This window comes from Diceros bicornis, chromosome 34, assembly GCF_020826845.1.
Source record: "Diceros bicornis minor isolate mBicDic1 chromosome 34, mDicBic1.mat.cur, whole genome shotgun sequence".
NCBI lineage: Eukaryota > Metazoa > Chordata > Mammalia > Perissodactyla > Rhinocerotidae > Diceros > Diceros bicornis.
The window spans coordinates 18,920,076-18,974,383 of NC_080773.1; the positions used below are offsets into that span (position 1 = coordinate 18,920,076).

The 54,308-nt window shown below is 44.4% G+C and overlaps 1 protein-coding gene across 4 annotated transcripts; it reads right to left on the bottom strand.

The window, feature by feature from the left end:
• Positions 1-11,384: 11,384 nt before the first annotated feature.
• Positions 11,385-32,279, bottom strand: ZNF180 (zinc finger protein 180). 4 transcript variants are annotated; one of them, XM_058529528.1, is made up of 6 exons: positions 32,053-32,279; positions 29,317-29,406; positions 20,239-20,313; positions 18,758-18,802; positions 16,365-16,491; positions 11,385-15,261 (listed from the first exon to the last, which is right to left on the bottom strand). In XM_058529528.1, exons 2-6 carry the CDS (start codon positions 29,365-29,367, stop codon positions 13,517-13,519), a joined length of 2,043 nt encoding a protein of 680 aa, XP_058385511.1. In that variant the 5' UTR covers positions 29,368-29,406; positions 32,053-32,279; the 3' UTR covers positions 11,385-13,516. The 4 variants fall into 4 exon arrangements, with proteins under 4 accessions (XP_058385511.1, XP_058385509.1, XP_058385510.1 ...); XM_058529526.1 differs by lacking the exon at positions 32,053-32,279 and adding an exon at positions 31,160-31,905; XM_058529527.1 differs by lacking the exons at positions 18,758-18,802; positions 32,053-32,279 and adding an exon at positions 31,160-31,904.
• Between the last annotated feature and the right edge of the window lie 22,029 nt (positions 32,280-54,308).

Consider the following 54,308-nt stretch of genomic DNA (forward strand, 5'->3'; position numbering starts at 1 on the left):
GGCCGAAGAGAATTACATTTCATCACTGTTCTCCATTCATTTATTAGTTCAGTAGACAATGTATTATTATAACCAATATTACATTGTATATACCTTAATATAACCAATATTCCCATTATCACAATGACCTTTTCTTGAGGCTTCTTATACTTTATCTCATTGTTCTCCAGTGGAACCTGTTCTTGGTCTCCTTACGCTGAGTTAGGTAGTTTTACTCTGGGATTCCACGGTGGCCAGAGCTTATTTCTATCACGGAACTTAACTCATGAGATTTTTTTTTTTCTTTTGGTGAGAAAGATTGGCCCTAAGCTAACATCCATTGCCGATCTTCCTCTTTTTGCTGAGAAAGATTAGCCCTGAGCTAACATCTGTGCCCATCTTCCTCCATTTTGTATAAGGGACATCGCCACAGCATGGCTTGATGAGCAGTGTGTAGGTCCGCACCAGGGATCTGAACTGGTGAACCCCGGGCCACCGAAGCGGAGCGCATGAACTTAACCACTATGCCACCGGGCCAGCCCCAACTCATGAGTTTTTAATTGCTTGCTTTTGTTTCCTCTGAAACTAGATTGTGGTGGCTTTAAAGGCATGCATTCAACTCATCTTTGTGTCCAAGGTGAAAAGCATCATACCTGACAGTGTAGGCAAACAAAAACTATTATTTGAATAAATGATTTAATAATTGAATATATATATATATATGTTTTCCTATTACAAAGACTAAGACTTGTGCAATATATCAAATGTATGGAATTGAGTAGGATATAGACCTTCTCCTCTGGAGTTTAAGTTATTATAGGGGGGAGAAGCTCTTAAGGAAATTGTTTTGCATTATTTTATGAGATGGTCAGTCAGGTGCAGCCACAAGAGGAGACAGGAGAGAGGCTCAACAAAACAGAGTTTATTATGCTCACAGGTCCTGGAGACAGCAGGCACGAGACGCTACTCAGGGTCACATGGGAAAGACACTAGGGTGGTGTGGAAGATCAAGATTTGGCCACCCTGAAATATATCTCTTTACCTTGATTGTTTTCTCTGACGGACATTTGACCTCGCCTATTAACTGCCTAAAGAATTTGACATAGAAGATCTGTTCCAGGAAGGAGGTACCATCTGATGGCTGTAATATAATGTAAAATAGATGTTACAATAGGAAAGGCACCAACAGGCCCATCTGATCAAAAATTCTGTCCCTGGCCACATTCTCTAGATGGCCTTGCAAGGAGTTGCCAGACAAACATTTACATTTATAAGAGAAATCTCCATTTGTAAAGGTATCTCCCTCTCTGTATTGGGAAGAGGGGGGATGACCTCATTTCTAGAAACTTATCAATGTGGAAGGTGAGGCCTTAAATCTGCATAATAACCTTACTCTTGTTTACTGTGCTTTAGTGGTAATCTCCTATAACTGACTCCCCCCACCCCCAACATCCTCCTTTGTCTTTAGCTGAAGATGGTATTTAAGATGAGACTCTCTGCTATTGTGTTGAGAAACTCAGTGTCCCTGGTTTCTCCCATGTATACATGTTATTAAACTTGGTATTATTTTCTCCTGCTAACCTGTCTTGTTGATTATTTGGCCAGCCATAAGAACCTTAAGGGAAAGGGCAGAGGGGGATTCTCCCTCTTTCCCCACAGTCGTCAGGAGGTAGAAGACAGGAATGAGGGAAAGGCTTAGGCTCTGGCCTTTATTGAGGTTTCCATGGCAAAGGCAAGGCAGAGCAGGGTAAACATCTTAGGATTGGCTAGTTTGAATAATTTCAGTGGGCTTTGGGCTATAGGGTGGCTCCTAGTTGCCTGGCACTTGGCCCTGGGATGGTTAAGGCAGAGGGATATTGCCTCCTGGAGTGCATGGGCCAGATAGAGGAAGTATGGCTCTGGATTGGTTAGTTTGCATATCAAAGACATGCTCCAGGCTGGACCCTTTGCTGTCTCTAAGAATTGGCTAGCCCAGCTAGGGGCAGGCTCTCCCAGACAGAAAGGTTTTTTAAGATGTCAAAACATCAGAATATACAGAAAATTAAACATATTTACAATGCAGAAATAATGACAGGGTTTCCGAGAAATCCCACAATAAAATATTAGAAAGGTTCTGTGAGAGTAAATAGGAGTTCATTTTTATAATATTTTGCAAAGATCATTATTCAATTATTTAGAAAGAAAGTAATATTTGCATTGAATCTGGAAGAATGAGTATGACTTTTTCAGTTGGAGGATGGGGAATAAGTAATTATCAATAGAAGGAATTGCAAAAGCAGACTTTCCTCCTGGGTTTATTCAGAAAATGCAAAGAAATTGGTGTGGCTGACATGCAGAACACAGTTGTGACTGATGGAAGATGATGTTGGAAGGGGTGGGGGAAGATGACAAAGGTTCTGTCTTTTTCATAATTAAGAGTTAAAATTGCCCCATAGACAAAATTATATTTAAGAACAAATACTCATTACCAAGTAAAATTGCAGTTAACTCAAGCACTCTTATTAATGTAATTATCAAATAAGTTTTGTAAAAGTTATGGCCAATGCAATAAGACATGAAACATCAATAAAAGTACATAATGGAAAGGAAGAGACAAAGTGATATTTAATGTTTTATTTAAGTTAGGCCCTTTTGGCTATCAGCAACAAAACTAGAAGTGGTTCAAATAAAGGATATTCATTATTCCACAACTAAAACCCAGATACAATTTTCTGTGCATCAGCTTAGCCCACGGGCTGGGTTTTCTCATGGTCTCAAGATGGTAACAGCTGTTTCAAGCATTACACACTGAAAAGTGTGTAACATTCATAAGAAAAAGAGTGGGAAAATCCCTACTTTGTATATTTTTAAAGAACTCCTCTTACCATCAGACATCTTCTTATGTCTTATTTGTCAGATTTGCATTGCATGTCCTTATCAAAAGCAAATAATAATACAATACAGCCATCATGACAGGCTTAGACCATTAGAATATCCACACCTCTGGTATGGGGACAGCCTCTCTTGGAACATTTGGCCATGTGGAAAAGGCGGAAGACCTGAACTAAACTGATACTCTATTGTGAAGGAAGAAGGATGCTGATGGATGTTGGCTTGGTAATTTACCGACATACCTCATCTTATTGCACTTCACTTTATCGTGCTTCACAGATACTGTGTTTGTTACAAGACCCTCCACCAGCAAAAAGAGTACAACTTGCTGAAGCCTCAGATAGTTAACATTTTTTAGCAATACACATATATATATAATTCTTTTTTTTTTTTTTTTTGCTGAGGAAGATTCACTCTGAGCTAACATCTGTTGCCAATCTTCCTCACTTGTTTGGCTGAGGAAGATTCGCCCTGAGCTAATACCTGTTGCCAATCTTCCTCTATTTTGTATGTGGGCCGCCACCACAGCATGGCCACTGATGACTGGTGTAGGTCTACACCCGGGAACTGAACCCAGGCCACTGAAATGGAGCGCACTGAACTTAACCACTAGGCCACTGGGGCTGGCCCAGCAATAATGTTATTTTTTAATTAAGGTATGTACCTTGTTTTTTTTATACATAATGCTCTTGCACACTTAATAGACCACTATATAGGGTAAACATAACTTTTATAGGCACTGGGAAACCAAAAGATTCATGTGACTCGCTTTATTGTGATATTTGCTTTATTGCAGTGGTCTGGAACCAAACCTGCAATATCTCCGAGGTATGCCTGTGTGTTCCAGAGCTTATATCTGTCCCTCTGTGTAAAGGTGTGTTTCTGTAAATCACTGAATTCCCTGGCAAGGCAGATTCAACCTATGTCCCATATCTTAAGACCCCAAAACTTTACAGTTCAGGGAGTCCTCTTGTCATAAGCTCTGGTGGTTCAGGCAGCTCAGGGAGGTCATGAACAAGGTTAGTATCTCATCTCCTCATCATTTCCTAGACACCCCAAGATTTGCCTCCAAGGACATGAAACCTTTATCCCATAAAGTAATAGAAGGCTCAGACTTGAAATAGCATCAGAAAAAGAGAATGATAGTTTGCTTGAAGTATAAATAAAGGGTGACAAGGGTTACAAGGTTATAAGATGTCAGAGAAGTAGCTAAGCACCTAGAGCCTTGTAAGCCAAGGAAAGTAATTGGTGACTTTCCCTGTGATCAATGGAAAACCACTGAAGTGTTTTAATCAAGGAATGATTTGTATTATATCAATAATCTGCTGCCACTTCTTGAGAATGGAAAAAATCAATGAAAAAATGTTAGAATTAAGGAAATACATAAGTAAAGAGGCTGTATACAAAATAATTTACAAAAAATCAATAACTTTGACAAATAGTGTATTTTATAAAACATTTAAAATTTCCTTCACATTAGCGTCAAAAGAAAAATGTAAAAAAGCAAAACAAAAATCACATCTATTAGGATGTGTTTACCTACAAGTAACAGAGACTTGACGTATAGTGGCTTAAACAGTAAAATCATTTACTTACTTCACAAGAATTCCAGATGTAGAAAATTTCAAGGTTTTTTCTGCCAGTGGGTGTCTTCAAGAAGCCAAGTTCTTTATAACATTTTGCCACACAAACCTCTGTACATAGCTTTGTCCTTATGCCCCCACGTCTTTATAAATATCTGACACAGTTCATGCCATCTTATTTATATTCCACACAGATACCAAAAGGAAGAATTAGGGATAGCGTGCACTCACATCCTCTTCCATTTTATAAGGAAAACACCTTTCTAAGATCTCTCCACTGCCTTTCATATATAATTGACCAGAACTTGGCCAAGCTGCCAGCAAGGCTGAAAAAAATTGAGCATAACCAAAGGACACAGAGTTATTGCAAGTGGAAACTATTTTGCAAACAGAGGAATATTTTTATTGAAGATATTCATATGCAAGAATAAATATGCAAGAAAGATTAGAATAGTGTGAGGGCACTTACATGACTAGATTTTAAAATGTAAATTAAAAAGTAAACAAGATTAGTCTTACAACTGATGGGGCCAGCCTGGTGGCATAGTGATTAAGCACAGTGCGTTCTGCTACGGTGGCCCTGGTTCACAGGTTTGGATCCTGGGCGCGGACCTACACCATTCATCCAGCCATTGTGGCGGCAACTCACATACAAAATAGAAGAAGATTGGCAACAGATGTTAGCTCAGGGCCAATCTTCCTCACCAAAAAAAAAAAAAAAAAATTACTCTTACAACTGATGATGGGAAAATGTTCCAGGCTGAATAAACAGCTTGAAAGGCATAGATGATTAAAAGATTATTCCAAGGAAAATTTCAGATTATAACCACAGGGATACCAATGAGTGGTGGGCAGTGAAAAATCGGAAAATTGCGCAGGAGGACCTAAACATTATTTTGGGTCTCAATAAGGGATCAGTGCACTATCCATAAGAAAATATTGGGTTACTGTGAGATTTTAAGCAGAACAATGATATGACCCATGGCAAGGATCAAATTGCTGGAGGGTAACTGGAATCCATGGCTCAGTCATCGGCATTTATTGGGGTAGTATTAGGGACGAGTGATAAGAGTTTGAACTAAAACACTAGCAGCGGATGTGGAGTAGAAAAGAGGAATAAAGATTCTTTTAATCTTCCCCTTTGAGCTAGCAAAGTGTTTGACTTATTGAAGTTATTCAATAAACTTATTTGCTGAATTAATACAACAAGGACACAGCCTTGAAAAGAGATATTTACATTTATAGGAAGGTGTATTTTCATTGTGAGAAACAACCAAAAAATCAGCTCCCCTCCATGTGTTAAAAGATAAGTGAAAACATCACCCCTGTCCCTCTAACACAAAATATACATAAAACAATTATAGCGAATGCTGTTTGTTGCGTCTTAATCTTTCCTCCTCCCCTGCCACTCATGGGAAGTGTGGACACGTGTCTACACTCCCTTCCCTACCAGGCCCATGTATCTTGTGAGAGGCTCCTTCTACCCTCATCTTCAGATTTTGATTTGACTTGTCTAATGACAATCACATAGCCTTTGCTTGTCATGGCTCCAAGAATTTGAGTGACATCTACATCCACCACTCAGAGTGAAGGATATGGGTAGCAGAGGATTCTTAGCAAGTTTCTTCCTTGCTCTTCCCAGAGAGTTACAGGAAGCCCTTCTCTCTCAGTTCAAATGGGAATGTGAAGCTGTAGACCACATTGTATAACCCTGAGGGGAAAAGGCAATAAAATGAAGCATTTCTTGTGGACAGCAAAGCAGAGAGATGAACTGAAAGTGGACCTCGATGACCTTGTTAAACCAAGGCACCAACCAAACAGCAAAAGCCACCTCAAATATGGAGCAAGTTTTTCTGATAATTGTGGGTAAAAGCCGTCCTTCTGACAGAGAAATGGACGGTGTTAACCTTGATATAGTCTCTGTAACATCCTTGTAGATTCGTATCTGAAAATCATGCCAGAAGTGGACAGTAAATATTTTCGGTGAGAACAAATGTGATCATGATTATGTAATATGGGAATAAGCATCAATGGCCAAACGTGAAACCCCAAGTGTGTGCTTTTGTTTTCTCAGATATGGAACAAGTGTGGAGTGCCCGAGCCATCGGTACACAGATGCTGAAAGAGACAAATGCCTCCCCCAGATTGTGCCCTCCCAGCCTTTGAAGACACGTTAGGGATGGTGCTGGCCTGCAATGCTCTTTCCTTGTCTGTACTCACAGCTGTGATTCTTGGGATCTTTGTGAAATATTGAGAAACCACCATCATCAAGGCCAGTAACTAGGTGCTCAGCTACAGTCTGCTCATTCTCTGCTTCCTCTGCCCTTCTTTCCATCGGTCAGCCTAACCTGTTGGAGGTCGGCCTCCTCCAACAGATGACATTTGGAGTTGTATTTACTGTTGCTATTTCCACCGTTTTGGCCAAAACAATCGCTGTGTCTCTAGCCTCCATGGCCGCAGTACCAGGCAGAAGGGTGAGGTGGAGGTTGGTATCAGGTGCCCCTAACTTTGTCATTCCCATTTGCTCTCTGGTTCAAGGGACCCTCTGTGGAATCTGGCTGGAACACACTCCCTTTCATCGGTGCCAATACCCTATTGGAGCCTAAATACCACGTCATCCAGGGCAATAAGGGCTCCATCACTGTGATCTACTGCGTCCTGGGATACTTGGGCTCCTTGGCCATGGGGAGCTTCATCTTGGCTTTCCTGGCCAGGAAGCTGCCTGACACCATCAATGAAGCCAAGTTCCTGACCTTGAGCACTGGTGTTCTGTAGTGTCTGGGTCACCTTCCTCCCTGTGTACCACTGCACCAAAGGGAAAGCCATGGTGGCCAGGGAAATCTTCTCCATCTTGGCTTCCGGTGCTGGGGTCATAGGCTGCATGTTTATCCCCAAGTGCTACATTATTCTCCTAAATCCAGATACGAACTCCTCCAATGCATTAACGAATAAAAAAAGGTTTGGAAGGATAATGGTCATAATGAAATTTTGTCTTGCCGATCTAAATAAAGAATTGGGACATATCTGAAAAATAAAATACTGCACTTCTATTAAGCAACAACTAAATCTGCCTCTGCCTTAGCTCTTTTAAAAAACTATATTCCTGGGGCTGGCCCAGTGGCATAGTGGTTAACTTCTCACACTCCGCTGCAGTAGCCCAGGGTTCGCAGGTTCGGATCCTGGGCACGGACATAAGCACCGCTCATCAAGCCATGCTGTGGCAGCGTCCCACATATAAAGTGAGGAAGATATAAAATCTTCCTCAGCAAAAAGAGGAGGATTGGCAACAGATGTTAGGTCAGGGCTAATCTTCCTCAGCAAAAAACAAACAAACGTTATTCCTTTTTAAATTCAGTGTTGAGTTACAAACACAGTCACCCAAGAAGACAACTATGACTATTATCTTGATATTTTATTCCACCATATTGAAGCTATTATTAAATAGTACTATTTTTAAAAATACTATTATTAAATTATATACATATTTTATAAAATATATAATTTATAAAAAATAGATAATTTATATATACAGTCATGTGTTTCTTAACAACCTGGCTACAGTTTGAGAAATGTGTTGTTAGGCGATTTCATCATTGTGCAAACATCATAGACTGTACTTACACAAACCTAGATGGTATAGCCTATTGCTCCTAGGCTACTAACTTGTACAGCATGTTACTGTACTGAATACTGTAGGCAATTGTAAAACAACAGTAAGTATTTGTGAATCTAAACATATCTAAACATAGAAAAGGTACAGTAAAAATACAACATAAAAGATAAAAAATGGTACACCTGTATGGGGCACTTACCATGGATGGAGCTTGCAGGACTGCAAGTTGCTTGGGGTGAGTCAGTGAGTGGTGAGTGAATGTGAAGGCCTAGGACATTACTGGACACTACTGTAGACTCTATCAACACTGTATACTTAGGCTACACTAAATTTATTTAAAAAAACATCTTCTTTCTTCAATAATAAATTAACCTTAGTTTACTGTAACTTTTTTACTTTATAAACTTTTCTTTTTTAACTTTTTGACTCTTTTGTAATAACCTTTAGCTTGAAGCACACATTGTACAGCTGTACAAAAATATTTTCTTTATATCTTTATTCTATAAGCATTTTTCTATTTAAAAAATTTTTTTTTTTACTTTTTAAACGTTTTTACTAAAAACTAAGACACACACATTAGCCCAGGCCTACACAGGGTCAGGAGCATCAATATCACTGTCTCCCACCTCCACATCTTGCCCCACTGGCAGGTCTTCAGGGCAACAACAAGCAGGGAGCTGTCATCTCCTATGCTAACAATGTCTTCTTCTGGAATTCCTCCTGAAGGACCTGCGTGAGGCTCTTCTTGAGGAGCTGTCACTCTCTTCAGAAATATGTCCATGGTGGTCTGCTTGGTTTGTTTCCTTTTTTCATCATAGATTTGCTTGTAAGCAGATAATGCACCATGAACATTCCTCTCTATAAATGAAACGCTTTCAGTGTTGGCGTCAATGTTTTCAAACTTTTTAAGGATCTTGTTTTTATTTTTTAATTTTTTTAATTGAGGTAATATTGGTTTATAACATTATATAAATTTCAGGTGCACATTATATTTCAGTTTCTGTGTATATTACATCATGTTCACCACCCAAAGACTAATTACCATCCGTCACCATACACACGTGCCCTGTCACCTCTTTCAGCCTCCTCCCTCCCCCCTTCCCCTCTGGTAACTACCAATCTAATCTCTGTATCCATGTGTTTGTTCGTTGTTCGTTTTTATCTTCTATTTATGAGTGAGATCATGCAGCTCTAGGAGCTCCTCAATGTCATCTTCATCCACACACAGGTTAAAGTTGTTTGCCATCTCAATCACAGCCTTGTTGATTTTTGCAACCTCTTCATCCTTGGCAGATCTTTTGAAGTCAAGGTTGAACCTCTTGAGTGTCTTCTTCCAGATACTATCCGTACACTCCTTGGTGACATCACCTCAAGCCAAAGCAAGGTTCTTGATACAGTCATAGATGTTGTGATCCTTCCAGAATTGCATCAGTGTCTTCTCAGTATCTTTGTTAGTTGCAGCAATAGCATGGGCAAAAGTCTCCTCAGGTAGTAGGCCTTAAAAGCTACTATAACTCCTTGATTCAATGGTTGGATCAAAGAGGTGGTGTTTGGAGGAAAAAACACCACTCTGATATTGGAATGAAGATCATCAATAAAAGGAGAATGTCTGGGAGCATTATCAACAATAAGCAAAATCTTGAAAGGTATGTTAATTCTCCATTTCACTGGCATAGCAATTCAGGAGGGCATCTTGGAAGAGAAGGTGGGTCACCCATGCCTTCTTACTGCTCCTGTAGTACACTGGCAGTGTCTGCTTATCAATATGCTTAAAAGCCCTGGGGTTCTCACCATGTCAGGTTACAAAGGGTTTCAATTTTTAGCCTGCAACACTGCCCCCAAGCAAGACTGTTACCCTGTCCTTAAAAGCTTTGAAACCTGGCAGTGACTTGGTCTCTTACAGATGAAAGCCCTTCTAGGGATCCATTTCCAGAATAGACAGGTTTCATCCATATTGAATATTTGTTCTGGCAAGTAATTTTCCTACACAGTTTATCCAGAATTCCAAAAATTCTTCAGCTGTCTTCACATCAGCACTTGCACTCGTGACTTATTTTCATATTATGTAATGAATATTGATTCTTAAATCATTTAAACCACCCAGAGCTAGCAGTAAATTCAACACCACACAGTAGTCAGGTCCAGCCTTTTCTTTCAACATTGCAAACAAACTTCTTGCTTTGGCCACAATCATCATGGTGCTCAGAGGGATATGCTTCTGTGTCTGGTCTTCAAACCAGGTCACTAGAAGTTACTCCATGTCTGATATAGGCCCTTCTTGAATTTTTGTGAGTCTTGTTGCCTTCAATTAAGCAGATCCTTTAACAGCTTCTGTTACTTTCTTCTTGTTCTTCAAGATCGTAGCTGTGGTGGAATGGGACCTGCCTGACTGGCAAGCAATAGCCATCACTGATTTTCCACCTTCGTAGTCCTTAATCACGTTTAATTTCATTTCCAGGTCAATCACTCAATGTGACCTCTTACTGGAAACATTAGCAGTGGATTTTGTATGCTTAGAGGCCATGAAGAACAAAACAGTGTGAGATTAAATCAAGCACAAGAGAAAATGATGCAAAAAAAGAGACGCAGTAAACATGAGATGTATGAGGCTGCTGCCGGCATAACATCACATACTGTTTTACAGTAAAAAATTTTTTTAAGTAGAAAGAGTACACTCTAAAATAATGATAAAAAGTATAGTAAACACATAGACTGGTAACATAGTCATTTATCATCATCAAGTACTATGTACTGTACATAATTATATGTACTATACTTTTATATGATTGGCAGCAGAGTAGGTATGTTTACACCAGCACCTCCACAAACACATGTATAATGTGTTGCGCTATGATGTTACGATGGCTACGTCACTAGGGGATAGGAATTTTTCAGCTCCATTATAGTGTTATAGGAGCACCATTGCATATGTGGTCTGTTGTTGACTGAAATGTCATTATGTGGCATATGACTGTAGTTAAAAAATTCTGGTCACCTTTATTTCTAATTTTACTGAAGTACGGTGAAAGAAATTTGGCCCATAAAATCTCTATAAAATGTTTCTGTGGCAAGGTACAATTTTAATTTTGTGAATTTTACACAAAAATTTTTATGCAAGGGACATATGTCATTATATATTAAAATCAATTTACTGATTCCTTTTTAACCCTAAATTTTAGGTTCAGAAGTTTACATATTTTTGTCATGTTGTCACTTTAACTTCTCTTCACTTTTGGTTGACCATTTTTTAATTAAAGAATACCAGGTCAATTGTTTCTCAATAAAACTGGGGGGGGGGGCGAATACTTTCCCTACAAAGAGAAATTATTGAGCACATGACAGAAATTAACGTTTTTATTTTTTGAATCTATCTTACTTCAAAACATTTGGCAACCATAAATCACCTAGAAACTGATATAATACTTATGACTCAGTGCACACAGATGATTCATATATTCAAACCGGCCAGAAACACACACAGAGATACACACAATTACTTATACTCTCTTCAAATTTTCTCTGCAGTTTTATCAATTGCACATTTTCAATGAAATATTTTTAACATTTACTGAAGAGATTTCAATAAATCACTTCCCAAACTTGAAATCTTCAGAGCCCTCATTAGCCCAGTTGGCTTTATTCTCATTTGCACAATCATGGCAACTTGCCTTCAAAATAAGATTCAACATGCCCAGTGAAAATCATCCACTTGGACCTATCACTGGCATTAGTTTCATCTATAATTTGGGGGAAAAGAAGCTTATTCAGGTCCCCTTGCTTAATTAGGATTTTTCACAATTTTATGTCCTCCCTAAAAGGCAATGTACAGAAAGCCCTTGCTGTTTCTCTATCTGTACATTCATGGACTGACTGAAGGTTCCCTTGGGATGGGGAGCCAGTTTCCCAGCCATCAACAATTGTTCTCCCAGACCTTCAGTCACTGCCAGGTGTGCTGCACTCTCTGGCTTAATCCTCATAGAGATGGCTCCACTTAGGGTCATCTTGTGGGGAGAGAATTTTACTAAGGGGTAATCCCTATCAAATGTCACTTTAGCTTTCTCAATTTCTTTCTCCAGGGAATTTACTTTTATTCTCTCAGGTTATTTTTTACTAACTCTCTGGCATCAGAAGTTTCAGGTCCATGATAATCCATAGGATTAGAATTCATGGTTTAGGGGCAAAGGCCAGAAAGACAAGTAAATCAAATCTAAAAAGCTCAATCAGTAGCTATATAAATCTTGCCTCAACTAAAAGCATTCTTGCAAGCTTAATTTAGGTGATGAGCACTTAGCCAGGGAAATGACTTCCCACTCAGAAGACTTTTATATTAGGGAACATATCCCAGAGAAAAAAGATACTACTACATAAGGGGAGAAAAATACCTCAAAAATAGAGCTCCTTTACACTGCTTTGGATATATGAAAAAAGTCCTCTATACTGCCCATTCATTCTCAATCCCTCATACAGAAGGATACCCTCATACCATTTCTGTTGTAAATTTCCAGTTCCACATTCCCAGGTAAATATTTTATTTTCAATGGGGACTATCCCTGGGAATCTAAGTCCTAAGGAGTGATCTGCTCATGCTTATCCAAAAGGAAATCTCATAACCCTGAGGAATCTTTGCTATCTTGTCACCCAGTCTTTCCTAAATGGTTAGACAAAAGAAATGAAAAACTTTTTCTTTGTCTTTGACTAATTTTTACTCATCAAATCATTTATTATACCAAAATAGCATACAATCCAAAAAAGAAGAAAACCAGTCATACACTTAAAAATCAAATAGATACACCCAGAATCCCTTTCAGTTCTGATCCACACACAAATATCTTATCACAATAGTTCTAGAAATGAATATTCTATACTCTTGTCCTGCATTTTTCACTTCAGATCATAGCCATTTTCCTAATTTTTACAACATCTTCACATAAAAGAGAAAGTGCTGTATGAAACAGATTACAAACTAGCTACTGGGGAAATCATGTCATAAAAGGATACATTGAAGTTCTGTTTTCTGGCCTAAGTTCTAATAACTACAAAGACTTTCCAACCGTCTCAACAACAAGCCCACCAGTGCTAGCATTCTCATTTACTCTTCACTGGAACAGAAGTCTACTTCGCCGGCACTCACTCCACAGCATTTTGCCCATTTAATGGTAATTCTCTGAAATTTGGGTCTGAGTGCTTTCTGCATGAAAAGTGCCAATATTTATTACTTTTGTGGGAATATGTCATAACGGCTAAGTTTTATTTTGAATATGGAATTGCTAAGTAAAATATGTGATTGGTAGTTTCCCCTCCTTTCTTCTCCAGAACAAATTTCCAGACACACAATAACAGAGAGCTAACTGAAAGCTTTTCCACATACGTTGTTTTTATACTAGTTCTTCCCAATAAAGATACTCCCTTGAAAGAGAACAAAAAAAGGAAAAAAAAGAATGAAAGAAACTCCAGCTGAAAGATTTCCACACTAGTTACATTCATAGCTTTTCTCTTCAGTATGAGTTGCCTGATGTCTAATAAGTTTAGAGCTATTAATAAAAGCTTTCCCACACTGACCACACGTAAAGGGCTTCTCTCCAGTATGAGTTCTTTGATGTACAATAAGTCGAGCACTCAAGCTGAACGTTTTCCCACATTGATTACACTCATAGGGTTTCTCTCCAGTATGAGTTCTCTGATGCTGAGTAAGGCATGAGCTCTGCCTGAAGGATTTCCCACACTGACTGCACTCATAGGGCTTTTCTCCAGTGTGAGTTCTCTGATGTACAACAAGAACATAACTCTGGCTGAAGGACTTCCCACACTGATTACATTCATAGGGTTTTTCCCCAGTATGAGTTCTCTGATGCATAACAAGGTGAGAACTGCGGTTGAAAGATTTCCCACACTCGCTACATTCATAGGGTTTCTCTCCAGTATGAGTTCTTTGATGTGCGACAAGCTGAGAGCTCCAGCTGAAGGATTTCCCACACTGGTTACATTCAAAGGGTTTTTCTCCTGTGTGAGTTCTCTGATGGGCCACAAGTTTATAACTCTGACTAAAGGACTTTCCACATTGATTGCATTCATAGGGTTTTTCTCCGGTATGAATTCTTTGATGTGCAATAAGTTTATAGCTCTGGATAAATGATTTCCCACATTGATCGCATTCATAGGGCTTCTCTCCAGTATGAGTTCTTTGATGTGCAATAAGTTTATAACTCTGCCTGAATGACTTTCCACATTGATTGCATTCATAAGGCTTCTCTCCAGTATGAGTTCTCTGATGCACAACAAGGACATAGCTCTGGCTAAAGGACTTTCCACACTGATTACATCTATAAGGTTTCTCTCCAGTATGAGTTCTCTGGTGGGAAACGAGGTGAGAGCTCCGGCTGAAGGATTTCCCACATTCGTTACATTCATACGGTTTCTCCCCTGTATGAGTTCTCTGATGCGCAACCAGATGAGAACTCCAGCTGAAGGATTTCCCACATTGGTTACATTCAAAGGGTTTCTCTTCAGAATGATTTCTCATGTGTTGAGCAAGGGATGAACTCTGGGAGGTTTTACTATATTTATATTGACTCGCTTCAACAGAGATTCCCTGTCGTTCATTATGGGATATGCTGTGGTTCAAAACTTGCCCACATTCTTTAAAGTCAAAGGATTTTCCTCTTGCATGTATTTTCTCATGCATATTTAGGGGTGCACCAAGGCTAAAAGATTGAATACTGTCACTAAATCCATAGGATTTATCTTCTGTTTGAGCTCTTGTAAACTGAATAAGGTGAATGCTCTGAGGGGGTTTCCCACATTCATCATTTTCACATAGTTTCTCACTGTCATTAATCATCTGATGATTATTCACAACAGAATTATGATGCAACTTTTTAACATGCGAAGCATTTTGTTTACGAAAACAGTTTCTTATGGGTATCATCTGAGGTGAAAGAAGACTGGAATTCAGACCACTCTTCTCAAGTTCATCGCTTTTGCAGACTCTCTCATGAGAAACAGCTTTCCTTTGAGTAAATGCCACTTCCTTCAAAAGTCTCTCTTGTTTCTCCTGTTGCTTCTCCAACCGGTCCTTATAATCCTGAACTTCTTCACATGAAGATAACCAAGGATCATCTCTTGTCAACCTTTCTATCTTCACTCCATGGGATGGTTCATCATCAAAAATGCTCTGCTTTGATGTTGATTCTCTTCTTCCAAATGCAGTTGCCAAGTCTGGAAGAAAGCAAAATAAAATATCCAAGCCAAAAAATGTCAGACCTGGACTAGTGTAATGAAGGTGACAAGAAAGTATGCAAAATATATGTGGATTTGTTTTCAGTGACTATAACCTCGATTGAGAAAAAAAGGGTGGGATGAAGGAGTACACAGAGAACTACCACAGCCCAACAGTATTAACAGGGCTTAAAATGGGACTATTTTAATGTTAGTTTTGCTGAATATGTAAGACTTTAGATGCCAAATATAAATCTCTGTATTCAAAAATAAGATCATCTATGCAGAACTACAAAATCTCAAAACAATTTTGTGATCCTTGGCAAAGAAATCAAGGGTCCTTTCCACCCTCTTTAGTGCTAAACATGTTTACTAAAATAGAGATTATTTCTAGGAATATCTGAAGGCATGAAACTTGCTAGCATAGTCTATATCAGTAAGACATGGGCAACTATATTTGTGAACCAGGAAAAAGGATGGGGCCACTGTTATCCCAGTTCTCCAAATGCCTTAGAGGCTAATATGGCCCCATGGATTCCTGTGATTTTGAGTAAGAGAGAACAGAGGTTAGCTCAGAAGCAGAAGCCTGGGTGGCTAGCTAGTAGGTCAAGCAATAGAGAGTACCCAGAAAAAGTGATGATGTAGACGGTGCACTAGGAGGTGGGAGATGGAGGAAAATGTGGAACACCTTTCAATCAAAACTTCTACACCTGCAATGACTCCTATGTGTCTGTTTCTCACCTGGAAATTCTTCTTTATACTCATCCCCTTGCTCCAACTAGAAGATTGTGTCTGGTTTGAAAAGCTCACAGGGAAAGATACAGGACTTTGGGTACTGGGCTGAAGACAAAAGAAAATCACTGCAGATTTTGGTCCCAGTCTTTGGCCTTTAGGAACCATGAAGATTAAACAAGCTCCAACCCATAAAGCTGACCCTTTTCTACCCTACAAACTAAAATTAAATCTTCACTGGAGAATAAAAAGCACAAACACAATCTATGTATGGCCAAGATCATTCTGACCTCTGCACCCCATAACTCTTAATCAATGGAAATGAGAAGTAATTTCAATATCCAGACTATTCAAGGGAACTGTACTCTTACCCCAAGAGACCAGGTCCCTGTGGTTCTCCAGGATCACATCTCTGTCCAGGGTCCTCTGAAGAGGGTTCAAAATGCCCTCTTCCTCCTGAGTGAAGTCCACAGTCACAATTTTGAAGTTCACTCCTTCCTGAAAAAGGACACACATTCCTGCTCAGCTGGGCATCACTTCCTTCCCATGTGCATAGAGGAGGAAAAGTCTGACAGACGAAAGGAAAACCTGATGGCCTGGAAGCTGTCCTGAGTGTTCAAAGGATTCTAGTCAAGGTGTCCAGGGAGCCTCTTTGGCCTTTGGATGCTGGACCTGTTTTTACAACTCCAAAGAGGAACACCAGATAACAACTGACATAAATTGTTTTCTCTCTTGTCCACCTTAAAGAAAATGCTTATTTTGATCTTTGCACTGGTGAAAACAGAATTTCCTCCAAATTCCAAATTCCCAAGAAACTAACACAACAAGACTCAGCAAACTTTTTCGCCCAAAGGCCAGAGAGTAAGTATTTTAGGCTTTGCAAGCCATGCAGTTTCTATCAGAACTACTCAGCTGTGCTGCTGTAGCAAGAAAGCAGCCACAGAAATATATAAAGAAATGGGCATGGCTGTATTACAATAAAACTGTATTTGTAAAAACAGGCGGTGGGCCAAATTTGGCCCACAAGCTTTACTTTGCTGAGATAGAAGATGAAATATGGGCCTTAATAAAAGGCAGTATGAATAGGTTAGGAGCACAAGATTTGGAAGAAAAGAGACTTGGGTTTCTCACCTATAAAGAGCATATGTCTGAATTAAAAAATATATATCTAATCTGACAATCTGTCTTTTAATGGTGAGTTGATTCCATTTCTGTTTATTAGGCTTAATCATATCCAACTCATTGGGTTGTTCAGTGAATTAACTGTGATGATATATAAGAAGCCATTAGTAGAGTTTACTGAACAAAAAACAAAGAATGACAATTATTATTAGGATTATTAAGTCTGAGAATCCTGAAAAATTAACTGACAGCCAATGTGGCCTTTGTCCTGTAACCTGCATCTTCAGGTGACAGTTCTATTTTGTCAGAGCTGTATCATAGGGCCTTTGACATTCACTGTCATTACTGCCATATAAAGGGGGTCTCTTGGACTGCCTCCTCTAAGCAGGAAGGCACCTGCTTCCAAGACTATTGGGCAGGAATTTTGATCCAAAAAAGAAAGGCTGAGGGTGATGTGTCCTTACCCAAGGGCAGCAAAAGCCAGGGAAGTCCAATGCCACTTCCCACTAAAGACTTTTTAAATAGACCAGGTGTTCTTTAGCTGTGGGTCATGAATAGGACACAGGGTCCCGGAATCCCATGAAACTCCATGCAAAATGCTGCTGTCTGTACATTTTTCTAAGTTGGGGCCCATAAATCTTCAAGGTTTTCATGATTAGCCCAAAACGGGATTCAGAAATATCATTTGCAAACTGCCACCTGTGTTGAACATGGATCTACAGGTACTGTTTTTCAACCTCTAATCCATGCTTCCTTTTCATAAACAACCCCTACTTCACTGTTTAATGTAGGTCCCTTTAACATCAAGCTTGTTCAAATGTCAACTAAATAATATCAGACTAGATCAGCACATCCTGCTCCACTCCTGGCTATATGTTCCCAAAGTTCCATGGCCTTCTATCATAAGACTCACCACATTCTCTTATCATTTGTATAAAAAATGCAAACTGTCATCTTTGTCACTAGGCTACAATCCATAAGGGCAGAAACAAGGTATTTATAGTTTGCAGCTGTAATTCCAATGCTTAGTGTAGTGTTGGTGTGTAGTAGATAATAAATATATATTTGGTAAATTATTTCAATATGAGAATCAATAGTATCAACAGACTGTAATATATCAAAATAATCCTGGTCCAAATTCTAATTTATGTCCTCTCCTCTCACCTGAATCTCACAAGGCCTATCACATACCCATGTGAAAAAGTCCTTCAATGTGTGGATACCAGCTCTTCTGGACTTCTATCCTCAGTTAGTCTATTCTTCCCCTCACCTGTCCCAAACTCTCCACTCCTCAAAATTCCTTCCCAAACCCTTCAACTGTGCCCTCAGTAACTCATTTTCTGCAATAATGAAATCCTACATCTTCATTCTTCACCAAATACACCCTCTTCATTCCTGTGTTAATGCAAACCTACACTTGCCCCTGAGGACTCCCTCCTCCAAAGTCCTCACAGGCTCAGTCAGGCTCTCCCATCTCAGAGGTCTCAGCATCAAAGAGAGAGGTGTGTGTCCTCCCAGTTACACTGAAACCCATGCCACTTACCCCACTCTTGGAGCTGTGTCCTACCAACCTCTTGAACACCACCACCCCCATCCACTGAAGACTCATACCTAGGATTTACTCTCTAATTCAAGAACTTACATTGTCTCGTCTTGCATTGTCCATGGCATCCACTTGTTGGGTTCTCTAATAATAATACAAAAATAACTGACTTGAATGAAGCACTTACTTCGTGGTGTCAAGTGGTGTGCTAAGCATATCGCATAAATTATCATTCATTTAATTCTCGCAAGGTCCCTGTGAGAAAATACTATTAGCAGCACCATTTTTCAGATGAAGAATTAGAAGCTTAGAGAAATTAATGCATATACCTGAGGTCGGTGGCTGAGATGCAACCTCAAGGTTGCCTGACATCAGAGACTGTTCTCAGTCATTGATTCATATGGCTAGCCCAACTCCCAGACCCTAGAATTGCTCTTCAGCACCCCACTCTTAGGGTGAGACCCAAGAGGATACTGAAATCACCATGAACTACTCCACCTTTTAAATCACATATACACAACTGCCTACTCTTTGATTACATCAGATTATTACTATTTTTTATTACAACGTCAGATTATTATTATTTTTTATACAACACCAGGCTGCTCCATTACTCACTTTGCTCTTCTTGTTCTTTGATGGTCTGGCGCCATTACTCTATGGAAATGTCTACTATTATTATCCTCTGGTCTATATTCTTTCCTTTCTAGTTAGTGTCCTCTTTACCTCTTCCATCTTACTTCAGTTTACAGTCCACAGATAATTCATTTTAATCTTTCTATTTGATATATTCAAAAATTCTCTTCAAATATTACATTGACCTATGGGGCTTCCACTGAATGTACCTCGGAGATTACAAAAACTAATCAAATCTGAATGTCAATCTGCTATCTATGGAAAGTAGGTTGCAGAATGCTCCTTGGGAAAAAAAACTCCATGAAAGCAGCTGGACAGAGTATTAACAATTAATGGTCACTATCTTGGAATGATCCTTTCAGACTCACCAACAACCCTACTATACCTCCTGAGTAGCTTGTTCTCTCACAGTCTAAAATTGCTATTTTAAGCCTTCTTCATCCTTGTCAAATATCTCTCCATTCCAACTCCCACCTCACACCCAACAGATAACTTCATCTGATTGTTCACAGAGAAAAATCCAAGCCTTCAAACAATTCCCTCAACCTCATTCTTTCTATGTGAGTCCTTCTTCCTCTACAGAGCCAATACTCACATATGCTCTGAATTAATTCCCCTGGCACTAATCAAGGATTCCGCTTTCTAGTTTTATCTCCTCTCTCTCCAGACTGTTAACTTTTCTCCACTTACTGCTTTCTGCAACCACTTAAACACGGTCAAATCTTTTCAATCCTTTAAGAAAAAAAAATGAAGCCCCTCAACCTCTAATTTCCTTGCAGCTCTCATTCTCTTCCATCTTTCGCATAACTAAACTTTTGTAACAAAAGTTGTCCACTCATCTCCATTTCCTCACTTCCTACTCACTTCCAGCTCACCTCCATCGGGCTTCTGCCGCCAACAAGCCACGCATGTTTCTCAGTGTAAACAGCCCATGTCCAACTCACCTGGGATGGGACGGCCAGTGACTCAGCATCTTCTCTCTCAACCTTGATGATGATCTCTTGAGGAAGGAGAGAGTCCTGAGAAGACAAAACAGATGAGAAAAAGGAAAATAATCAGGGAGCTAACTCCTGGCTCAAAACTCCCACTGTGAGTAGGGTACGATTTGGTATACCACCTGTTTAAACACATCCCACCTACCAAACTTTTGCTCCCTCCCATTGGTAAGCTCAAGCTAGCCCTGTGGAGAGAGACAGGGGACATCTGGACGAGCACTGAGGCACCAGACCTGGGCATGAGGTCTCTGTGGATCTTCCAGGCCAGCCCAGCTACCAGCTGAATGGAGCTGAGTAGGTGACCCCAGGCACTACGTAGAAGAAAAGAACTGTCCCGCTGGGCCCTGCCTGAATTCCTGGGTCACAGAATGTAAGCAAATAAGATGGAATACAGCAGCACCAAAGAATGCTAAAGGAAAAGATCGACAAATTAACTTCATAAAATGTTTGGCAAAAGGGACCACGAATACAGGTACCGTCAATAAGAATCTATACTGTTAAGACGTCTTCCAAATCAGTAAGAAAAACGTAGCCTCAACAGAAAAACGGATAAAGAAAAGTGCAATGGAACTCAACTACCAAGAAATAAAACAGCCAGTGAATACACAAAAAGACGCTCACCTCTTTAAATCAGATAAAGTCAAATCTCTGTTTCTAAAGCTATCTATAGCTCTATATATTAGAGACCAAAAATTCACACTGATGCCTCCAATTACAATTCAACAACATAGTCCAGCCTTCCTGCTTTCTGTATTTATACCTTCCTTCTCTGGTTCCCATTCTCTTCTTTATTTGTACTTATCTGCTCAGAACCCTGCAGACAACCAAAATCTCAACTACATGGAGTGTTTCTTCTGCCTGTTGTGAGTGACTCTTGCCCTGGAGGCCCACGAGTCAAGCACTTCATCTACTCTTAGTGGAAGTTTAAGTTGATACAGCCTTCCTGGATTGACTATCTACCTATCTATCTATCTATCTAGCAATACAGACAGAGGTATTTTTAATAACATCTTATTTTAAAATAGTTAAGACTCACAAGAACTTGCAAAAATAGAATAGAGGATTCCCGTGTACCCTTCCCCCAGCTTCCCCCAATGACAGTACCATCCACAACCACAGTACAAAACCAGGAAACTGATATTGGTACAATAATTTTTAACTCAGGTACAAATTTTACTCAGATTTCATCAGTTTTTACATATACTCTTTGCCTTTATTTTTTTAATGGTAATTTTTTTTTAATGTAGAGTAATATCCAATAAGTCTACCTGTAAGTATTTCCTTAGGAAATAATAGAAAGTACACTTAGATGTATGTACAAGAAATCTCATTAAATGGTTACATTATCAGAGCAAAAATGGGAGAGGGGATTAAATGTCCATCAGTAAGTTCTGGTTAAAGAACTTATCTTCATCCACATAACTGAATACTATTTAGCAGCCAAGAGAGGAAAAGATAGATTTGCATAGACTGATGCACATAAATGACAAAAAGATGTCTATAATATGTTGTTAAAGGAAAAATTAAGAATAGCATATAAACTATAAATTGATTTTTATAGAACATAAATATGCACAGAAAAGTATGGAAGGACAGTGTCAAAAGCTTAATTAAAAGCAATTATTTTTTGGAGGGGTAGAACTGAAGGGCAGGTTCACTATGTTTTAATCCTGTATCTATTTTTTAAAAGACATTTATTTTCCTTAATTAAATATTCAGAAACCAGCAGAAAATGTTTCCCTCTTGAAAAATCACTTTGAAACAAGATAATTCCTTTGTACCTTCCTGAAATGTTTTTCTACAGAGCACAATAACACAACCTGTCAAAGGAGAGTCCATTCAAGTACACTTTGCTCCTTAATTTTTTGACCAGTTTTATTTTTTTGTGTGTGTGAGGAAGATCAGCCTGAGCTAACATCCGTGCTAATCCTCCTTTGTGCTGAGGAAGAACGGCTCTGAGCTAACATCTATTGCCAATCCTCCTTTTTTTCCCCCAAAGGCCCGGTAGATAGCTGTATGTCATAGCTGCACATCCTTCTAGTTGCTGTGTGTGGGACGCGGCCTCAGCATGGCCGGAGAAGCGGTGCGTCGGTGCGCGCCCGGGATCCGAACCTGGGCCGCCAGCAGCGGAGCGCGTGCACTTAACCGCTCAGCCACGGGGCCGGCCCTGTACTTTGCTCCTTAAATCTTCAAACACTGAAAAGCAGGTACTGAACCAGCCCTCACGACCTAGTGGTTAAGGTTCTGCGCTCTCGCTGCTTCAGCAGCCCGGGTTTGGTCCCCGGTCACCAAACCACATCAGCCGATTGTCAGCAGCCATGCTGTGGTGGTGGCAGCTCACACAGAAGAACCAGAAGGACTTACGGGTAGGATATACAACCATGCACCGGGGCTTTAGGGAGGGAAAAAAAAGAGGAAGACTGGCCACATATGTTGGCTCAGGGCAAATCCTTCCCACAAAAAAAAAAAAAAAAAAAAAAGCAAGTACTGTTGACTCTTGATTATCGCTCATTTAGAGTCTCTGAATCATAAACTAGAAGGAAACAAACTATGGTACTTTTCATAGGTGTGCCTTATCAACCTAGAGCAAATTTCACTATTGCATAATGGTTATTAAAAATGGCTAGCATTAATGTGTTTACAGTCAGAAAAGGATTTCTTCAAACCTAAAAACATCTCTGCACATTTCCTGGGTAAGTGCTGAGTATTCAAAGAGAATACATGGAGGATTCAAAGAGACAGAGCCGCCACAATGTAAGGAAGGCCCAGTGTGCGAGCTTGGATGCTATGCTGCCTGCATGACTGCCAAGCACCAACACCAGCAGGGTTAAATTGCCTTAACATCGCTGGTGGGCATTACTATATAGCCCCAAACACCACAGAACAAAAACAATCAAACCCAACTCACAATGCCAAAGGAACAACAACACAATTACAGATGGTCCAAGGGAGACAGAAGTTTTGACCCCAAACTGTTAACAAACTCAACCATATCATGGAAACTCGGCTGCAAAGAGAAACCACATTCCTAACGTGTGACAATGCGAAACACGTCTTTTCTTGCTACAAAAGTGGTTGACACTGAATTCTAACAATTTAGGGGCCAGAAGTTAATGCACCCTATAACAAAAAAAAATACCTTGGAAATGAGAAGTTTCTCAAGAAAGGAAAACATACAGACGCTAGCCTGTATTTTAAATCATTACACACACATTTCGTTTGTTTTCTTTCTTTTTTTTTTTTTTTTAAACAGCTAAGATCAGGTAAGAAACAATGCCAAGAACTGGAAAGCTTAATATTTCTACCTCAGCAGGTACTTGGTAGAAACGAAACTCCAAAATGTTCATCTGGCACAACCGTGAAAACAATTTTCTTGGTGTACCTTCTCTTCTATCAAAACCGTTTTCAACCCCCTTCGGTTTAAAAGTTTTCACAAGGAAAATAAAATGGAGATCAGTTCTGCTCACAGTCAGCTCTGCGTCAAATGCCCTTCCCTGGCCCCTCCCAAGCAGGCGACTCCACCACTTAACCCTGCTTCCGTTTCCTAGCATCACACATAGACTCAAACCTTTGTTTTTTAATCCAACTTCCACTAGACTGGGCTCCCTAAGAGCTGGGCTCTCGTCCCTCTGTTCACCACAGTCTCACTGTGCTTGTATCAATACTGACACACAGTAGGCACTTCACAAATGTGCGTGGACAGTAAAACCACCGAGAGAAGGGACACGGAATGCGCTACCTGAGCCATCACGTGTGTCCCTGTGGTCCCCAAAGGCACCAAACCATTGCTGAGCTCAAGTCCTTCTCTAGCTAGAAGAAACCTCTGTTGGGCGCCCTTTCTTCTTGGAAAATTCAGAAGCAGCCTGTAGAACCTACACCCAACTCACTCTCTCAGACTAAATGCTCAAAACCTTCTTGTCTTGAACACACACACACACTCTTTCTATCCACTTAAGTCCACGGAGTGCACCAGCTGGTCGCCTGCTCCTAACTCCTCCCCTATCCACCGCCCCTCCACTCAAAGGCTGACTGATCTCTCAAGCCCCAGATCAAACGCCGTCTCTTCCATGAAGTGTCCCCAGAGAGCACAAAGTCTCGCCGCCTCCTCTTCCCTCAGGACTTCTCAGCTGTTTATACTGGACCTTCACAGCACCAATCAAGTCACTCTCCTCGTATTACGTCCATCTCTCTGTCTCCCTCCCCTGAGTCATGAATTCTATCCTGTAAACAACTGTTTATTTTTCATCTTTGTTTTCTCCTCAGTACTGAGTAGGAGCACAATGTGAGTTACCTGAATTTCACAGGACCAGAGAGATGTGCAGGGTTTGGGATGTACGAATGGAATTAAAAGCCTTTATCTCCAGTTCTACGTGCTCCGGAGCATTTTAATTTTTTTTCACTATTAACAACTTATTTATTTATTTTTCAACTTTACTGAGGTATACTTGACAAATAAAAATTGCATATATTTAAGGTGTACAACAAGAAATTTTGTGTTTGTTTTTTTTTTGTGAGGAAGATCAGCCCTGAGCTAACATCAAATGCCAGTCCTCATCTTTTTTTGCAGAGGAAGATTGGTCCTGGGCTAACATCCATGCCCATCTTCCTCTACTTTACATGGAACACTGCCACAGCATGGCTTGACAAGCGGTGTGTCCGTGCACGCCCAGGATCCAAACTCGCGAACCCCGGGCCACAGAAGCGGAGTGTGCAAACTAAAGCGCGGTGCCACCAGGCCGGCCCCCTTCTGAGGCATTTTAAAATTATCCTTTTCGTTCAATGGTCACCTCTCCGTGTAATGAAGAAATATTTTCCCTTTCCTCTGTACACTTTAAAGAATGGGAACAGGAATTAGACTGTTGACATCCACACAGAGTAGTTACAGGCAGAAGATAATACCTGTTCTCTCTGTGACAGGGGTGGGACCACATGTGACTCACAGCAGAGGAATGAGACAAGCAGAGCCATGTCATTCTGCTTGTCACAGTGAGCCCGTGGTCAAACCAGACCCAGGACTATTTGCTATTTGCTCACCAGTACACAGAGGTGAACAAATATACCCTTCCCAACCTGGGGGGGTTTGTGGGGCAATAATCAAGAGCTTCCAGTCAAATCACAGATTTACTACTGAACTCAATTCTCGAAGCTTTGCATTTGGGATGTGTCAACTGGAAACCCTCTGTATCTGTAAGGGGGTTCAGAATATTAACTCTAAGAGGCATCACACAAGGAGACTTTTCCCTCGTTGGTGTGGGTTTTTTTTTTTTTTTTGGTGAGGAAGATTGGCCCTGAGCTAACATCTATTGCCAATCTTCCTCTTTTTTTGCTTGAGGAACATCAGCCCTGAGCTAACATCTGTGCCAATCTTTCTCTATTTTGTATGTGGGTCGCTGCCTCAGCATGGCTGAGTGTAGGTGTAGGTCCACGCCTGGGATCTGAACCCATGAACCTGTGCCACTGAAGCAGAGTGCACCAAACTTAACCACTACACCAGGAGGCCAGCCTCTGGTATGTTTATTTCTTATCACCCACGGAGATGTACGTACGGCAGAGCTCACATTTCAGCTCATGGGCTGTGGTACTTAGCACCCACGTGGAGGCCCTGAAGTTTCTTAATTATTGATTCAAGAGGGCATAAAACCAAGCCCTGTCACACTAGAAAGCTGAAGGTTCCCCGACCTGATCTTCTGAGAGATCCCTCTGACCAGAGGGTCTCACTAGTTCTCACGCCCAAGAAAAATCTCTCTCCCGTCCCACACCACCATCTATGAACAACTCTCACTTTCCTCAAACGTACAGAACAGACCCTCCACCATGGGGTCGCCAACTCACCAAGAACCTGCCCTGCTCTGAATGTTCAGACTGATGGGATGGGTGAGGCTTTACTACCCCCTTGGCATGAGTTTTGGTCTCAACTCCGGAAGGTGGTCAGGGCTAAAAGTCACCTCCAGACCTCCCCCAGCTACTTCCAGGGTGTGAGTTACTGAAACCTCTCAGGAGATGTCCCCATACGGCTTCTTCCTGGGCCAGCTCACCAGACTCACGTCCTTCATTCACTCAAAGCCAAGACTTGGGCTCCCTGGATTTTTCTCCCCGCCAGGGCTCTAATTAATATCTGTCAGGTCCAGACAAGGTACCTGTGCATCTTCTGATAATGATTAAAATTAACCAGGGACATTCAGATCTGAGAAGTGTGGTAGCCAGCCTCCAAGATGGCCCCCACAACCCCCGCCTCCTGGGATTCACACTCTTGTGTGGTCCTTGCCCCTATGGTACCAGGATGGGTCTGTGTGACTAAGAGATTACAGAGGAAGTGATGGGGCATCACTTCTGGGATCAGATGATAAAAGTCACTGTGGCTTCCATCTTGGTTGTATGCAATTAACTACATGCTCTCTCTCTCGTTTTCAGAGCATTTGCTCTGGGAGAACCAGCTGCCACGTTGTGAGCAGCCGGCAGAGAGGTCTGTGTGGTGTGCGACTGAGGCCTCTCGCCAACAGCCACTAGTGAGTTTGCAAGCGAGTCCTCCTACCCAGGCAAGCCTTCTGAAGACAGCAGCCCAGCCAACAACTTACCGCAGCCTCGGCAAACACCCTGAGCACCAGAAACACCCAGCTAAGCCGCTCCCAGATTCCGGACCCTCAGAAACCGTGTGAGATAATAAATGTTGGTTGTTTTAAGCTGCTAAATTTGGGGGTACGCAATCATAGATAACCAATACAAGGAGGAGGATGTTTTTGCTTATTCTACGTCCCCTTGGAATATATAAAAAGGGCATTTCTATCTGTGAAAACTAAGCTTTCTCCCCAGCACCTCACACAGGGCCTTACACTGGCTAGGCAATCAACAAACACGTGATGAGAGTAAAACTTCAAATGAACAGATTCTATTTCAGTTGTACAACATAGAAGAAAATGGCAAAAGGACCACTAAGATTCCCAGAAAACACCCAAGTCGTCAGCTTAGAGTAGAAGATCAATGGTCATATCACAGCAAGTTTTACCTTTAGCTTTGATAACGTTGTGGGTGTAAATTTACATTTGCAGAACTCCCTCTAAAACTCTTGCACATATGTACAAGGAGTCATACACAAAAACATCTGCAGCGGTGCTATTTGTAACAGCAAAAAAACAAACACTAAATATCCATGAACAGCGAACCTATAAAACCTGTGGCATGTTTAGAAGTCGAAATCTGGGCACCAGGTGCGCACAATGGCATCGGAATGTGACGGCTCCCAGACCCACAGCGGACACAGACGGGGAATATTAGGCGTGTATGTCTGTACACACACACTGTACACACATATCCACATATTTCTACAACTAATCTACTGAAACCCATGAGTCACATCAATGCCTCCAATTCCCACTCGACCCCAGGAAGTTCATTCTGGTGTTCTCTCCGTATCTCACGGTGAGAACCCTGGCTCCCAGCACCCTTATTATATTCACTTATCTGATCAACCCCCCTGCAGGTTACTCATCTCCCACTTCCACCACCACTCCCTCTCCACACACACGCTCCTCGGCCCTCCTGGGCTCTGCTGCCCCACCCTCTGCCAAAGGGCCTCTGCACTCTGCCTGGGCTCTGACTCTGCAGGCCAAGTGGCCTCGTCTCACAGCCTCACTCTCGGGCCACTTAGACCTGGGCTCCGTGTGGGTGCCCTCGACATCCTGCTTGGGCTCCGACACCCCACGCTGGACTGCCTTTTGCATGGACACCCTCGCTGCACTTGGGCTGCCCACACTGGGGCATTCCCTCCATGGATGCCATTCTCACCTGCTCTGGCTCTGTCACCCCAAACCAGATCCTCTCCTGTGTACACACACTTGCCTCACCCACCTGGGCTCTGACTCCCCGTGCCAAGCTGCCATCCTGTGCAGACACCCTCCCCACCCCTCTTGGTCACTGACGTCCCCACACATGGACGCTCTCCTCACCTTGATCAGGCTGTGACACCCACCGCCGCTGGCCCACCTTCAACTGCTGATGCCTCCCTAGCTCTGCCCCACGTAGTGGCTTCCGGACTGAATTGTTCAGGAAGGGGAAGGCGAAATTCTAATTTAACTTTTTTTTTTGGTGAGGAAGATTGGCCCTGAGCTAACATCTGTTGCCAATCCTCCTCTTTTTTAGCTTGAAGAAGATTGTTGCTGAGCTAACATCTGTGCCCATCTTCTTCTATTATGTATGTGGGACACCGCCACAGCATGGCTTGATGAGCAGTGTGTAGGTCTGCGCCCCGGATCTGAACCTGCAAACCCCGGGCTGCCGAAGCAGAGCACACGAACTTAACCACTACACCACCGGGCTGGCCCCTAATTTAACATTTTTAAGAGATTAAATGTTTTCAAAGAATATTTGCTGTAGGAAAATGCTCTGAACTGTTAATTTCTTAAACTTAAAATGCACTGTACAAAAGCATGAAAATACAGATAAGTAAACGAACACATAAAGTCACGTGGAATGTAACTTACAGATGATCTTTATTGGTATCTTGGTATATTTACAGTCTTCTAACATATTTTCTATACACACACAAACAACATCCCTTTTTTAAAAGGTGATCATTTCTAAACGCAATTTACTTAACTAGATCAGAAATATCTTTTTATGTCAGTAAGTACGTATTATCATATCAACGGCCACAGGCCTCTCCATTTCATTTTCTTACCATAATTCATTTAACTCTCCTCTTGCATTGCACATCTAGCGTATTTCCAACTGCTCATTCTCGAATGGAGCAGTGAGTTGCTGGCCAAAGGGGAACCAGTATTCTAAGGCTGTTGATACAGGATGACAAATTCTTCCAGACAGAGTTGTCTGGGTTCAAGGATGAGGAAGTGCAGGGAGAGTTATACAATGTATAGTGTGTAAGTGTTAGAAGCCTGCCAGGCAGGAGGGACCAAAAGCCCCCCAAAACACTGCAAAGAGAGCTGGGGCAGCCTCCCCAGCTCAGAGGGCCGGGCTGTGGGGCCCGGGTGGAGCAAGCTCTGGGTCTCCCAGGGGAAGGGAAGCTCCACTCACCTGCGCACAGGCCTTCAGGGGCCCTGAGGGCTTCTCATCCTGCTCGTCCATGCTCTCCTCCAGGCACCAGCAGGGGCCTGAGGTCCTGAGCTGCAAGAAGGGAAGCCCTGAGTACAGCACCACCATGCAGGTCCAGCATGGAGCCCCCCTCCCTGGATAAGTCTCTGCTCCCAGGATGCACTCCCCATGGTGAATGTGTTTCTAGAAGCTCCTGCCCCAATAGCCGTGCATGCACCTCGAATCCCTCTCCCAGGCCAAGACTTGGCAGCTCCAACCTGGTTCCTCCACTGCTGCTGGCCTCTGGGCCACTTACCCCCAAGTCCACCTCCTGCCCAAATGCAGCCTTCCACCTACCACCAAAATCTGCAGCACAACTCAGTCCCTCCCTACCCCCTGGGTCCTGGGATCCCCACAAACACCCAGCACACAGAGGACCCCCTAGTGTGCACCCCTTTCCCCTCAACACCTGAATCTGCAGCCCCAAACCAGCACCTAGGGCAAGCAGCGGGGCTCTGGGATCATGGCCCAGAAGCCCCCTCCCTGACTAAATGCACGAAGCTCGAGACACAGCCTCACCCTCCCAGGACCTACCCTCCCGTTAACCAGCCTGACTCTGCAGCAACCCTCACGGACTGCCTCCCACTTCCTGCTCAAATGGCCAAGCACATGCACAGAGCTCCATGCACCCAGGACCTGGGCCCTCCACCACCCTGGGGTCCCTACCAGAACAGCGCCAGATTCCCACCCCCAAACCCTCCTGGGCCCTGACTTCGTAGCTCTGGCCTGGTCCCTCCACCAACCTGGATGTTCTCAGGCCTGAAACGGCCACAGAGACTGGGACTGGGGGCCTCGTGACAGACACCAGCACAGGCCAGCCAAGGGCAGCCCCTCCCAGGCCCAGAATGTGTACAAGAATAGCTCAGCTGTCTTTGTATGCGCTAGACGTTTCTGAGTCTGAGACAAGAACAGCCCCTGGCAAATCCCACTCTACGCACCCCAGCCCTGCCCCATCTCTCCCTCTCACCCACTCCCTCACCCCTATTGGATTCTCACGCAAACAGTACAGTGTGGGTTCACAATGCAGCCCTACTCGAACCTGCACCCAAATCCAGTTTCTTCCACAGGCCCCTACTTGAGCCACATCTGCCCAAATTGCTGCCCAAACATCTTCCTGGGCATCTGCAGCTCAGGGAGATCCTGTCCTTCCACCAACCTGGGCATCATCAGGCTGTGATGAGGGCACCACCTGCACAAAGACCCCAGCATCCTCTGTCTAAGTCCCAACTCCAGGACAAACGCTGTGTGTGTGCACAGAGGGCCCCGGTGCAGCCCTACCCCTCTGCAGCCCAGAATCTGCAGCTGCTCCCTTCACCCACCTGGGCATCCTCAGGCAGTATCAGGCTCCTAGGACTGCCCATGTCCCCCCATTCTGCCCAGATGCCAGTGCACGCACGGGCAGAGTGCGGCTGGAGTAGCCTCGGCCCTCCCGAGACCAGAAGTTGCAGCTCCAAACCGGGGCCCCAGGCTCTACAGCAGCCACCGCACAGGGGCCACCCACCCAGGTTCCCTCCTCCTGCTGACACATCCAGAAACACAGGGTAGGTTCACATCCAGCACCTGCATCCAGGACCTGGGCCCTGCGCCAGCCCGGTGAGAGGGCAGCTCCCATGGCAACAGGGCCCCTCGGCTTCCTCCTGCCCAAACCTGAGCCCCTGAGTGCCACACAGAGTACAGCCCCTTCCAGGTCCAAATCTGCAGCCCAGACTCTGTCCCTCTCCCACACTGGGCAATCTCATGCCTGCAAGCAGAGCAGCTCCTGGGCAAAGGTCCTGGGAACACCTACTTCGTCATCATGCCGGCAGCATCCTGCTTCCTCCCCAGGCAGCTGTCGATCTGATGCCAGCTCCTGCAGCTCTGTCCTTCCAGGGCTCAGTCTGCACCTCCAACCCAGCATCTCCACCAACCCTCGATGCCCAGGACTCTGCACTACCCTACGTGGGTCCCGGGATTATCCGTCCAAGTTCCTGCTTTGCATTCAGACACCCCCAGCAGATGCAGGGAGCGCTCTGCCTAGAACCTGCCTCTAGGCCCTGGTACCCCCCTCAGCCTGGGAGTCTGCAGTCCATCAGCGGCTCCCACCGAGGGCTCGCTGAAGTAGCACTGCCTCTCCTGGGGCAAGAATCTGCAACTCCAACCTGGTCTCTCCACTACCCAGGGCGCCCCCAGGCCTGCGAGAAGAGTAGTGTCTGCTCCAGGGCCCCAGGACCAACTGCCCGGAATATCGCCTCCCGCCTCGTGCTTCCTACTCAAACCCCTGCTCAAGCGTGTAGGGACCGCGGCCCAGAGCCTCTCCTCCAGGAACCAGAAGCTGTAAGGAGGACTCCATGAACCCGGTCGTCCTCAGGGCCTCCACTAAACAGGAGCGGCATTGGAGGAGGGGGACGCGGGGTTCTCAGGGGATCTCCGCACGCGCGTGCATACGGCCTGTCTTCCACCACCCCGAGCATCCTCAGGCCCCGGACAGGACCAAGACCTGACCGAGCATCCGCGCACGCGCGCAGAGCACAGTCCCGCCCGCCGCAGCTGCACCAGTATCACCACCAACTTCGGTCACCCAAGACTGAAGCGCCGCCCCCGCAGGTCCCAGAACGCCCACCCACACTCCCCCTCCCAGCTTCCCGCCTAGACCCTGCGCATGCGCGCACGGGACTCCCCGCCGCCCCGCCCCTGACCAACCTGGGCGTCCAGGGCCTCGCGGCCCAGGCCGGGCCTGTCCCAGCCTCCGTGCCCGGCGCGAGTCTGCGGCAGGAGGAGCTCGGCTTAAGCCACCCCTGCTCCGATTCTGCACACGACAGACTCGGCCTAAGCTAGCTCGGACCCTTCGCCTACTCGGCATCCACACTGCCGCTCGGGTTAACCTGCGAAGGGCCGAGGTGCACAGCAACAGCCAGCGTCCGCGCGCAGGAAAATGGCTGCGCCTCTGGCCGAACCCGGAAGTGCGTTTGGGCTTGGCGAGCCGGAACTACAATTCCCAGAAGCCTCAGCGGCGCGGGTGGCGATGGGACGGGGCTCCAGCTCCTCCGGTACCGCGGGCGCGGGGACGCGGCTGGGGAAGAAGCGGGCGTCAGGTTCGGGTGCGGGTGGGGCTGCGCGGGTCCCGGTTCGTGCGGGGCACCAAGACCAGGGCACTGATGCACGGGGAGTGGCGGACTTGGGAACGGCTGGCCCTGGGCCCGGCTTGACGCCCGCGAGTGGCCCTGAAACGGGATCAGGAGGGAAAGGGCGGGGACCCCTCCCGGGCGCCTGCTGCCTTGTCAGACGCTGGTCGCGCACCGTCTGCTTTGGTCCTTAAGGACCCGTTGTACAGTCCAGGCACTTCCTATCAAGCCCTTCAAGAATCTCATATGTTTTCGCAGTTAATAATAATAGTAAAATAGTCATAATCCTTTTGTTTTTTAATTTGAGTTCTTTCTCTGCCTATAAGGCCTTAAGGATCTGTACCCTACCCCTCCCCTTTTCTCTTTACCTTCATCTCCTGACCGTTTTCCTGGCTCTGCTCCAGCCACGCTGGCCTTTCCACGTTCTGCAACCACTCAAGCAGGCTCCTACCTCAGGACCTTTGCATATGCTGTTCATGCTGCCTGCCCTGCTCCTCCCTTGAGAATTGCACTTGGCTCTCCCCATCTGGTCTTTAGGAAGATGTCACCTTCTCATGAGGCATTCTCCCACCAACCATTGTAAACTTGCAGACAAACCCTTCACTCGCCACCTACTCCCTCTCTCCCTGTGCATCTTTGTTTTTTGTCTAGAGAAGTTTTCACTAACACACTAAATACTTTAGGTATACATTTGGTCTATTGTCTGTCTGCCTTCACTACTAGACTGTCAGCTCCATAAGGGAAAGGATTTGTATCTATTTTGATCACTGCTGTCTCCCCAACACCTAAGGTACCTGGTACATAATAGATGCTCAAGAAATATTGCTTTTGTTTTGAGTAAACAAAGGTTCCTGGTCGTATGTTAAATACTGTTAACATCTCATTAACTGGCACGCTCACCCTGTGAGGAAATTGTGATGTTTATCTCCACTCCTCCGGGGGGAAGCTGAAAATCGGAGCCCTACTGTATGAAGATATGGTATTTTAAAGTTATTTTCAATGCTGTCAACACACTCCTGTAGTTTTCCTCACAAATTCTGACCTTTAACAACAGCAAAAAATTATTGTTATTTCAAATGTAATCTCTACCCCCAACGTTTTTTATAATTGGTTATTGTGGTTGGTTTTTTTAAATATTCATTTTGTGCCTGGTTAACCTACTGAAATGTTATGCATTCTTATAGCATTCCATTTGATCCTCTTGACTTTCTAGTGAGACAATCATCTACAATAACAATTTCATCTCTTCCTTACCAGTATTTTTCACCAGATATTCCCTTTCACGTTGGATTGCGTTGGCTACCATTTTCAAAATAATGTCAGTAAAAGTGGCATTCTTGTTTGTCTTCTCTTTTTAACGGGCAGGGCTTTAATGTTTGAGGGTTAAATATGATGTTGGTTTTTAAATTGAAGTAGGTAGCTTATTATTTTTTTAACTTTTTATTATATGAACTTCAAACACAAAAGTAGAGAGCCTAGTTTAATGGCCCTCCCCCGTTGGCCTATCATGCAACTTAATTTTTCTCTCCCTCTTGTGTCATCCTCTGTCCCCACCTGTGCTTTTCACCCTCCTCATCTTCCAATGATTTTGAAGCAAATTCTGCATATTATTTCATTTCATCTGTAAATATTTCAATATCTGTCTAAAAGATAAGGACTGGTTTTAAAAACAGAACTTCAATGCAAAATAGATATGTTATAAATGTTGGGTACAGAGAATACAAAATTCCTATTATTAAAAGATATCATTACAAACCAGAAGGTCCAAGAGAATTAACTAAAAGAAATTAACGTCAAGGAGAGTTTGGAAAGTCATTGACTATGAAAGAATAGTAATAAACACTTAGTGTAAAACCCTGTGCCAGGCACTATTGTACTGTTCTTATATATATTTCTCTCTTAGTCCTCATAGCAACTCTTATGAGGCTGGACTATTATTTCTATTTTACAGAAGATGAAACTGAAGCCTAGAAATGTTAAGTAACTTACCCTAGATTGTATCATAAGGGCGAGCTGGGAGTTGAGTCCAAGAAATTTGACTCCAGAATTTATGCTCTTAACTTTTACATTATATTGCCCTTTGCCTACACGTCAATATCTTTCCTCTACATGCACAATACTAAGTTTGCAAACAAGACAGCAAAGTTCATATTTATTCATAATAGAAGCAAAGAAAAAACATAAGAAGAAACCTTCAAACCTTCAAAATCCTACCATAGAGATAAAAGACATAGAAATGCTATATTGCTGGCTGTGTTGTAAAGATGTCCAGTCTTGCAGATTGATCTAAAGATTCAGTCCAAATACGACAAAAGCACGACGGGATGCTTTGAGCATTAGCTCATCTTCCTTTTTCTCTGTTCACTTGTTTTTGTCATTATAGTTTTACTTTAAGCTATTCAGACGTTAAAGCATCAGTAATACATAGTTTAAAACTGACTTCCTCTTTTGTTTGGTCTTGGGTTTTTTTCTTTCAAAATGAACAAGAGGGTAATGTCTACTGTCAGGAGCACATTAATCCTGACCTGACCTGAGTATTAGGAGGACTTCAGAACAGCTGCTACTGAGGAACAGGAACTCGTTCTAGAAAGATACCCATCTAACCTAGAGATTTCTCCATCAGCTCTTTGGGGATTTGCTGAGACCCAAGTTTCATACTCAGCTCCCGTTGGCCTAGAGTTGGGTGAGGTCTCAACCTCTACTGAAGAGCAAGGAGGTCGTGAGTCTGTTTGCTCTAAATGCTGGAAGACACCAGAGGGAGAGTGACCTGTCCCTAGGATACTGGAGTAGGGGAGGGTTCTTGGCAGTGGGAAAAAAAAAGGGACAGTCCTTTTCCTTTGCTTAATCCTGTCCTCTAACTATAAACGTTGGAGGGACCCAGGGCTTAGCTGTCAGCCCCTGCTCTTCTCTGTCTTCATCCACTTTCTTTGAGATCTGTGGGGCAAAGGGTTAGCTCAATAGGCTAGAGTTGGCTCAAACCCTGCATAGTTCCAAGAAAGGCCTATTTTCATGACTAGCTCTTGAAACCGAGTCAGCTTCTGGGAACTGGGCTCTTGTAATTTTCTGTCTGATAAAAGTGTTTCTGCATACCTGGGGCCTTGAGTCATGCTGTCTCAGTTTGTCCAGATAGTTATACATGTGATCTATGGAGAATGCCTTTCCTTCTGGGACTCTGGAGCTTCAGTGACTGAGGTCACTGTCCTACAGGCAGCATATGCCTATGTGTATGACTGACCCCCTACAAAAACCCTGGACACTCAGGTTCAGGGGGAGCTTTCCTGACTGGCAAGACTTCACACATGGTTGCTGGGGGAATTCGCATGTGACTTCCTGAGAAAAGACACTTGGAAGCTTGGCCTGTCGTCCTCCAGACTTCACCCCATGCATCTCTTCCCTTTGCTGACTTGACTCTCTATCCTTTTGCTGTAATAAACCGTAACCATGAGTATAACAACTTCTGGGTCCTATGAATCCTTCTAGCAAATCATTGAGCCTGAGGGTGGTCTTGGGGACCCCTGACACAAGATCTCATCTAGCCCCATAGCTTTAAATCCCACTGACAACTCCCAAATATGTCTCTGCAGCCTTGATCTACCTAGACTTTTATGAACGATTGCCTACTTGATTCTCCAGTTGATTCTTGACATGTCTAAACCAAATTCTTGATTTCCCTCTCTATCCCAAATTTGCTTCTCCCCCACTGTTGCCTCAGAGAGTAGCCGGCCAGTCGTCCAGTTGCTCTGGCCAGAATTCTGGGAGTCATCCTAGACTCCTCACTCTGTCTACCTTCAGCAAATCTCATTCTCACCGTCTCCACCCCTGAATACCTTGGACTCTAAGCACCTCACGCCTACCCCTCACCAGGTGCCTCAATCCCTCACTTCATTCTACGTTTTCTCCTGCCGTCTCTTAATAGCTCCTTGTTCCTTATCCTCTACCATGATTTGAAAAGACATTGCTTGTCTGGCCCATGCGTACATCCCCTGCTCATCTCTGGCTGACTCACACTCACATTTCTCCCTGACTGCTGTGTCCATCGACAGCGTTTGCCCATCCTTGTGGTGCAGCTATGGCATCCACAGCTGCTGGGTCTTAAACCTTGGCCTTCTACTTCTCGGTCACTTTTGCCCTGCTTCTATTGCTTTTAAAGAAACACGAGTCAAAAGCCTAAGATTTGGTGGACAACACATTGAAACAGAATGTCACAAGGTCAGGAAAGAGAATGGCTGGAATATAATATGCACCCAATAAATGTCATTGAATATATGGGTGAGCCTGGTTTCTCTAGGACTTCTGGGAGAATGGATCTCTGCTTCCATTAGACTGAGGGGTCGATTCAGCAGTAAATGCCACATTCTGGATTCACAAGCACCTGTTACGCAAAGAGGAGAGGTGAGTTCCCTTTTCTGGGTGGGCCCTCCTGGCCTACTTGCTGTAGCCTAGGGCCCAAATACTCTGGCACTCTCCTTCTCCATCCTTGGACATTCCAAATATCTTCCTCCTTTCTCACTGCACTTCAGTCCCGCTGGCACCTCTCTTTTCCTGGAATGGCCCATATACTTCCCCACTGTGGAGGACAGACTCCAAGGTGGCCCCCATAATCCCACCTCCTGGTATTCATGCCCTTATGTTATCCCCTCCTCTTGAGGGCAAGATCTGTGACTTGCATCTAACCAATAGAATCTGGCAAAGGTGACCAGATGTACATGATTGCGTGTACATGATTCTGTTACATAGGATCATGACTTCTGTCTTGGCTATGAAGAAGCAAGATGCAATGTTTTGAGCTGCCTTTGGAGAGGGCCACAGGGCAAAGGACTGAAAGCAGCCCCCAGCTGACAACCAGTAAGAAACTGAGGCCCTCATTATGACAGCGTGCAAGGAACTGAATGCTGCCAATAACCATGTGAGCTTGAAAATGGATCCTTCCCCAGTTGAGCCTCAGATGAGACCTGAGCCTTGGCCAACATCTTGATTACAACCTTGCAGAAGACCCATCTAAGCAGTGTCTGGACTCCTTACCCACAGAAACTGTGAGATAATGAAGGTGTGTTGTTTTAAGCTGCTAAGTTTGTGGTAATTCATTCTGCAGCAACAGATAACTAATACACCCACCTCAAGGCCTTTTCACTTGCTGCCTCTCACTCGGAATGTTCCACTCCAGACCCTTTGCACGGTTCACTGCATCCCTCCAGAATGTAGCAGACTCTGAGTTGGCTTACCTGACACTCTTGCCCATTTCTTCTCCCCTGTCTGCTTCTACTGATGAGACTGGGAAGGATAACACCTCACTTTCTCAGCCTTCCTTGCAACAAGGAATACCATGTGACACCCTTCTAGCCAAGGAGATATAAGAGGAGGTTTACTGGGTGAGATTTCCAGGAAGAGCTTTGTTCTGATAAAAAGGAAAAATATGGCTCCCCTCCCCAGACCCTGATGAGGAGAGGGACTTAAGAGGCTGTTTGTATCAGTTCATAGCTGATTGCAAAGCTGACAAACGTAAACATAATCCATACAATAGCCTGAGCCAACGTGGTTCTCCTCTGGAGAATCTGAAGCTAGAAGCCCTTAAATGGTAGTAGAGGATGTTATTATATACAATCTGAAGTTATAGAGGAATAGTGACCAGGAAACGTGCATAGGAATTCAATCTGGATTGAGAAGAATGCAACAAATTCATAGATCAGCAAAAATGAGCAACTACATAAGAAAGAAAGTCTTCCTGATAACATCCAGTCCTCATGAGGCCCACAAGTTATTTCTGAAATTGCATTATCTTAGATTACCCAGTGTTCTTGTAATTAATCCCCATTTTATCTGAACTACTTTCAGAGGGTTTGTCTTTCTCATTAAAAATCTCTAAGATGTATAGGACATCGACATCTTTCTAGAAGGGCTCGTCTGTCACTTGGGCTAAAGTAAGCCACCCTCTAACCTATCCTCCGTGGTAACTGATCTGCCCTCTGGAATAACAGGGAACACACTTGTCTCTCTACCAAAAGTCAGCATTTCAGAAACTAAAATATTGGCGTTCTATGTCCCTAAACTTTCTCTTTTCCAAACCCAACAAAACACTGTCAGTAGGACATGGATTTGAGCCCCTGTCCTGGCCTCCCTCTTCTGCCTCCTCCAAGTGATTGGTCACTGACTCCTTTAGAGCATTGGGTCTAAAGTCCATCCCTGGATGTGGAGTAATCTGGCTGTCCTGATGACAGGGATGTTATTACTTGAGTTCTCTAAGGTAATTTCACTAGTCCTTGGAACTAGGAAGCCATCACCTGAGTCATCTGAACTTGCTATGGGAAGCTCTGCTTATTCCTGGATGAGCTAATACTTTTCTTCCTTTTGGGTGATGAAACTGATCATATTTCTCTTTTTTATTTGGCCACCAGGAAACTCAAAGACAAATGAGAAGTATAGGGACAGATACTATGTAAGTCCAGCATATTTCTACTTTTTATCCATATCTTGACTTCCTAATATTATTAAAAATATTTTCCTGATTGTGATTCCTATTTCTAATTCAGCACCATTTTATGGTACAGTATATTAGCTTGCTGTGAACTGCCTCAAATTCCCCATGGGAGAAATCAAGGGAAATATTATGAAAGAAATGAAGGATTGGAAAGAAAAGGAAATAAATTAGAAGGAATAGATTGGTTAGCAATACAACTGAAAGAGATGGGAAAGGCACAAATGGAGTGGAAAGAAATGGGATAAAGCAGAACAGAAAGGAAGACAATGGAATTAAAGGCAGGGATAGAGTGCAATAAAATGGCATGGTGCCCCAAAAAAATGTAAATGAAAGGAAGAGAATGAAAAAGAAAAGGATGAAGTGAAATAAGGTGGAGCTGAGGAGAGGAATGAAATGGAGTATTGGATTGGAATGGAAAAGAGTGGAAAGGAAACGAATGTCATGAAAGGAAAAGAAGAAACAGAAAGCAGCAAATTGAAAAAGAGAGGAAAGGAATGGAGAGGCAATGACAGAGAAGTAACATACAAAGGGAAATCATGGGACATAAAGAATGGAAATGAAGAAATGAAATTAAAAATAACGAAGAGAGAGGGAATGGAATCTAAAATAATGAAACGGAATGGAATGAAACTGGTGCAAGGGCGTGAAATGTAAGGGAACGCAAAGGAAAGGGAAGGAAAGGAACCGGAATGAAATGGAAAGGAGCGGGATGAGAAGATTTGAGAATAAGACGTTCAAGTGTGGAATGGAAAGGAGCAAAGACGAGTGGAACAGAGTGCCATGGAAGGGAATGAAAGGAGTCGATGGAAACGACAAGGACAGAGTAGAATGGAATGGAACACAAGAGAGTGGAGTGGATTAGAGAAGAATGAACTAGGAATAGAGTGGAAGAGAACAGACTGGAAGGGAATGGACAACAGTGAAATAGAATTGAATGGGAGGGGAAGGGCTGGGGAAGAGGAAATTAAGGGGAAAGAAATACACAGAGTGAGCAGAAATGGAATGCAGTGGAATGAAAGGAAAGCCAGTCGAACAGAGATGAACGTAAACAGGGACAGTGAACAGAAAGGAATGGAGTGGTAGGAAACAGAATGGATCACATGTACGGATAGAAAGAACAGGAATGAAACAGGATGGGAAGGAAAAGAATGCAAATGAAATAAGGTGATGGGGGCTGGCCCCGTGGCTTAGTGGTTAAGTGCGCGTGCTCCGCTACTGGCGGCCCGGTTTCGGATCCCGGGCATGCACCAACACACCGCTTCTCAGGCCATGCTGAGGCCGCATCCCACATGCAGCAACTAGAAGGATGTGCAGCTATGACATACAACTATCTACTCGGGCTTTGGGGGAAAAAAATAAATAAAATAAAATTTTTTTTAAAAAAAGAAAGAAGGTGATGGGATGGAAACGGAGTGGACAGGAGTAGAAGAGAAGATAGTGGAATGTGGAAGAAATGAATGGAATGGAATTAAAAGGCAAAAATAAAAATGAATAAAATGTAATAGAAAGCTGTGGGAAAGAATGGAAAGGAAGGACATAAGAAGGAGATGGAAAGGAATATAATGGGATCAGACAGTGCAGTGGGATGGCATCCAAAGGGACGGAATGGAGTGAATGGGAAGAGATGAAAAGGAACGGGACGGAAATGAGAGGAATTTTATGGAAGGAAATGGACCTGAAAGAAATAGAGTGGGGAGGAATGGAGTGGAACGGAACAGAACTAAATAGGATGGAAAGTAAATGGTGGAATAAAGTGACAGAGGAAGAAATGGGGTAAAGTTAAATGCATAGAAAGGAAATGATGGAGTGAAAATAAATGCCAGGGAGAAGTGTGGAATGAAATGGACTGGAAAGAAACAGAATGAAATGAACCAGAAAATGGTAGGATGGAAACGGGTGGAGTGGAATTGAAAAGATTTTTGAAGGGAAATTCTCTCAATAGTTTATCCTACAGACTCGTCAGCAAGGAAGAAAAGACAGATTGGTGACAGCTCTGGACCTGTCCAAAGACTCAGTGTGTCATAAAAACCCCTCATAATTTGATTCTGTCTTTCCTTTTGGTAGAGTGGAGACCAACGGCCGCAACACGAGTTTGGGTGATGGCTTCCTCGGGCCATGAGAATAGTGTGAAGCAGCTCCTTCTGCGAGGGAACAGAGAGATCAGCTGGGTCCCACAGGCAGAGATTGCCTTAGAATCACAGTGTCTGGAAAGTGCCAACTTGCTCTCTTCAGAGACCCAGAGAGGAAGAGATTCCCCCAGGTTCTCACACAGACTCAGAAGCAGAAGTAGGTTTAGGACCTAGGGCCCTGCCCCTGGCCCAGAACACTTTCCCTTCACCTGGCTACTCTGCAACCTCCACTCCAAAACTTCCTTGTCACCCCAGCACGTGCTGGGCCAGTGCCGCCTCATTTGCAATCCAATTCCAAGCCCTGGAGGTGGAAGGAACACAGAATAGGAGCCAGAGTCCTAGAATCTGAACCAGCCCCCTGTGAGGCCTTGGGCCACTTTCTACCCATTCCTGGCCCTGCGATGCACAATGGAAGATTTAGACAAGATGGCGTCTCAGACTTGTTAAATATAAAATTCTCAGATTGTGTTCTCTCTGCAGCTTCTATAACCAAACCCAGCAGGGCCAGCATAACTCATAGATCTGCTCTGGGGGGGTCTGGTGGTAGCGTCCAGGAGAAAAGAAAGCAGTAAAGAGGTCATGGGGCTTGGGATGGGGGCCACCCCTGGAAATCCTCAGAAATAGCTTTGGCCTCAGAGGCAGTTATATCGCTTCTGATTCCCAGAGGGTCTCAAGGCTGGACATTGTCGAAGAGCAAGAAGACAGGAGAAGAGCTGGGAAAGCCAGGGAAGGTCTTGGGATCCCCAGAGAAGGCAGGGGAGGAGATGCAGAGACCCAAGCCGGCACAGGGTGTCCTCAGGAGAATATGTCTCACCCTCTACTCCAAGATCTGGGCCTGGACAGCCCTGCTGGACTGGGGAAGGGCCAGTCAGGGGAGCAGGGAGGGTCCCTCTGGAGCATCACACACCTTTTTGGCTCTCACCTGTCCTTGAAGTTTGGGTATATTGGCATACACCGGCCTCGGCCAGTCTAGAGAAAGTGAATGCCAGCCCAGGGCTGGAGTCAGGAAGAGATAAGAGAGCAGGGGCTCTCTTTTCTAGGTCACTCCTCTTCCCAGGAAGGAGGTGGCAGGAACCTTCCTTCCTTTCTGCCCAGGACTTTCTATCACGTCTGCAGCGAGCTTGACCTGGGAATGTCCTGGAAATCAAGTTCTGGGTTAGATATGGCTGTTTGGGGACACGGATGAGGACAGGAATCTAAGACCTAGTGCAAGTTGTGCCAATGGGTCCTCTGTAGGGTGAGTTTGTCCTTTATCCTTCCTGGCCTCAGATTTCCTCTCTGTAAAATTGAGCTGGATTGGCTGTCCCTAGAGGACTTCCATTTCGTGAGACCCATCCTTCCAGAATCCTAGGCCAGAGACGGCTAAGATGTTTCATTTTGCCTTTGGTCAATTGCCATCCATCAGTAGAGTGTGCTAGAAGGCGCTGTGTTGAGATGGATTATGAGGAGGGTTTTGGACTCACCAGGGAGGAGTGTCGCGCTTGATCCTCTCTGTCTACAGCAATGAACAAAGTTTCCTGAGAGTGAAGAAGGAGAGAATGGCAGCACGATGCCCTATTGCTAGGGCTGTTGGGACAAGCAGAATTCCTCAGAGCTCTTGACTCCAATCTCACCCATCTTCCAGATGGGGACACTGAGGCTCAGAGAGAGCAGGACTCACCCATGATCACATAGAGACCTAAGCTTCCACACCAACCTCTTCCCCAGCCCTCACCACGGCCCTGGGCATCAGCTACAGAGTCACTTACTGGAACTGGGCTCTGCGGGGTGCTCCTCCTCAGAGCTGGGTGTTGCGACCTCATGGACAGGGTCCTCCGCTATTTTCCTCGAGGACTTGAAACCCCAAAGCCCTCATTCTTCTGTGCCCCTAGTCCTTGCCCATAGCCATGTCCATTCTTGGGCAATGCCCCACACCCTCTGAATTCCCCAGGTGCCACAGACACCGCTCAGCAACACTCTTGCCTTGCAGGCCACACCCTCTACCACATTCCCAGCTTTACCGTCTGGCTTTTCTTATGTAGAGGAAACAGCCCAGCCCTAGGACAGGGCAATGACAATCAGGATCCTGATGGCAGTGCCAGTGATGGCCGCCATAGACAGGAACGACCAGAGACCTGGGCAAGGAGAGAGAATCAGGACGCAGGCCTGACACACCCTCATCCCTGCCCCCTGCCCCCAACCCCATTCCCAAGCTTGTGACTTTATCTCCACTGTCATTTGATGAGCACTTGTTTTCTAGTCACCGGGAGGCAGCAGTTTGTGTTATTAATAGCATCATTTCTGGAGTCAAACAGCCTAGGTAAACATGTCAGCTGTGTGACCTTGACCATGCTACTTAACCTCTCTGTGCTTCAGTTGTCTCTTCTGTAAAATGGGGATAATAATGCCATGGTTCATATGGTTGCTGGAAACATTAAACATTTATGTGTTCATGTTCAGTATGTTCAATACAGGTAAAGTATTTAGACCCATGGAAAGTGATCAGTAAATGTTGGTGTGATGATGATACTGATTAGGATGATGGATCAAGTACGGCTTTTAGAGGAAAGGGCTTTGACAACCAGAAACCTGGCTTTCCCTTGAGTGGGTCACCTTTGACTTTCTGGAGCCCTGTGACTGTGGACAGGTGACTTCCCCCTCTGAGTCTCGTTTCCTCATCTGCAACGTGAGGGAAATGGTACCTGCTGGACAGGGATGTTGTGCGAATGAAATAAGGTCACGAACATTAACGCTGGGCACACAGTGGGTGATTGATTAACAAATGGCAGTTGTTATCGTTAACACTGGCCTACTGTTTGCCCATCCCACTTCTGCCCAGAACCTTTCTCAAAGGGGTGAAGTCCAGCCACAGGGATTAAGAACGCAGCCACAGGAAGGTCGGGGGATGAGGAAGGGGCTCTGCTTTGGAGGGACAGGAGAGGGCTTCCAGGATGTGTTAGGGGTTCTTAGTTTCATTCTCTGAGCTTCCATTTCTTTATATGTCAAACAAGCATCGTCGTTCCTAACCCTATAGGGGTCTGAGGGGATTAAGTGAGATCACATGTAATTGTACCAGCACGGTGCTTGACGCATAGAAGATGCTTGATAAGAGGCAACGCTGATGATGATGACAGTGAGAGAAGCTGCCATCTACCAAGTTCTAACCTCCAATAGCCCTTCATACATGATCTCATTCAAATCCTACAACATCCCCATGAGCATCAACCAAACTTGCTGCTTCCTCCTCTGCACCTCTGTTTCTTCACCCATCAAACGGTTTTTTGGTTTTGTTTTTTTGAGTGAGGTAGATTAGCCCTGAGCTAACATCTGTTGCCAATCCTCCTTTTTTTGCTGAGGAAGATTGGCCCTGGGCTAACATCCGTGCCCATCTTCCTCTACTTTATATGTGGGACACCTGCCATGGGGTGGCTTGACAAATCGTGCATAGGTCTGCGCCCGGGATCCGAACCCACAAACCCTGGGCTACCTAAGCAGAGCACGTGAACTTAAGCACTACGCCACCAGGCTGGCCCCACTCCCATCAAATGGTTTTAACAAGACCAGAGGGTTGTTCTGAGGATTAAATGAGGCAATTGGGGAAGCCACATGTGGTCTCCGCTTGGTGGACAATTAAGAACATTGCTCTTGAGGCGGCGAGTCTCCTTTCAAACCCTAGCGACGGGGCTCAAGTCTCTAGGTTTCAATCTCTCCTGTACGATGGAGATACCAACAGGCCCGCCTCATAGCTGGCTGGCAGAGAGTCCCCAAGAAATGTCTGCTGATATTATATATGGAAAGGCTAGCTTCAGGCATATGGCACAGGCTCAGTAAAGAATACTGTTTGTTTAACAAACACAGTGTACCAGATGTGACCAGAAACCAGGCAAGGAAAGGGTGACTGAGAATCTGATCCCATAACTAAACATAGTCTGTCAAATGTTTTCCAGACAAGGAGAAAACTAAATGTGCTGTCTCCCAGAAGTTGATGTCCTCAGTTTTGCAGATGTTGCCAGCCTACAGTGAAACTTACACATTGCAGCAGGACCCCTGCAAATTGCTCCAGCCCTAAATGGCATGTTGCATTGAACCTGTTATGTAATGGCCTTGATCTCGTTATATAATGGCCTGCACATGCAGCCCTGATGAGGCCCAGTTGTTACACAGTTGTAACATATCCTTTGCACTCTGGTACATAAAACCTCCAACAGCACTAAGCTCCCGAAGGTAGAGGGGGGCAGGGCCCCTGCTTTGGGAGCTATCCCAGGGGTTCTCTATTGCTTGTGCAAGCAATAAACCTTTTTCTTCACCAACTTCAGCCTTGGTTGTGCTTTTCAGCTCTGCACTCACCAAGAGACGGACCCATTGAGTTCAGTTACATCACTGCCATAAGAACTTTACAAGTGTTAATTAATCTTCAACAGCCTTATGATATAAGCACGATTATTATGTTTGTTTTACAGATAAGGAATCAGAGGCCCAGAGAGGTTAAGTAGCATGCCCAAGGTCACACAGCTAATAAGCATTGGAGCCCGGATTTAAACCCTGGCTAACAGTGACACTGTGTTGCCCTCTCAAGAACTCAAGACAGAAACACAGGGACTCACTGCCAGTCACACCCAGCTGTTCTTAATGTAATTCCTGACTCCCCAACTGACTCACTCCTTCTCTCACTGGCTAGCTGCCTGACTCGTACTTCTGAACACCTCTGAAAGGCAGGCATTGTCACTGACTAGGCGCCTGGAGAAACTCAAAGGTGGGTTTGGAAACAATTAATCATTTTTCCAAGTTGTTTCTTTTCCTTTTGTGTGTTAAGGAGATGTAACCACCAGCCATCCTGAAACTGATCAAGCAAGGCACTCAAGGGAGATATAACCACCAGCCATTCTGGGACTGACCAAGCCTGACCACAAGAGCTATGCCCATGACCTTTGCCTTATTTTTAATGCAAATATCTCTCCAGGAGGAGCTTAGGTGTCATTATGTGGAAGCATGTTCTCCAACTGAGCCTGTGCAAGCGAATACCCTCCTCTCCTTTTCAATATTCATTCCCCAACCAAATAAAAGTTCCTGCTTTCCTTTGTTCTGGGACGCCATGACTTTGGAAATGATTCATCATGGCCCTCTATTTGCTGCAAATACACTTTACTTTGTGAGACAACTTCCACTAGTGTAGAGTCTTATTTAACTCACCAGGAGGCGAGCCCACTTGGTTCGGTAACAGGAGGAGTTGAGTGAGCAAAAGGGAGAGAGACAGGAGATAAGATCAGAGAGGTAAGGAGATAAGGTCAGAAGGGTCTACTGGCATTTTTGGCAAGACAGTTACTCATCACGTGGGACTGTCCTGTACATTGCAAGCAGTTTAGCATCTCTGGCCCTCCACTACACTAGTAGCTCCCTCCAGGCAGTGAGACAACCAGAGAACGTCCCCACGCATTGCCAAATACCCCTAGGGGGCAGTATTAGCCCTGGTTTGGAACAATTCATGTAGGTTCTTGTAGACCATTGTAAGAAGTGTGTTCTGAGCGAGTTAGGAGACTTTTGAGCTAAGGAGTAATATGATGTGCCTTATGTTCTGAAATGATCATTCTGGCTATAGAGCACATTGATTTTGGAGTCTAAGGGTAGAGTTGCCACGTTACTCAGCCCCACAGAGTGAACTGCCATTTACATTACAGTTGTGATGTGATTCACAATACAGTTAACGCAAATGGTGCTCCCAGGTGCAGTACACAACCTATACAGCTACACATGGCAACCCCAGGCAAGGCAGGAGCAGGGGAGACCAGTTAGGAAGTGACTGCAACAATCCAAGGGAGAGATATCAGTGGTTTGGAGCAAAGTGGTCACAACAACGAAAACAGGAAATAGTGAGATTTGAGATCTGAAGCCAATAGGATTTGCTGCCAGATAAGATATTGGGTGTGAGTGCAAGAGAGAAGCCAGAGATGACTCTGAGGTTTGGGGCACAAACCCCTGAAAGAATGGAGGTGCTAAACCCTGAGATGTAAAGATGTAGGGGGGCATAGAAGGTTGGGGAAGAAAATTAGGAATTTTGGTCGTGTAACTATTACCTGCGAGACAGAGCCATTTCCAAAGCCCACCACCTCTGCAGGGAACCCCGCCCCCAGGGGGCCAGCCATGTTTTCGTGATGCCTCAAAGGTCTAACTGTGCTTCTGCCTCCTCCTGTTTGGAGTCCAGATCTAGAAGAAGAGCCAGAGGGTCTGAGAAGACCCTCCTCCTGCAGGGTTCTTGGTTTTCCCTCATCCCCAAAGACAGGCCATCAGTCCTGCCCCCCTGAGTCCCACCACCGTTCACCCTAGATTGCCCAGTGAGAGTGAGAAGCGCCCCAGGGGCTTGGGGGTGAACCTAGGAAGAGGGGCTGGGTTTGGGGCAGGGTCCATTCACACCAGGCTGGGGTCTCACCAGTTCTGTAGGTTCCTCCAGGCTCTGCAACGACCCAGCTATCCAGCTCCAACGCTGCAGAGACCAGAAAGAGCAACTTGGCACTGCGTTTGCTGATGAGGGGCCTGGCCTTGTGCCCCAGGGCAGGCGGGGTGGCCTCCCCGCGTCCCAGAGGTCCTCTGTGTCACCAGAGGTGCCAGGCATGCAGTGTTGGCCCGCGTGGGATGACAGCGCTGTTGGCACAGGCCTGGTCTCCGGGTTAACTTGTGTTAGGCGCCTGCAGCCTGGAAGGGAGGCGTTGACACTGGACAGCCTCGAAGGCCCCGGACGGGAGTTTATCAGAACAGGGGTTAACAAGAGAGAAGGTCAAGGTGGCCGCTTCTTGGCCTCAGATTCTGCCTCACAGCAGTTTCCGCTGGCAGGATCCAAAGGCCTCGGGATGGACGGGGGAAGCAACTTGCAGAAGGGACGCTTTCAAATCACCTCGATTTTTGGTTTTCGAAATCTGCAGCCTGCTTGGGAAGTAGCAGGAGCGGGCAGAGAGGGTCGACAGATACGTGCTATTTGATCAGCAGGGGAGAAAACAAAGGGAAAAAATAACTTTGAAAACCACTGATCTAGAATTTTAAAATGATAGCAGCTGGTAGTGGCAAGGATAAGTGAGCTTTCTGGAGAGATGTTTGGCAAGATGTGTCCAAAGACATAAAATGTGCATTCTCTTTGACCTCATAATTCCTCTTCTATTGATCTTGAGACAATCGTTATAGATATATGGAAATATTTACTTCTGGGCTAATCACGAAAACGTTTACAGCAAGAAAAAAATAGAAATGGAAAAATGCTGTGGTAAATCCACTTGCTGGAATATTTTGCAAATCTGAAAAGTAAATTAGAGCAGAGCATTTATCTGCATTAAAAGATGTTCACAAATGTGGTAAAAGGTGAGTAAAAAACAGATACGGTCCACTTGTCCGTGTCATTAAGCATTCTTCAATAACCTCATTTTACGGCCGCAGAGTAATCTTTTATATAAATGCAAAATAATTTATTTAACTAACACTTTGCTGGGCTACTGGACGTTCTTGTTCTGATTATTTTTACATTAAGAAATAAAGCTATACTGTAGTTAACAATACTGTCGTGTATTTGGAAGTTGCTAAGAGAGTAGATCATAAAAGTTCTCATCACAAGAAAAAAATTTGTAATTATGTGAGGTGCTGGTTGCTGACTAAACTTACTGTGGTCTTCGTTTTGCAATGTATACATATATCAAATCATTATGCTGTACACCCAAAACTAATACAGTGTTATATGTCAATTACATCTCAATTGAAAAAAAAAGAAGTAAAGCTATGATGACCACCCTTGTGGCTCTATCTTTGCACACATCTATGATGGGAAAACGTTCCCAGAAGTAGAATGAATGGGGCAAATTTCAAGGCTTTTTGGTAAAGATGGCCAAGTTGTCCTCTGCCAAGTTTACAAATCAGTGTTTGAAATGACCTCACACTCAACCACCCTGGGTATTATTTTTAAAAACAACAACAAGGGGCCAGCCCCGTGGCTTAGTGGTTAAGTGCGCGCACTCTGCTACTGGCGGCCTGGGTTCGGATCCCGGGCGCGCACCGACGCACCGCTTCTCCAGCCATGCTGAGGCCGCGTCCCACATACAGCAGCTAGAAGGATGTGCAGCTATGACATACAACTATCTACTGGGGCTTTGGGGAGAGGAAAAAAAGGAGGAGTGTTGGCAATAGATGTTAGTTCAGAGCCGGTCTTCCTCGGCAAAAAGAGGAGGATTAGCATGGATTTTAGCTCAGGGCTGATCTTCCTCACAAAAAAAAAAAAAAAGAAACAACAACAACAATAGGGGCTAGCCCGGTGGCGTAGTGGTTAAGTTCTCGAGCTCCACTTTGGCGGCCCAGGGTTCAGATCCCAGTCGTGGACCTATGCACCGCTCATCAAGCCATGCTGTGGTGGCATCCCACATACAAAATAGAGGAAGATGGGCACAGCTGTTAGCTCAGGGCCAATCTTCCTCACACACACACACAAAAACAACAACAAAAGCTTAATAGGTGAAAAATGGGACCCATTTTTGTTTTAAAAATTGCTTTATTGAAGTATACTTGACATACAACAAATTGTGTGTAAACTGTACAATTTGCTAGGTTTTGACGTGTGTATAGACCAGTGAAACCATCACCACAATCAAGAGAGTGAACACATCCGTCACCCCAAGGCATGTCCTCATGCTCCATCGTAATCCCTCCTCCTGCCCCTCCCCATATCCCCACCCCAGGCAACAACTGATCTGCTCTCTGTCACTGTAGATTAGTTTGCATTTTCTAGAGTTTCATCTAAATTGACTCGTATAGTATCTTTTATCTGGCTTCTTTTACTCAGCATAGTTATTTTGAGATTCATGCATGTTATTGTATATATCAGTAAATCATTCCTTTTTATTGCTTGATAGTGTTCAATTGTATGGATATACGCACAATTTTTTTATCTGTTCACCCGCTGATGGATATTTGGGTTATTTCCAGGTCTTGACTGTTTCATATGAAGCTGCTATGAACATTCGCGTGTAAGTCTTTGCATGGACACCTGCTTTCATTTCTCTTGGGTAAATACCTAGGAGGGGAAGGAGAAGCTGCAAAAACTATTTTCCAAAGTGGTTGTAACATTTTACATTCCTACCAGCAGTGAATAAGATTTCCAGCTGCTCTACAATTTCGCCAACACTTGGTATGGTCTGTCCTTTTAATTTTAGCCTGTGACATGCTAATAGGTGTGTAGTGGTGTCTCATTGTGGCTTTATTATTATTATTTTTTGTGTGTGAGGAAGATCAGCCCTGAGCTAACATCCATGCCAATCCTCCTCTTTTTTTGCTGAGGAAGACTGGCCCTGAACTAACAACCATACTGATCTTCCTCCACTTTATGTGGGACGCCGCCACAGCATGGCCTGACAAGTGGTTCGTCGGTGCACGCCCGGGATCCGAACCCAGGCCACCAGCAGCAGAGCTCGTGTCATGCGCTTAACTTCTACACCACGGGGCCGGCCCCCTGTGGCTTTAACTTGCACTTCCCTAATGACTAATGATTATCTTTTCATATGGTTATTTGACATTTATGTATCATCTTTGATGAAATGTCTGTTCAGATCTTTTGCTCATATGTTAATTGGAAACCCAGTTTTAAAAAAATATTCATTTGTTTACATTAGTTTAATCCCTAGGGGACCTAAAACATAATCTTTATTCAACAAATGTTGAGTCCTTTCTCTGTGCCCACAACAATCTTGGGGTTCCACAGTGAACAAGACCCAGCCTGGAGAGCGTGTAATCTGGTGGGAGAGAATCAAGGATGTAATGACGAGGTGACAATCGCTCGCTACCACAGATGTGAGCACAGAGTCTCACGGGATACTAATAGTGGGGCCCTAATTCAGCCCTGAGGGATCCGGGAGACCCCCAGAGCATGCTATGTGTGCTATCCCAACTGGAACAGACATGAATCAGAAAGGGGCATCTCTTGGTATCATCAATACTGTTCTTGTTGTTGCCAAGGGTCTTATTAGATCAATCACATTTAATCCTCAAAGAAGCCCTGTGGGACTGGGGGATTTATGCCCATTTTACAGGAAAGGAAACCAAGGCTGTGTGAGGTGAAGGCCTCCGCTACTCCAACCACTCCTTCCAAGCACGGCCGACACCTGTTAGGCAGACAGCGCCCAGGGTGGCTGCCCTTTGATCGGATCCTGTCTGACAGTGCTCTCAGGAATGCCAGGCTGTGCATGCGTGTTGGCCTCCTGCCTGGAAGCCAAGTACAGGTGGGTGGGGACAGGCCAGGGTGCCTCTGAGATAACCAATCCCAAAGCAATCAGTGGTTTTCTGATCGTCTGTGGAGGCCTCCCCTTCTCCTTCTCTCTCCGGTCAGGTCTCCGATGGGGAGATTCCCAACAGACAGATAGTAACCTTGAGGATCATCACCTGTTTCCTCGGCAGCTGGTTAGCCTGGCAGGTCTGTTGAAGATTCTAGTGATAACATTTAGGAAGTGCTCCCCAAAGGCCAGATGCTGTCCTGTTACGTGGTGAACACATTTCATCTTCACCGCAATCCTGGGAGACAGAGACTATCATCGTCGTCTCCATCTGACAGATGGGGAAATTGAGGCACAGAGAGTCATGGGCCCAAAGACACATAGCTGGTAAGAGGCAGGGGCAGGATTTGGACCCTCTCAGGCTGGCTGTCTTCCCCACTGCACTAATTCAACCACTGCTATTTTGAGTTTCTGCTTTATGCAGCTGAACCAAAGAGTGTTGTAGACGGAGAGAAGAGTGTAAGCAAAGACCCCGTGGTGGGAGGAGCATGAAAAGTTCAAATAACTGAAATAAGGGAGGGAGGGGGTCCCGGGGGTGAGAAGATCAAGTCAGGGAGCCACTGCACACCAGCACAAGGTCTCCCCGTCCCCCTAGGAGAGGCCCACACATCTGACGACAGCCACCCACTCCTGGGGCAGGGTCTGGATCAGCCTGCTTTGCTAAGCACATGCTGGCTGCTGGATCTCATTCTGCAGGACTTAGGGATGAAGGCAGGGTCCCGAGCTTTGGAAATTTCCATCTACTTTCTCTCTTTGAAAGCCACAAGGGCTGAGAGTAAGAATAGGGAGCATGGAGGACTTAAGAACCTCGGGCTTTTTTAAAGTTTGGATCTCAGGAAAAAAGGCCTAACTTTCTCACAGTCTTCTGTTTACGGCACGTCGTCATCATCATACTTATTAATTTATATCAGTTTATCTCTTTTCCCAAATCCATTGCCTCTCCCCCCACAGGCAACCCCATTCTATTGGGGTTGATATACACTTTAAAGTGTATGTTTTTGTTTGTGTATGTTCTTCAAAAATGAGTATTGCTCTTTTGGGTGTATATATTTTAAATTTGTGAATGTGGTACTGTGTCATATAGCGCATCCTGTTTCTTACCATGGCATGGATGGTGAATGACCACCAGTTCTTGTGCTCCTGTTTTCCTCCTGGACACACAGCTGGACTACATTTCCCAGCCTCCCTTGCAGTTAGGCATGGCCATGAGACTGAGTTCTGCCCAATGGAATCTGACGTGATGGAAGTGATGGGAGTCATTTTCAGGCCAGGCCCAGACCATCCTCCCATTCTTGAATCTTACTTTCCACCTCCATCCACTGGTTGAGTGGAGGGGGCTCCAAAAATCTAGGAGAGTGAGGCCCCAAGGTGGACAGAGCCTGGGCCATCAAATGACTTGTGAAGCAAAGCACCCCTCACCACCCAAATTTGACAATGTTATTGTGTTAAGCCACTAAGATTTGGGGTCCTGTTACCAGAGACTATGCTATTTTTATTTCATATGTTCAAAATTTAAAAATAATCTTTTATTTAAAATCTTCAAGCTAGAAAATTTTAGTTTAAAATAATTAAAAACTCACAATAAGTTGTGAAAATAGTTCAGACAGCTCTCATGGACCCTTCACACAGCTCTTCCTCACCACGGACATTATCAACACCAGGAAATTGACACTGGTGCAATGTGATTAACTAAACTAAACTACAGATTTAATTCATATTTCACCAGCTTTGACATGCACTTGAGTGTGTGTGTGTGTACTATGAAATTTTATCACACTTATAGACTCACATATCCACCACCACAATCAGGATACAGAACTGGTCCATCACCACGAAGAAAGTCCCTCAACGGCAGCTGGTTTCACTTCCTCTAATGAACACACTACCTTTTCCAATCACTGCACGTTTTTGAGATGCATCTGTGATGCTCTGTATACAAAGAGTGATTCTAATTGCTACAGAACACTCTCCAGTGTGAATCCGCCGTTCTGCCTGTCAACTCCCCCGTCATGGACATCCACAACGCACATCTTCGTTTGTGTCCTCTGGACTGCAAGGACATTCCTTGGGGTGGAGACCCAGGAGGACAATTGCTGGTTCTTGGGGCTGCACATGCTTGATCTGCCCAAGTCCTGCCAGGTTGTCCTACAGACTTGCTGTTGCCATCCATATTCCCACCAGGAATGTCTGAGGTTCCTGTGACCCTGTGTCCCCACGAACATCTGGCACCATCCAGCGTTCTCAGATTTCCAGGCTACCGTGGGTACAGTGACACCCCCTCATTTCGATTTTCACTTCTTCCCCCCCACACAAGCCCCAGTAGATAGTTGTACGTCATAGTTGCACATCTTTCTAGTTGCTGTATGTGGGACACGGCCTCAGCATGGCTGGAGAAGTGGTGCGTGGGTGCGCGCCCGGGATCCGAACCGGGCGCCAGCAGCGGAGCGCGCGCACTTAACCGCTAAGCCACGGGGCCGGCCTCGATTTTCACTTCTGAGTTGAAGCATCTCTTCCCACGCTTCTTTGCGTTTGGGGCCTCCTTTTCTTCGGCAGGAGAAAATTCCAAGTGGGGAACATCAGGGTGATATCTGGCCTTCTGGATCACAACTCCATGTTGAATTGTCTGGATCTGCAAAGTACAAAAGCAGGATCAGCGTCTTTCCCTGGGGCGTGAGGGCTGAAGCTCAGGCACGTGCGCAAACTGAAGGCAGCCCTCCCCCATCTTAGCCATCACTGAGTGAACTCGGGAGCCCAAGGACGAGAGGTGGGAACAGCCACGAGAGCGCTGGGAGAGCTCCGCCCAATGGAGGCCCTCGATACTGGATGGTGACACATGTACCCAATCTACTCAAAGCTTTTGCTTTGAAAATCTGTACACTGGTCCTCACAGACACTGCAGTCCCAGAGAATATTTATTCACTCATTCGGTTGGTCAACCAATGTCTACTGGGCACCCACT

Coding starts and splice junctions, on each gene's coding strand:
- ZNF180 (XM_058529526.1), bottom strand. CDS start 31,270: ATGCTGGGTTGGAGGTGCAGACTGAGCCCTGGAAGGACAGAGCTGCAG. Junction 20,314..29,316: donor CCCTGAAGGCCTGTGCGCAG/GTGAGTGGAGCT, acceptor TTGTCTTCTCAG/GACTCTCTCCTTCCTCAAGA. Junction 18,803..20,238: donor CACTGGCCGTCCCATCCCAG/GTGAGTTGGACA, acceptor TATTATTATTAG/AGAACCCAACAAGTGGATGC.